We start from the raw sequence: 70,482 nt of genomic DNA, 5'->3' as shown, positions 1-70,482 counted from the left end.
ATGTCATATCTATCGCGTAGGTTATTAAGTTTTGAGCGGCGAGCACAGTGCATGAGATACTCTACTTATACACCAGGTGCAGGCGATAACTTCTCATTTCTGCGACCGATATATATATCTTGAGATGACAAGGATATCAATCATCTTATAAAGTGTGCGACAATTATTAATTAATGCAATAGTTTTTTTTAAGGTTTTAACGGTCTTTTAGTCACCCTTTTCATTAGCCTTTTCTCTTAATTCCTTCACAAAGAATATATTCTACTTTTAAGTAATTTCTTTTTCGCACTATATATATATATATATTTTATTTATATCTTGCTCACCCAACTGCAAAGGTACAGTGAATTAATCGTCTACTAGTGCAATCCACTACACTAATTGATCTCCATCATTTTGTGGCTAAACCATTTTTAAAAAGTTTTCATACGTGTGAAGATACGTAGAGATTCTTGTAGTTATTTTAATATGGATTCTTCTTTTGAAAGGAAAGTTGAGGGTCTTTTTCTCTTCTTTAATTGTTGATCATACTCTCCAAGTGTTCTCTTTAATTCTTTTGGATTAATTGATTATGGACAGGGTTTAATTTGGATGCATGTGATTAACTAGAAATGTTTAAGCCAAACTAATTTCCAATACATAAATATATATGAAAACAATTTGCCTGAGGACCTAGTCAACAAATAAACATTTGAATTTTTCAGGGAATCGTTCCAATCTATAGTTCTATACCATATATATATATAGAGAGAGAGAGAGAGAGATAGTTGAGCTGAAATGTTATCGGTAGCAAACGGGTTCCGTTGTCACCTATTTGTTTTCGATGATGGAGCCTCCAAATCGACGATCAGTATCGTTGAACATGATCTATATATACCACTTGAAATATCTAGAAACTAAATTTTAAATCTTTTCGACATCATTGATCTAATGATTAAGGAGTTTCAAAATTTATAATTTTAATGGTAGATGTGAGACGTTTTCTTGTTTAACGGCCGAAAGCTATTCAAATCATTTGAATTTTGGTTAGAAAATTCTTTAAACTACTTAGAACAAGATCTATACTTTCGATTTTAATTATAAAATTTCTATCATCAATTTTTAGAGGATATTCATTTTCAGCCGCTCATTTTTACACCCACTTGATAGACAAGAGAATAATATCGGAAAAGTATGAAATTTGAGTTTTAGATATTTCAAGTGGTATAGATCATTTTCAACGGTGCCGATTGTCGATTTGGAGGCTCCATTATCAAAAACAAATGGGCGATAACGGAGCCCGTTTGCTATCGATAGCATTTCATGGAGTTATGGTTGGAACACTAAGTTCTCAATTTGTGCTCGATGAAGCCGATCGATCGACTCGCCACATGACAACTATATATTCAAGTTAGTGGATGTCACCTGAGACTCTCCCATCATTAGATCCAAGGGACGCATAAACCTAGCTAGTTAATTAATTAATTATTCGTTCTCTCTTTATGTAGTTGATACCAAAATATTCACGTATGAGTTAATTAAAGGCTCTTCAATGGAGCATAACTACTAGAGGTGATCTCCCGTATTAATATTCCTCATATAATATTATTGTTGTATTAATTAACACTAATGATGCGAGGGATCTTTATTAATTTGTATATGGACTCCTAATAAGAGTTTATATGCATTTGCAAACACATCAATATTCCATCGGACGACTCAAAAGCATTTCCTTATCAACTTGCAAAGCACCAAATTCACAGAGGAGATTCATTAAATTGATTCTGTCATATCACGTACATAAACACTACTATTGGTCATCAAGTTCAATTAACTTGAACTTTCTACAGAAGTACGATTTGAGTAGAGCTCTTTAATTTCTTCTTAATACTTCATTTTTTTTACATTAAAATACCTAGTAAAAACCATATTAGTTAAGCTAGAAGTACAACCTAGCTAGCTACAAGTGGAGATCCTACTTTTGCCGATTAACGTCCTACTGTATCTGCTTGTCGTATTCTTAACTTCCATCTCAAAAGCACGTTCTCATATCATAATCAAAGGATAAGAGGCCAAAGCAAAGGGGATAATCTTAAATGGTCACAATGGCACTAAGCTCAACACAAGACCTTGGATTACACAAGATAAAGGAAAGAGGTGATTCCATTTACATCATCAAGGGTTTTGGAGCCACCCAAAAAGTTAAGCTTTCAACATTATATAGTTGCACTAGTGATGTAATTAACTAGCACAACATTCTTGTATACACTGTATGTGTGGAGCTTTAAAATTTGTGCGCCACTTTGGTAAGGTTTGGTGACCATTTTGTACACTCTAGTTAATCATCACTTATCACTTATAATTAATTAAAATGGAGAGCCATAACTAGTGGGCAATTTAGTTAGGGAATTAAATGTTAAGTAGTTTGTGGAGACACATGACCTAGCTAGCTAAGACATATATGTAGACACCCAAGATTCATGACCCTTAAGTGGACTAAAGAAATGCTTATGACCTTTGGTGGAGTGGAAGATCTAGTACAACTCTTGAGAACCAGGAGGGAAAGGCCATCCACCACCTTTTGGGGGTGTGGTGTGGAGAATTGTAGGAGAGTTCTAGTGAAAGAAATGATGAAATATTGCGCAATTAAAAAATAGCTAGGTTGAGTGCATGGCCGCGGCGGCGGTAGGGATGTCAATGGGTACGAACACCTAAAATTTTATCCGAATCTGAACGGAGCGGATTTATTCGATGCTAAACGAATATGCTTTCAGCTATGGATATCAACAAAAAAAAATCCGGGAGATATGAATTCGGATCTAGATTTTGACTATACCTGACCTGAACGCGAAATTATTTTACATTATATATAATATGTATATAGAAAATTGATGTTATATTTGAATTTGTATTTTAAAATTTTAAATTTAATATAATATATATTGAAATATTGAAAAGAAAAATATTTGTTCCCGGTTCGGATTTCGAATTTTTGGTCAGGTTCGGGTTTGGATATAGATTTTTAAAATCCGTCAGGTTCGAATTTCGGGTTTGAAGTCGGGTTCCAATTCGGATTTTTGAAAATTCATCCCGAAGCCGATCCATTGACATCCCTAGGCTGTTTTTGGTGGGCAATTTGGATTTAAAAAAACTAACATCATGCATCTTCAGAGATAAGAGCTCGAATCCCCTCCGGGTGTTCGTTGGCATACTCATATATATGCTGCTGAGATTATGGGTTGAATCTCGACTGCAACCGCGCTCCCGATTTCGCCCAAGTTTCTCCCACCATCTTACCCATGCAGCTTTTGTAGTTTCCATTTCGCCTTTTATTTTATTTCTTTTCTTTATATATGTTATGCTATTTTTATGTTTTGAGGCCCGACAGTCTCATTGTTCGTTATTCCGTAACTAATTTTTTTTTTTTTAATGAATAAAGTAAATAGCTTGCTATCTTTCTCTCAAAAAGAAGATTAAGTTGAGTAGAGAACGAGAAGCCACATCGTTGCATTTTGAAAACAAACACTGTTTGCTTCCTTTGCGAGAGAATGAAAACTCATAAAGAGTCATAGAGTGACTCTTTATTAGTTTTCATTAAAAGGGGATGGATAGGGAACACAATCTGTGTGCTCTGCGGAATTGAGGGAGAAACGGTGAATCACCTATGTTCGCGACGTGTATTCAGCAGATCCTGATTAATTGCCATGGCTGTGAAAGGGATTCAGGTTGGGAACCTCGGCGTTGATGTGAGATACGTTTGGAATAAGTGGATGGCAAGGGATACTGATCAGTTTGTTGGAAACATAATGACTAGACCGACAGCCAGTTGGTGGGTCAATGATCTGTTAGGTAAGGAATTCCGTTATTTTTAGGTTGGCTAATGCTGACCCCCGCTAGCTGTCAATTCGATCAAACGTTTGATGCTTCAGTAGGATGAGAATAACGTGTTTAAACTAGCGTACCTTGGCCCCAAAATTTTAAGAAATTTAAATTTTTTATTTTTTATTTTATTTTGTTTTGTTTTATTATTGTTATCGTTTTTTTTGGTATGGTTCGGAGGTCCCTCTATTTCATTCTTGTAGCTTAATTTATTTTTTTAATAAATGAAGGAGGTAACATATTATCTTTCTCTCAAAAAATAAAGAGTCGTAGAATGTTGCAATCGATAGAGTACTAACTATAATGGATAAAAAAAAAAAAAGAAAAAAAATCATAGAGATCACTCTGGTAACGAAGAACACTGGGATTCTAGTGCGTGGTTCAAGCCTACTTCTTTAGGGACCATGTACAAAACAATCTTACTGTGACAATATTAATTAGCTTGTTCCAATAACATGCGACTAGGTTATATTACTTATTCTAGGGCCTTCTCTTTGAACACTTCATAGTGTTCAAGTACTCTAAAAATTTGGACAATTTCAACAAGTTATATGATGTTTTATCACTTAACAGTATATAATAATATAGTATATCTGTTTGAGTGTTTGATAGATTTTATTTTTTTAATTATATATCTAAGTTAAAATCTACAACATGATCTTGAATTTGAAAAGTCCGTCCTCTATATATATTGGACAGGTGTTTTTATTACGATCAGTTTAAATTGTGGGCCAGTTGATGAATTATAAAATAGTTTTTAAATATTATGTAATTTAGTTCTAAAATGTTTATATATTTCAGATGATTAATTCTAGATGATTCTAAACGGCATCAATCCTCAATTTGAACAGATTTTAAGTAAAAAATAAAAAGGTAAAAGTACAAAAAATTTAATTGGTACTCCTAAAAGTATTCTCTGCAATGCAACAATGGGGAGTTTCAATTAGGACAATCAATGGGCTTTTTTTTAAAATTTTCCATTTTGTATTTTTTATGTTACTTTTTGAAAATGGGGATCTTCCTTCTTTACCACCGCGTTTGAATCTCAGTGCTTTGACGAATTTAGTTTTTATTATATTTTAGTAGCGATGGGTTTGTAAGAAAAAGGTCATTTATTTTATATTGTATATATCCTATATACTAACAAAGTAATAATAATAATATATTTTTTTTGCACTATATATTATTAAATTTTTGTTGACGAAACAAGAGTTATACATGCACTATATATTATTAAATTGGCGTCCGAGTCACTTTAAACACTTATGCATCAGCTCACATAATTAAAAAAAAAAAGTGTTATTACTTTACAAAGTTGCAACTTAACGGCAACAAAGTGTTGTGTAATATTCCAATAGTCTCACATCAAAAGAAAAAACAGAATTTGATTGGAATGTATAAAATCTTTATCTTACTAATATTAACTGGATTTAAATATTTTAAACCGGTGGTTTAGGGCCAAACAAATTATTATTGCTAGCAGGTCAGATCGTTATAATTAGTATCAGAGCTAACTACCAGTCAAAAGTATGAGAGTTAAGTACTATGCAGGATAAAATATTATACCACTTGATACTTCTAATCTATATATCTGTGATATGAATTTGGACATGACGAAAACGTCAAGATCTAAACCGTCTGTAATCTGGATCTGAACTTGATGGACGGGTACGTCAGAATTTAAACATGAAGAGTTTGTAACATTCCCTGTGAGCTTGATACGAAATTTAGGCGTAGCCATGCAGCCATATTTATATTTTGATAAATATTATATTATCCAAATAAAAACTTAATTATTATAGGAACTTCAAAATATTTTGTTTTACTAATATTTTTAACAGTGATCTTGTGAGTAACTATTCTCGAAATCTCTATTTCTCTCAATTTGGACAGACGTTTATCAGAAACATTGATCATAAGACAATACGAGAAAGAGCAAGTCGATCATTTCACTCAAAATGTAACTCTTATTCGAATATATGTGTGACTACAAATCGAGGCAAATACAGATCTCAGTTCATTATTTAATCCCATACACAAATACAGTTTAACTATATAAAGTAAGACAAAATTTAAGGCCTAAAAAGCAAAATTAAGCACCAACTATACCAACCCCCACCAATAGCTTGATGTTGGTTTTTATTTTTATTTTTATTATTTTGGTTAAACCTTATCAAAACAAGTACATGCATGATCCCCGCACGTAGCAACATTTGGGGCCACCAATTTATTTTCAAAGAAACCCATCAAATTTTAAGAGAAAAGACGTACGATTGAGAAAATTGTGATCCTTGGATTGGCATATTATAAGATTAGAACCTAGCTAATAAGGGTTGTAGACGTAGCACTGCTCATATTTAAATTGGTAAAAATGTACCAAAACCGCCTCAACTATAGGATATTTCGAAATATCGTCTCAACTTTATCTGTTTTATTGACCAGTTTTGAACTTTTAATTTTTTTTTTCATTAAGTAATCTTAAATAATTATTCGTCAAATTTAATAGCTCCATTAATTAACTAGAAGATAACTAGGGCCGTCTTACTGTTAGATTTGGTAAAACTTGTAACTTGTTTTGTTTAACAATTTAGGAGATGTACTTGGTCAATAAAAAGTAAAGTTGATAGAGCTATTTCGAAATGTTGAGACGGTCTCAGTACGTCTTTACCATTTAAACATTTATAAATGGTATCAGTGGTGGTGCGGGTCTGGGCCGGTCGGGCTCAGCCGTTTGGACGCGCCGTACGTGACCTCCTCCCCCGCCTCTCCTTGCATAATGTTCGTGTCAAACTCTGTCGAATTGTTCTCCGTCGTCGATCCTATCCCGTCGACTGACTCATCTAACGCCATCGGACTCAGCACGGGGCGCTGCTCGGAGTTCCGCAAGGAGGAGATGATGAGGAGGATGCAGAAGCAGAGGCTCAGTTTCAGACTCGCCGTTCTCAGTGCCATCTCTTCTTCTGGTAGCTAGAAGATATGGTTGCTTAGCAATGCAGTTGTGAATTAATGGTGTTAGGGGACTTAGCCAAATATGCCTCGTATATATATATAGAGGGACTTTGCAATTGTTTACTATAGTTATGTGAGAGATCCAAAGTGCGTGTAGAGTTGTGCTCTACGAATGCAGGCTCAGGAGTCAGGACCATGCATGCATTTTGTTGAATATAAAAAAATCAATGTTACTTTAAAACTTTTATAAAAGAATTAACGGTTTTGTGTATTGGAACTCTCGCAAGTTTCTTGTAAGTAGATGAATATTTTTTACACTACACAATTGGCATGCCGGTGATTCAACAGTTTAAGTTCATCTTTATTACTTTTTATTAATTTAAATTTGGTAAAATTTGTTGTGAGATAAGCAAATCTAGTACTTTATATTTTTCGTTTTGGATTGTTGACTTGTCGCCACAACAATAGTGGGCAAGATTTTTTTTTTATATTTTTATTTTTGGTATAAGGGACCTGTTAGAAAAAAAGTGCATAAACTTTTTGATCTAGACTAAAAGGTACTTCTAAAAATTTAATAACAATCCCACAAAATCAAAAAGAAATATCTTGTCTCTTTGTTGCATAATTAGTGGGTTCTGAAGACTCACGAAGCACCAAATACTTTAAAGCAACTTAACTTACCAGCTAAGGTGTTAATTTATAAAACATCTCCGAAAATGTCAATTTCCTTTACATTCTGCTTCAAACAAGATCAAAATAAAATTCACTAGAATTTAGATAAAAAAATTAAGCTTAATTTCATTTAGAAATGAAATTTCTTGTTTAGAATAGATTAGAGTTTGATTAATTGAATTTTATTCCATTTTCATTTTTTACGGTAAACAAGAAGCCGTACTAGATTCTACCTTAAATCATGGGAAGGGCTGGCAAATCGTTTTCGGCTCGCGTCCGACTTGGCATTCGGCTTGCTCGAGCTCAATTCAAAATTAAATGAGTCAGTTTGAACTGAAAAAAATATTTAAAATTTATTTTAAACCGAGCTTGAGTATTACTGGGCTCGTTCTAATTAGGCTCGAAAAGCTTAAATATACATATATTAAAAAATATTTATAAATAATATAAAGTTATATATAATATATTTTTAATTATATATAATAATATATATTATGTATTTTAATTATATGTATATAGAGTTTTGATTATTTGGTATATTTAATGGTCTACAAAATCAAACTAGTAAAACCTTACTCTAATTATTCTCTCCCTCTCTTTCACTTTGCTTGCACATTTGTTTTTTCTAAATTATTTTTCTTAATATTATAAAGGGATAATTGCCAATATACCCTTCATGCGTTTGAATATATCCGATTTATCCCTACTTTTTTTTTCTTTCTAAAATACCCCTCATATGTTCCACCGTTATTCTAAAATACCCCCGCAGTTATCCCCTGTTAAACTAACTCGGGTTAAACATGAGTTAAATGTATACCAGAGTTAAAACTTAATTAAAATACCTATTTTACCCCTATCTTATTAAACTATTTCCTTAAACTATCCTTTCTTTCTCTCCCAACTTAATATCATTACTCTCAATCAAGCCCACCGCTCGCCGCCCGCCGCCGCGAGCGCCAGCAGCTCACCGCCACCGCCAACCTCGGCGCCGGCTCCTCCGCCTCCACCTTCACCCCCAAGAAGCCTCGCCTCATTCGCACAAAAAAAACGGCCCACGAATCGCCGCTCTCGTCGTCGTCGTCCTCGTCCTCCGCCGCTTTGGCCGGCGCCGGGAGCAACAGCATGCCGGCAGACGGGACGAAGGAGGAGGAGAAGAGGGAGGCGGGGGGCATGAAGTTAGGCGGGGGCATGTCGGAGGAGCGGGGGGAGGGGACGGNATATTTATATATTATTTTATTTTTATATTGAAATATTATCATATAATATTTAATTTATAATTTTGTAATTATTTATTAATATTTTTAAATATATAACTCTTATATATTTAAAATATATGTTTATTATAATTTTAAATATATTTAATATATATATATATATATATATAAATTATAATAATAATATATATGCCGAATCCGAATTAACTAACTATGCCTCCAGCCACTAAGATTGGTTTAGCTGCGATCGATCTCATCCGTTCATCTGCTCGCTCCCAACGTGCTTAATTAATTAATTGATATTTGAAAGGCAAATAAGAAAAATATTTGTTATATGAAGGGTATATAAGATAAGTGAGTTACGTTACGAGGGTATATTGGAATGGGCAAAATGGTAATTTTTCAGAGATAAAAGCAGCTAACTGACGGAACTTAACTCCAGGGATATATTAGAAAGACTTGGAACATAAGAAGGGTATTTTCAATATTAGCCTTCTAAGAGGGGTAAATAAAAAAATCGGGAACTTTTCAGGGGTATATAGGCAATTGCCCCTATTATAAATATCGTATTCATGCATTTATTTTGTATGTTGAATTATTAAACATATTTTTGTATCAAACTTTAGATAATGTTTCATAAAAAATTAACTATAGATTGCATGATGTTAAGAATTTCAAACGACTAGTTTAAAGCTCGAGTTCGCTCGATTTAAAATTAGGCTTGCTCGAGCTCGGCTCGAATTAATTTCAAGCCGAACTTGAGCCTAAATTTAGGCTTGAAATTAATTTCAAACCAAGCTTAAGCTGAGGTAAGCTCGCTCAAGCCCGGCTCATTTCCGCCCCTACATTTTCACGGTCACAAATCGTACAAGATCTTTTCAAATTAATTATAATTTTCTTAATTAATGATTTCAAATGGTATATTTTGTAAAAGCTAATGTTTTAATTGTTTATAATTTAATTTTAAGTTTTGAAACAGTTGAAAAAGTTGGTAGATATTAAAAGGCTAACACCATATTTCAGAAAAATAGTAATTTAAAAAAGCACTAAATGGCCGTTAGTAATTTATTCATTCTCCCCCTCAACTGATCTTTGAGTTGTACTCCACTGCAGAAAATGTACAAGATATATTTCCGCTGCACGAAAAAAAGATACCTCGGAGCACCACCATGCATGCTGTTTTGTGGTGGAAGGTCGGATTCTGCTAAGTCATTTTGAACATAGAAAAAGACTGAATTAGATCGAATCATGTTCGAGGTCACGGAAGATTAATTGGATTAGATTGAATCACAATAGAATTTCTAGACACTTTGTTTAATACGTTTTAAGTAAATTTGTTGTATTTTTCTAACAGCTCAAATTTTTAAAATTAATGATTAGTACCGACGATCCTTACAATAAATAGTCTGAATTGGACAGCCCCGTCCAGAAAAGAAATTTCATGCACCAGACTATAGAAAAATTGCGGCCTGAAAGGTCTTGTTGGTACAGTTTTGTTTACATCAAATTATTTTGCGACAATCTCATTATATAGATAATAGGTATATCTAGATGCCATATAAGATGCATAGTGCTATAACGCCTTTAAATTGCTTTCTTAATGTATTACTAGTGTATAAACCCGCGCGATGCCACAGATATAATCATATTTGATTAAATTTAATAATATAAAAATATTTTAAAATTTTTAGAATAGAATTATAATTTAATGAAAAACAACAAATGATAAAAAAACTATAGGAGAAAAAAAATTGTTACATAAAAATTGGACTTCTTTGTATCCTCATTTAGGGCATTCTTAACTAACACTGACAATTTTGTGAAGTACCACAGTGCCTTCAAGCCCTTTTCGGCAAGTTCATATCTTAGCCGATACTTGTCCTCCGAGACCATTAGAGGAGAGGGATACATACCCTTTGTATAACTATACATTACAAACTTAAGTGGTCGAGATCGAGAAAGGAGAGTTGGGGGCTAGAGTTAGAATTCGACTCACCCGACATTGATGGCGAGGGCTAGGGTTGCGCGCCTGCAGTGCTTGAGGCTGGAGTTGTCGAGGACGTCGTATGCCGTGCCCACGAGCTCCTCGGATAACACCTCTTAGAAAATATAAACTAATGAGGCGGAAAGTTGAAGCAGCGACGTTACAGAGAAGAAATTAATGAGGAGGAAAGCCGAATAGGCATACGTTACGGAGAAGGAATTAATGAAACGAAAAGCCGAAGAGGCAGACGTTATGAGGAATGCGAGCGGTCGCAATAATTGAAGAGTAGAAATTTTGAGAAGGGAAGACTATGATGATGTCACGTGACAAAACTTCATAAGAAATAATATATGTGTATAGATTCTGAAAAGGCATAACCCTGAAGTGCTACAATTACAAACAAAAAAGTCATTCAATGGCGCATAACTTTTTGAGTAACTCTTTACAACATCAAAACAGATACCTGAAATTTTAACTGGTGCAGGCCTAGTCATGCTCTTGTCATTTAATTTGTTTTTTTGGTTACATATATCGAATTATTAATTTTTTGTCGCGTAATTACAACTAATAGAGTATTAAGGGAGTGTGGTCTAAGTGGGTTCCTCTTCTACCCATTCCCACTGTGGGACTTAAAATGTTTTAGTGTAATCTCACTCAGTCTCCTCTAACTGTATACGGCCCTACGTAAGTATGTGTTTTTTGAGAGATAGATAGCATGCTATCCGTTTCGTTTATTTCATTTAAAAATAAATTTTGCTGAAAATACGAATCAACTAGAATTCAAACTTGGAACCTCAGATGTCAACCATCAAATCATTTGCCACTTGTAATAGGGACGATCGGTTCTGCGTAAGTACGTGTTCTAATTAACTTTGTTTTACTTCTTCTTAGGTGGGTCCTCTCTCGTCTTCAATTTTTAATGGAAAAATGTACGAAGACTTTCTGAACTTCGGCACTTTTAAGGTTTGATGTCTGAACTTTTAATTTTGATCATTAGACCTCCTAATATTTAAACTTTAGTTATATTTTTGCATATCATCTTATAAAAGTAAAAATATACATATAAAAAAAATTCTCTTTCAGTTTTGATAATGAATAAAGTTCGAGGAATATTGAAGAATTCAGTGAACTTATTACAATAGAAGAGATTATCTTTTTTTATATATTCTTCAACTGAGGAGAGTGATTTATTGACTCATTTGATCAAGTTAACGGAGTTCTAATTACCAAAATTAAATGATCCGATGCATGCTTGCAAAAACCGCGAAAATTTAGAAGATTTGTAAACATTTTCTCAAATTGTAACTTATATTTAATTATTTATATAATAAAGTTTGTAGATGGAATGGTTTAAAACGAAAAAATACAGAATTAATTTTCGGAAAAGTTTCAAAAGCATCATCATCTCTTTTAACCATAAATTACAACCAACTGTTCTTAAAACAAGTGGCAAAAAACTTGATGGTTGGTATTCGAGATCTTAAGTTCGAATCCTAATTGATTCATATTTTCAGAACCATAAATTACAAAAATTGAGAAGGAAACCACCTCATGTTTTTTAATTTATCTATATTTTTTCCATTATCCACATATATGTCCAACTATTGGATGATTAATTAATTCACTTATATGGTAGGGTTTCATTACAAGTAGGACCTCAACCTTTAATTCCACCAAAAAAACAAAAACAAAAAAAAAAAACCAAATTTAATATATAAAGAAAATTAAAGAAGTTACTCTATTGGACATCTAGGTATTTCTCGAATATTCTTAAATTAGAATGCTTTTTATGAGGTAAAACATTACTTTATACATTTGAATTTCTATATTTTCGCCTTTCTTTTGAAAATTTTAAATTTAAATTTCTCGTCTTAAAGTAGAACACTTTTACTCTTTCGCATCGCATAGTTCAAAATCTCAGTGCTTTAGAGGATTCTCTTTATGCTAAAAAATTATTAGTAGTCTCCGGATCATCCCATTATTGCAGTGTCTAAAGGTGGCAATCCAGCTCGCTGTTTGCGAGCCAGCTCGTGTTCGGCTCGATAATAGCTCGAATACATATATTTTATATTTATATAATTTATTTAATTTATATTTATATATATTTATATATATAAATAAATAATTATATATATAATATATATTTTTATTATTTACATTTTAGCAAAATAAAAATATAAATGCGAGCTTAATTATAAAAAGACACATTTATACGTAAAGTTTCAACTATTAGATCAAAGTCTAATGGATAAGATTTTATAAATTTACTTTTTATATATATTTAATCTAATCATTTTTAATTTATTGTTTGTTGGCCAGCTCGTGGGCCAGCTCGTGTTCGGCTCGTTTATTCGTGTTCGGCTCGTTAATAAACAAGCCGAACACGAGCTGAATTTTTCGGCTCGATACTTTAACGAGTCAGCTCGTGTTCGGCTCGTTTACACCCTGCCGTGTCTACAATTTTTTTAAAACAAATTATTTCTTTTCTTTGAATATTTTATGTATCCATTGCACATTTATAAAATATGTTTGCTCCATTCTTTTTTGGGTAGTTGCCTCATAAATTATTCTGTAAATCACTATGATTTCGTGATGTCACTTTTGAAAGTATATAATTGAACATTAATTCTGTTAACTTTTTTATCGCATGTACACAACTTTGATCATAACTCCAAATGATTTGAAGTACATTAAATTCATAACTAGTAATTGCAGTAAAAACAGGCTCAATAAATAAATATTTTATTATTTGCATACATCGGTATCTTAATTAGGTGTGTAAATTATATTTTCCGCTGATTCCACCGAAAAAAAAATAAAAAAGAGTAGATGAGCAACATTGTACAATGGCTTTCGCCCAGGCGGCTCTTAACACTAAATGGCGCGCCTTACTAATTGCATATGAATTTTATTTGCTTGTGATGGGCCACTGATGATTTGGGTTAGCTCTCGGGCCAAACTCTTTGTAGTTATTAATTCCTTCTATTTCTTTTAATCCCTAAACCACCCCAACCAAGCCCACATAGGCCCAATAAAAACTATAACTAATCCAACGGCTTCTGATCTCCAATTCAAAATTGATGCTCCCGCTTCCACGTCACTTCACCGACTTCCTCCTGCTTCTTCAACTTCTCTCTCTCTCTTTCTCTTCTCTCTCTTCTCTCTCACCAAACCCTCATTAACAATCTCAACAAAATTGGAAAAAAAAAAAAAAGGTCGAATTCCCCAAATCCGATCCACAACCCTAATTCTAACTCAAATTGCCAAAATGTGAGATTCGAAATGATAGAAACCCTTCTCATTCTCCCCTTCTCCTCCGCCTCCTCTCCACCGATCCCCATCCTCTACCCCTCTCCCACCTCGACACCGACCCCAACCTCAACGTCAGCTTCCCGCACCCTCCGCCATCTACTCCCCGACAAGCCCCGACGGCGACCCCTCCACGCGTCATCTCCCGCGCCCTCGACGCCGCGCTCGCCGCCCCAACCACTTCCTCCCCTTCGCGCCGCGCCGCGACGCACGCCTCGAAAGCTCCGCCTACCCCTCCGCCGCCGCCGGCGAGGAGATCGGCGTGCACCTGTACGCGCGCCGCGACGCGGATCGCGATCGCCGCTCGGTGTCGACTCGGCCTTCTCGACCCGGCTCGTGCCGAGCCTGGCGCTGTCTGAGGGCGGGCCCGACGGCGCGCTCGGCCTTGGCGGCTCAGGTGACGCAGTTCGCGTGCGGGGGTTTCGCCGCTCGGATGTTGCGTCCACGACATCGCCATGTGCGACGGTGCGGGCGCCACCAAGTTCCTCTGCGCCGTCGCCCGGCTCGCGCGCGGTCTAGGCGGACCGCCGGTCGACCCGGTCTGGGACCGGTCCACCCTGCTCGGCCCGCGCAAGCCTCCCCGGGTCGAGCTGCCGCGGTTCAACGAGATCTTCGACTTCGACGAACGGGTGGCGTCCCGCGGACCGTACGATGCAGCGAGCAGGAGCGGGGCCCGCATGGCGAGGGAGTGCTTTCACGTGAGTAACACGTGCGCCGAGCGACTCAGGAACCGGCTCGTGGACGAGTCCCCGACGGGGTCGCGCCTCACCACGTTCGAGGCTTTGAGCGCGTTCATATGGCGAGCCAGGTTAGACAGATTGCGTGTACAAGTGAAAACGACACTCATGAGGGTATAAACACAACGCTAACATTACAAATAACTGCACCACACTGTAATTAACAGGGTCAGGACTACTGGAACTGGGAGCAATAACGAGATCGTAAAAATGGTATACTCAATGAACATAAGCAAAATTCTCAATCCGCCGCTCCCCGCCGGGTACTGGGGCAACGTGTGCGTCCCCGCATACGTCCGTCTCACCGCCGGGGAGCTGGCAGAACAGCCGCTGTCGAAAACAGCTGTGCTAATTCGCGAGAGCAAGCGCGACGTGACCGACGAGTACGTGAGGTCGTACATCGACTTCCAGGAGCTGAACTACGCGAGAGGTATCACCGCGGGGGGATCGGTCGCCGCATTCACCGACTGGCGGCGGTTGGGACACTCCGACGTCGACTTCGGGTGGGGCGGGCCCGTCGACGTCTTGCCCCTCTCTTGGAAGTTGCTGGGGAGTGTTGAGACTTGCTTTTTTTTGCCTTACGGTGCGACGGATGAGAGGAAGGACGAAGGATTTAGAGTGTTGGTGTCTTTGCCGGAGAAATTGTTGCCGAGTTTTAAGGTGGAGATGGAGACGTTGTCATGTAGCTAAGCTTTTTGTGTGATTGTACTCGATATATCTTAATCCTTATTCCTGTCTAAAGTGTTGGGGTTTAAGATCGTCTTACATATACTATCAATAAAAAATATACAAATAAAAAATTAATACAAAAATAATCGAAAAGAAATATAACGAATAAGAGAAATATATCCCTTCTACGAAAAAAGTAAAAGATAAATCCGTATCTCTATATTTTTCTCAACCTAAATATAATTAGTTTATGATTATTTCTTTTCTTTTTTTTTTTGATTAAACAGGAAAATATTCTATTTGAGAAAGTACATCATACATGATTAGTAGAGCCCCAAAAGTGTGGGCTGTTGCTCACTATCCCCTTAGAAATGAGTTCCAAAGAATAACAGAGGAAAAGGCTTTGGTACCCACTTTTTCACTTCCAGTTACACGATTGTTAAAGATTTTAAAAAAATTTTCTTTCCAAAGTTCCCAACAAGTCGCAGCAAAGCAGAGGTCGAAGAGAATTTTTGCTTGTCCCGATTGTGATTTCCTTACTCGACTCCATTTGGACAGTAGATTTTCTAATTGATTTAACAAAATGTGCGCAGAATTCGGTATGCCATGTAGAAGATTGATCCACAGATTTACTGCGAACTCACATTTGAAAAAATAAGTGTTTCAGCTTTTCTTCATTTTTGCAACATATATAGAGCACATATCGATGGTCCCTGTCAGCCATGCTTGGATAAAGTATTCGCTGTCACAACCCTATTCCTTGAGGCTAGTCATAGAAAAAACTTAATTTTGAGAGGTATTTTAAGTTTCCAGTACTCTTTTGTTATAAAAAAAGTTTATATCCTTATCCCAAATAGATTTTTCTTACAAAATAAAGGGTAGCTGAACGAGCTACTAATTAAATTTTCGTACTTCACCACCACACTTCACGATCTTCACTCGTTCTTTACTCGATACTCATTAATTGTGAAGTATGGCAATCTTTTTATATGCATATACGCACATGACAAATCTTAATGTAAGGTCAACATTCTTAATTAGGATATGTATGGGCTTCTTGCAAACACAGCTCACGGACTCATGCATGCGTATGTATGAAATACGTAGGTATATTCACCGTGCAATTAAAGTCATCTCATTTATATTTGAAGGATTTTATTATACTTAATACACCGTGAGCCAACTTTCGTGTTTACGCATTTAGAAATTTTATGCTCCAAATAAATATCTTTATATTCTATATAAAAGAAATACATAAAAAGAAAACAATGCAACTGTAACCTGTATTCTTCTAAAGAGATTCAAACTAAATACCCGTTGGATACATTTACCACCAAGCTAGCAGTGGTTTGGTTTGGTTTAGTTGTACTTGGGCACATTTCTTAATAATTCATAAAAGTGTAAACTTCAATTTATTTCAAGATAGTTCAATATATTTTTTCCGTTATTAATCAGTAATTTAAAAAATTATATTTAACTATAATATGATTTAGTACGTATGATACGTAACTATTCTATAGTTTTACTTTTATTTCACTATAATATTTTATTATTAAATAAATTATCACCATATAGTTTAAAATATTTTACTTTTTTATATTTTTAAATGATAAATTATTTCGACAAAATAAATATAAAATACTGTAAAAACTATGCTAAAACACTAGCGAGTCAAATTGATTATTGACGAGTAAATCACCCTTTTTTTTTTCGTAAGTAAAGGAAAATTTTAAAAAGTCTGCAGGACCACAAGTGACGTGGTAGGCGAGGTTCAGCCAAAAACTTATTCTGAAAAAGACCCCGAAAATCCCATCACAATCCCAACCGTCCACATAGCCTTGTCTCCTCTTATCCCCTCGTCTCCTCCTCCTCCACTCGACCACACCCCTCTCCTCACTCGACCACACCCCTCTCCCTTCTCCCTCTCCGCGCCTCCTCCTCCTCCCACCACCCCCTCAGCCTCCCATGGCGGCGCTGCTCTCTCCCTCCTCCGCCTCCGCCGCGTGCCCTCCCCGCTTCGCCTCCGCCCCCAACTCACTTCGCGGTAACCTCAAACCCCGTCTCCATCACCATCCCCTCTGTACCCAACTCCATTCCTCTCATGGGTTGTCATCATCATCATCATCTTCTTCTTCTTCTTCTTCTTCTTCTTCTCCACCTTCCACAGCTCGGTTTCACACTACGAGGCGCTTCCATGGCGGATTTGGAGTCGGGTTTGGTAGCGGACCCCGCCCCCGCCGCCTCGTTGTCTCCAACGTCGCCGCTCCTCTCGCGCAGTCCACCGAACAGGTGATAGGCATTGTTGTTAACCAGGTTCTCTAACAAATTTGTTCGGCTAAACTATATCAAAATAAAACCTTTCAATCTAATGGCGACGACTTTTATTTAGTTTTACGTCCATTATGTGAGTTCAAACTTTAGATTGATGTTTGTGTATAGAAGAGATGTGATATGCAATCTATTTTGGTACAGTATTGTATCTGAATTCGATCATTGTTCTAAGTTTCTGGACCTATTGAAGATAGTGGTAAAATGCAGAGTTAAGATTGAAGAAAATTTTTGTATTTAGGAGGTAACTGAGAAATAAATTGCAAGGAATTTTGTGTAATTAAGCCTGGCGAGAGCACATGCGCAGGGTCTGAAACTGGGTTTTCCCGCAGGTGGCGGCAAAGGAGACCCAGCGCCCGGTGTATCCGTTCTCGGCCATTGTGGGGCAGGATGAGATGAAGCTCTGTCTCCTCCTCAACGTGATCGACCCCAAGATCGGCGGTGTCATGATCATGGGCGACCGCGGCACGGGGAAGTCCACCGCTGTTCGCTCCCTCATCGACCTCCTTCCGGAGATCCGTGTTGTCGCAGGCGACCCCTTCAACTCAGACCCGGAGGACCCCGAGTCCCTGTCTGCCGATGCTCGCGCCCGCCTTGCCAACGGCGAGGAGCTTCCTGTCGCCACCACCAGGGTCGTCATGGTTGACCTCCCACTTGGCGCCACCGAGGACCGCGTCTGCGGCACCATCGATATAGAAAAGGCCCTAACTGACGGCGTCAAAGCCTTTGAGCCTGGCCTCCTTGCCAAGGCCAACAGGGGCATCCTCTATGTTGACGAGGTCAACCTCTTGGACGACCACTTAGTCGACGTGCTCTTGGATTCTGCTGCATCAGGGTGGAACACGGTTGAGAGAGAGGGTATCTCCATCTCCCACCCAGCCCGCTTCATCCTCATTGGTTCAGGCAACCCGGAGGAAGGTGAGCTCCGGCCGCAGCTCCTCGACCGGTTTGGTATGCATGCACAGGTCGTGACCGTGCGGGATGCAGAGCTCAGGGTCAAGATCGTGGAGGAGCGAGCCCGGTTCGACAAGGACCCAAAGGGGTTTAGAGGATCATACCAGGCTGAGCAGGAAAAGCTCCAGAACCAGATAGCATCAGCTCGGAGCAATCTTGGTGCTGTTCAGATTGATCATGATCTTAGAGTTAAGATATCCAAAGTTTGTTCTGAGCTAAATGTGGATGGATTGAGAGGGGATATTGTGACAAATCGGGCGGCGAAGGCTTTGGCAGCATTAAAGGGTAGGGATAAAGTGACCGCGGAAGATATTGCAACCGTGATTCCGAATTGTTTGAGGCATCGGCTTAGGAAGGACCCGTTGGAATCAATTGATTCGGGGTTGCTTGTTGTAGAGAAGTTCTATGAGGTTTTCAGCTGAATTGAAGATCAAAGAGGTTAGAGGTTTCTCACCCTTTTTTCTTCTTCATGAATTGTTTAATTGTTAACTATTTGATGTAAATTTTGCAAGTGTTTGTGGAGTCAGAAGAGTTGCTTAATTGTCTGTCTACGGATTTCTCTATCAGCTGTTAAATGGGAGTTTGCTTTTTACGAGAGTTGCTTCTTTCATCCATGTTTTAGTTTCGTTTTGAGAGTTTAATGTAAATTTTGCCTTAATATTGCACAATCCTTAATTTTGTGAAACGTGTGAATGCCTTTCTCTGTTAGGTTGGATAATGGAAAACAGAATCTGACCTAAAAGAGTTGCAAATGCCCAGGTGCTGCTGCTTTGCAAAAGTGAATAAGCTATTCCGGAGCCAGGTCAGACACGATCTAACTAGGTGGCAGAGAGTATTCTTATGGTTTTTTGAATTGGTTGACGGATGCTAATTATCCGATATCTATTGGTAAAAATGTAATCAGTCTATGACCTATCACCATGTTTCTCTGCTTACCTAGCTGTGAACTTCTACATATGATCATTTGGTAGTGCTTCTCCGAAACTTTTTGTTCTTTGCTTTAGTTTTAAAAATATAAGCTGAAGGACACTCTTTAGAAAAGAGAAGCTTACAACTTCCAAAAGCCATGGAAACAAAAGAATTTTACATGTGATTTTGGACAGTTCCTGTAAAGAGTTAAGCATAGTTTCTTCTCACTGATCTCAGCCTTCAACTAATATTCTATAATGAAACTACTTTTTTGTCTATGCATTCGCACAAAGGAATGCTTATGCACAAAGTATTCTAATAAAAGATGTTAGTGCTTCTAATAACAGCAACTGTATGAAGCTTTTTTTCTTTATCCAGCTATTCCACTGGATAGGGAATGATTTTGAATTTGCATCGATAACTTGGACGTATCTTTACTCTTTATTTAGTTTGAAGTTTTTATTGGAAAAAGAAATTGCATCAACATCTGCTTCTTCGTAATTGTGAATTCGCAGATTAATTTTTAAGAATCTTTGCAGCACCTCGCTTTATCTTTTTAGCCACTTGGAGAATACAAAAAGCATCTGTATTCTACCTGTCTAGTAGATATTGAGTGAGGTTTCCCTCGTAGTGTCTGAAGGTAGGAAAGATTTGACTCTGTAATTTCTTTGAGCAGTATTGCAGACGAATGCACGACAAATGTACATTCTGCTTCCTTTCATGATTAAAACACATGGAGCATGCATGCTTTGTTATTTGTTTCTGTTAGCAGAAACCATTAATATTTATACTCTTGAAGTACGCAGAATATATGTATATTAGCAAGTATAAGAATGATCCATTAACATGATTGTTGTCGATAGTGCAAGTACATTGAACTTGGTTGCAATTGATGTGTCAATCATGGGCTTGTTCAATGTACCGACAGTGAATCGTCTATATTCTACATAGCTGATACTCAGCAAACATGCTGCACATTTTCCTTTTCACAAAAGGTTGCACATTATTCTTGTACTTGGACTGGGTAAGTTGGTCAGGTCTTGTCAGATTTTGTCACCCAATATTCGGCATTCTTATTTCCGGCTTATGAGTTCAGGTGCTGCCGTTTGTGTTGCGCAAAGCCAGGTAACTGAACTGGTGACCCAATAATGTCTGAATGCATTTGCTATTTGGAACTTGCTGCGGTTGCAGGACTAGGTATATGATTTTTGCTTTTTCTTTTTTTTCGTCTCATCACTCGGAAGTTGCGGTTTCCCTGGATCTGCAAGTGCAAGCAGCTTTGCAGTTCACAAACTTGTCATAGGCCTTCAACTAATGCAGCTAAGTTCTAGTAGATTGTTAGTAATTCTACATCAAAAAAGCAATCTTGTAAGTAGAGCACTCTCTCCTTGTCTTTGTGGTAATAATTTCTCCTCCGAGGTTGTATGTTGCAATGTTACTTGTGGAGGGCTTTATCAGGGAATTAAGTCTTCTTTATTATGCAGTTATAACACTCAGTAAGTAGATGGAGAAGATTTTAATTAGGAAGTGGATGGCAATTACATATTAAAATGGTAGTGTTTTTTATTTTTTTTATATTTCTGTAAAATATGAAAATGTTTGATTGGATGACCTTCTATTTTGTTAGCTAGGAAGTTTCCTTGTCCTTTCCTATTTTTCTTTTGTAGAAGGGTTTGACCTTCTCGATTGCAACTATCGCTTTTTCTTTTTTTTTTTAAGGTAGCTTTTTTTTTTTAGAGTTATGTTTCGGATACGCCGAATGTACCCAAAAGTGCAATTTACTTCATGGAAGGACTTTTGGCTTTTGCTTTTAAGCAATAGTTTCTTGTGGAATGTAAAATAAAAAACAAAAGATCTAAAGTTTTTTGTCACAAAGAACCTCAAAAGTTGCATTTTGAACCTCTAAAAGTAGAAGTTACAATTTATTGTTTCTAAATTTGTTGTAAAATAACATTACTGTACTCTATTGCTATAGAATCAATTAAATTTATTTTTATATTGAATAATCTACAGATATCATTCCCCTTGTCTCGTTGACATTTGATCCGTCAAAAGCACTGTATAGATTACCTTTTGTAGCACACAATCCTTCAATTTTCCATCTACAGGACTAATGGCTTATCTCAGTGCCACGTCACCCGTATCTTTCACCGGATAATAAAACTCGGAAGTCATCTTTTAACAAACTCCATGCATAAAAATTCCGTCCCTAGCAATTTAGGAATCTAAGAGAGAGAAGAGATCGAGAAGAGAGAGAAAACCACCTCGATGTCAACTAAGGCCTCACAAAACTCCGGCGATCCCCCGACCAAACCACTGAGCTACGGCTTCGCTGGCACGGTCATGCTCTCCGTCACCCTAACCCTAATCCTTATCGCCATCCTCATCGTCCTCCTCCACTACTACTCCCGGTACCTCCGCAGCCGCCCGGATGCAACGACGACCGCCCTACGCACCGACAGCTCCCTTGGCCAGCCTAGTTCTGGCCTCAGCCCCGCCACCATCTCTGCCATGCCGACTTTTGCCTATAAAGAAGGGGAGTTCGGTGCGACGGAGTGCGCGGTGTGCCTCGGCGCCCTCGAGGAGGGGGAAGCGGTGCGGCTTCTGCCCAACTGCAAGCACGTGTTTCATGTCGAGTGCGTAGACACATGGCTGCGGTTGCACTCCACTTGTCCGGTGTGCCGTGCAGCTGCTGAGCCGGTCCTGCCACTGCTGTTGCCGCCTGGAGTGTTCGCAGAAATGGCGGCCGCAGGGGCAGCGGGTGTGGAAGGCATGTCGACGGCTGCTGGGAAAGAGGCGGAGTCCACGTCGCGGCTGGGCTCGTCGTTCCGGCGGATGGTCGGTCGGGATTGGTCGTGTAGGCAGTCCGCGCAGCCGGAGGCGGCAGGAGTAGAAGATGCTGAGAGGCAGTAATTATTGCCAGAAATTCCACATGTAAAACTAGTTCTACAGTACATGAATTATTCAAAACATAATCAAGATTTTTGATTGGATAGAAACGAGAATTGCGGCTCTACTATTTTAAAGTATATATGTAGTGTTTGTTGTGTTTTGTAGTGGATATGTAACAAGCAAAATTTACGGTAGTACTACCTCAAAGTGTCTATGGATATATATATATATATATATATATACTAGTAAAATATACGTGCAAATGCACATAATAATTATTAGAAAAAGTTATAATTTTTTAAAATTATTTTTTAATTTTAGGCCATATTTTATATGATTGCCAAATATGTATCTAAAAAATTTAAAATAATAAATCACGCTATTAAGAAAGATATGCTTTAAATGATAAATAATTAACAATAATCTCTAATGCAAAAATTACTTTTGAAATTAAATAGAAAAATAAAATCTGTTAGGAAATAAATTTTTGAAATTAAATAGAAAAATAAAATCCGTTATCTTAAAAAGAAAATATATTTTGAAATTAAATAGATAATATCTAAAAAGATATTTAAATAAATGGGAAAATACTTTTAATAGATTTTCACACCCGTAATCTGTTATAGAAACTACTTTTGAATTAAATAGAAAATTTATATTTTAGGATTTTCACATCAGTATCTGTTATAGAAACTTACTATTCATTGCTATTCTATTTCTATTTTATTCTATATTTAAATTTTTTGTACGGAAAAGAAAAATGGGTGCTAATTTTCCGCCCAAAAAATGGGTCTGTCGAACAACCCAAATTGATATATCGTGCTTTTCATATATAAGGTATAGAATATATATATATATATATATATATATAGTATATATATATATATATATATATATATATATATATATATATAGAAAGAGAGAGAGAGAGAGAGAGAGAGCTAGACTGCTAGTACCAAGCGCTTAGTGTTATAAGATTTTTGATTCTTAAATGAGAAAATGTACAATTAGGATGATAGTAATTTTCTTATATTTATTTTTTTGTGGCTATTTATATATATATACTTTATAATGAGGCTACCATGCAGGAAAAATAGTTGGGAAAAATACTTACTACGAAACAGGCCGTCGACAGTGAAATCGGCCAGAAACGCATAATGGGCCTTGTTAAGGCCCAATTCCACCCCTATAAGCCCACATGATTAGAGTGAAACTGTGAAACCACTAACATTTAAATTGCTTACTGATATCGCCAGTCCCTAATGCAGTTGATAAATAACTTGACTATTGGTACTTGAAGCTCAAGTTCGATACCTTACTATATACCCTTCGTGCACCTGAAAATATCCGATTTATTTCTATTTTTTTTTTTTTTTCTAAAATGTCATTCATATGTTCCACCGTTATTCCAAAATATCTCTGCAGTTATCCCCTATTAGTTTAACTCGGGTTAAACATAGATTAAATATATACTAGAGTTAAAAACTATATAAAATACTTATTTTATCCCTACCTTATTATGTTAATTCCTTAAGTTATTCTTTTTCCCTTCCAACTTGATCACCGGCTCCTCGGCCTCCACCTCGCCTCATCTCCTCTCAGACCACCACCACCTCCCACACCTCCACCTCCAACACCACCCTTCTCGTCACTCTCGTCGTCCTCCTCCTCAAGACAAAACAGAGAGAACACGACCACCACTCACCAAGAAAAAGAGAGAGAAAGAGAGATAGAGAGTCGAGAGAGCTAGAGAGAGTGTAGAGAGAGAAAGAGAGAGGAGATGGACGGAGGAGGAACCACGGGGAACTCCTCGCCGCCGCCTCCCTCATCCCCATCTTCGCCCGGGTACAATTAATAATACTAATTATAACGATGCGATTTTTCGTTTTATTTTTGATTCACCATTTTTTTCTTTTTAATTCTTGGTAAAAATGTAGCAGGTCACCTCACTAGAATTATGAATGAAATTAAGAAAATGCGGATCAGAGAGAAAAAAACGAAATTCACTTTTCATTTATTCAGCCGAAAAGGAGTTACAGAGCAAAAATTTCAATTTAATAGACCGAAATATAGCTTAAATTATGTTCATGGGGATCCATTTTCGCCTTCTTGTTTTTCATGTAGTGATATATTTATTTATTTATTTGTTTATTTGAATATTAATTTATTTGGGATGATCTCAGGGCGGCGCGGGGTCCTCGGGGTTTAGAGTGGCGACGGTGGTCGAGGTGGGTGCTGCCGGTGCGGATGAAGGGGACGAGTAGCGGTGCTGTACGAGGGCTAATTGACAATTAACTAGAGAAGTCAATTGGGAGAGTTAATTAGGGTGGGAGAGTTAATTATTTAAGATTAATTGGAATAAATTATTCTTCAGCACAGAACTGAGTTTATTAATATTTTTAAATATATAATTCTTATATATTATTAATATATGTTTATTATAATTTTAAATATATTTAATCTATATATAAAAATTATAATAATAATAATATATATAGTATATTAATTATTATATATTTATTATGTAGCCGAATTTTTTATCCCAAATTTTTAATTGGTGAACGTATAATACCTGTATAAATCACGTATCTGAATAATTGCCGAATCCGTTTTTTAGCCGTATTTTTCAACGAATTTAAAAATTAAAAGACGGATTTTATCCGAATTTTATCCGTACCGAATTTTTGCCGAATCCAAATTAACTAACTATGCCTCCAGCCACTAAGGCTAGTTTAGATGCAATCGATTTCATCCATTCATCTGGCTGTGCTTAATTAATTAATTAATATTTGAAAGGGAAATAAGAAAAGTATTTACTATATGAAGGGTATATAAGAAAAGTTAGTTACAGTACAAGAATATATTGGAATGGGCAAAATGGTAATTTTTCAAAGATAACGGCAACTCACTAACGGAACTTAACTCCAAGGGTGTATTAGAAAGATTTGGAAGCTAAGAAAGAAAATCGGGAATTTTTCAGGGGTATATAGGCAATTGCCCCTATTTTATATTTCTAGCCAAGTTTATTTTTTAAAATAATAAATGAATCAGGTAGTATACTACAGACGCTTACTGTATGTACAACACACATTTATACACATACAAGAACACACAGACACACCATATGAAATTTGAATTGAATTCATTTTGTTTATTTTTGTTCTTTTTTTTTTTTTTTTTTTTTTTTTTTTTTTTTTTTTTTTTTTTTTTTGAGAAAAGGGTAGCATGCTACCCGTTTCATTCATATAGTAGGTGAATTAAGCAACATGGGTAAGGCATCAAGACCTCAAGGTTGACGGAGACAAAAAGAAAAAAACAGGAGAACGGATGTTGTTTGCAAAGTACAATTTATACCTCTATACTGACTACGAGGTCTAACTATAGCTCTACGGATCATGAATGCCTCACTGAGCTATCAGGTGTTTGATCTTATGAGTCCCACGGATCGGGTCGGCCTGGGCCTTCGCAAAAATGATTCCATTCCTAGTCTCCCAAATCACCCACCAGCAAGCAATAATACCGCTTAAATCGTTATTCGAGACCTTCCGTCCTTTTCATATATCCCACAGCTGGTGTACGTCAGCTCCTAATTTTTCTACCTGGACATCCTTTAGTGACATAACCATAAGGAATCTGATAAACGCGCATCGTGTAAAGAGATGGTCAAGCGTTTCTAGTTCCGACCCGCAAAGTACACAGCTCGTATTTCCGGTCCACCCTCTTTTTAATAGGTTATCAATAGTGGGTGTCTTTTTCGTGAGCACGAGCCAACAGAAGACCTTCATTTTAAGAGAAATATGAAGTCTCCAGATGTCACAAGTCCTGTAATCCCTTGTTTCTCCGTTGTTTAACATAGTGTAAGTAGATCTCACTAAAAAACGTCCGTCAGGGATCCACCGTCAATACACGCTGTCCATTCCTTGTCGAGTTCCGAAGGTATGATTTTGCGGTGAGCATGTTTGACTATAAAATTGAGCGGAGCTGGAGCCATGCCTGGAATTTGGTTCAATTATTACCGGCTCTCATTACAGACAAAGCGTATACGTGAAGTTTTCAAAAACTCTGCCTTTTTTTCAAAAACAAAAAAATGTCCGTATATTACACGTACACACATGTCTGTACTCAAAATAGCAATTATACCCGACTTACGGTGCCCAAAACCAAAAAAATAAAAAAAAAATAAAAACCTATCACCTAACCTAAATAGTTATATTAATTGTTTCCTGCACCATGTCAATTGTCACATGATGTTGCCACTTAATTATAAACAAACAGATTATTTCATTCAAACGAGGGACCATACGATTGTGACATTCCATCCGAAGCAAATTTAAAGAAGCAGATAAAGCCCAATTCCACAAACACAAGCAAACATAAAAATCACTCTCCTTGTTATAAATTCCAAATTTTTTATAAGATAGCGTGTGTTAATGTATAAATGTAACGCTGGTCAACGTCGACTCTCTCAGGAAATTACACCCATATAGAATTTATTTATTATTAGTACACGGTATACTAGTACTAGTATCAGCTAATTAATCGATCAACCTTAATTAGCTACCTCTTAGTTAAGAAGAATCTAGGAAGAGCAAAAATTAGAGAAGTAACAGTATACACACCCCTGCACCATGCCCCCCACCGCACGATTTTTGGCGCAGGATAATCCGGCCTACTATGGCGCGGCGTCGACGCTAGTCCTCACCGCCGTCGCTTTCTGCTCCGGCGCCGTCTTCGTGGCCATCGCGGTTTTCCTGCAGTGCGTGTGCCAGCGCCGGCGCGGCAGCGGAGTCGGTCCGTCTGTCGCGTCGACGCGCTGGTTCCGTCGTACCAGTGGGCTCAGTCCATCCGCCATTTCGTCCCTACCAGCTTTTGCTTATGAAAAGGATGCCGACGGCGGCAGCAGCGGGGGCGGTGGAGGGTGCGCGGTGTGTCTGGAGTCGGTGGACGACGGGGAGACGGTGCGGCGGTTGCCGATGTGCAAGCACTTGTTTCACATGGAGTGCATCGACATGTGGCTGTACTCGCACTCGACGTGCCCGGTTTGCCGGGCCGTCGTCGGGCCGGCGGATGCTGCCGAGGATAACGAGCAGGCGGCGATGCCGACCACGACCGCGACCGCGACCGCGGTGGTCGCCGAAGGGTCGGCCGGAGTTCAATATTTGCCTGTATAGCTAGGGGGGATTAAAGAGAACAATTTTTTTTTTAAGGCTTTTTTTTTTTTTTGTTTAATTTCGTGGGAGAATTTTTTAGGCATTAATTGGAGCTTACTTACCACATGTTGGTGTTGTGATGCATATTGTTTTTGTTGCGCCAACCCACGACGTACGTTACAAAATTTTGAAATGTCTTTGATTCCGTGTAGAAATTGATCGATGGTGGGGGAAAGGGACACATTTTACGCTCCCTAATGATATAGAAAAATTATTTCTCCAATGAGAATCTAACCCAGAATTCCATAAAATAAATTTTAATTTCGTGTTTGTTGAGTATCGTTTTATGGAAATTTAAAAAATATCGTTTTATGGAAATTTAATTTTTTAAAGAATAATAGTTATTTTATATAATTTACTATAGTCTCAAGTCTAATTAACTAGACACATTCCTAAATATATGAGTGATTCCTGTATGATTCCAATATTGCAATTTTTTGTATATACTTTTCACTGAACACGTCGGCCGTGAATTTTCGCATGCTGATGGTTTATCTATTTTCCGTCTGAAATTTTTTTATTTTATGGCAAAATTACTTTTAATATATATATATACATATTATCTTGAGGCGTGGTTATCTCGGTTTGTAACTTAATTCATCTTCTAGTTGAATGAAACAATAGCATATTATCTTGTTCTTTGAAAAAAAGGACTCTTAATCATTAATTCCTGAAGTAAATTGAAATAAATAGGTCCTTTTGTGCTTAATATTTACTTGTGTCTTTCAATGCAATAAAAAGACTAATAAGAATAACCTTTTTTGATAAAAGAGCTAATGGAAAGGAGTCCAAAACCTTTGTTTTCTCATGCCACTGTAATGGATATGTATTTGGAAATGTCACGATTATTTAATAATGTAGTAATTTTTAACTAATGGGAACTAAGAAGATTGATTAAGAGAGAGTTTTGGTGGGGTTGCTTATGGGCTTAATATAACAATTTTAAAAATAAAAGAGTATTATAGATTATGGTATTAGTAAATTACTCACAAGTGGGGTGTTAATATATGGTTCGATCAAAATATAAATTGAAGTTTCGTGCATAACAAAAACAACAACAAGAGCAAGTTGGACTTTGGTGGCTCAAAGTGAAATTTCATTGCAATTTCATTTGACCACTAGAATAAACTAGAGTTAATGACCATTGAATCTTTCAATTCTATAAAAACTTCATGTTTGACCTAGACAGGCGTTTTGGGCCGGATTCAAATAAATGTTTCCATCATCTTCAATTCTCAAATTCTAACATGAAAAAATTTCTAATCTTGAATGGCAGAAGCCAACTTTGAACTTTATATATTATTGCAAATTGCCTGCGCCTAGTGCTGGCCTAAAGGAATCAGTATACCGCCCTGTGGTGGGAAGCAGGATTTGACCGAGTCATGTTCGAAATAACGTGAGACTGAATTGAGACGAATCATGTTCGAAATGGCATGAAGCTGATTGGGTTGAATTACAATCGAAATCCGTGAGTACTATGTCTGTACGTTTTACGTGAATTGATTGTGTATTTCTAACAACTCGAGTTTTTGGGATTAATGATTAGTGCTAACGGTCCGGCACCTAGTCTCAAAATATCAATATTTTTTTATTCAGTACACAAAAAGAGAATGTAGTAGAGCTGCTGATAGTTTATTTAATTTTGGTAGGCTAACTGGGTCTGTGAATTATTTTTGAAGTATTAATAGTATTTATGACGGAAAGGTGAAGCAATGTATCCACTTTGATCTTTCTAAAATCGACGCATTTTTTTTTTTCATCATGCACGTTTTTCATTAAAGTCTGTCACCTTCTTTCATTGATTATATTAATTCTTAGCTCATGTACGTCCCTGCAAAGATTAATTTTTAGCTTCACAAGTTTTCCATCAAATAGGATATGCCTTAATTTGTGAACTTTGACTTTTTTAAAAAAGTTTTGAGAAGAAAATTATCGGATCATTGATACTAATTATTAATTTCAAAAGTTCGAATTGTTAGAAATGCATAATCAATTCACTTATAACATATAGATACAATACTCAAGGATCTCGATTGTTATTCGGTCCAACCAGCCTCATGCCAGCCCAATTAGATATCTCGTCATTTCAAACATGACTTGGTCCAATCAGACCTCTTGCCACAGAACAGAATGCTCGTCCCTTTAAGCCAACAAGAATGTGAAAATCAAGTGTTAGGTTCTCTAGTAAGAGAATGCGGTATACTGGCGAAATGTTTTGGATTTATTTTTGCATGTTTTCACTGCCTCCTCGAAGGCGATTAGGAGTTAAAAAGATCTTCAAGCTCAATATCTATTTCAACATTAATAGGTAGGTGCACTTCATAGCTATTTGATTATATATATATAGAATTATGCTACTATACTATTAACAATACCAAGTCCTTGGTACTATTGAGTTTTCGGCCGTTGGATACAGAGATGTGCGGTTAGGATGATAGTGGTTCCCGGTTAAATTGATAGTAATCCCCTAGGGTTGAGTGGAAGTTGTTATCTAGTGGGTGCAAATTAATTTTATGGTTTTCCTTCAAGATAAACCACAAAATACTGGAGTTTGTATACAAAATAGTGAGATATATAGTAGGAGCCTTTAATTAGTGCAACCACAAGATAATACTGTGTTACATGCGCAACTTCTTTTAGAAGTTAGTCACCAAATTAAGCTTCAGAAATTACTAAGATGTTTCATTTCTTGTTATTTTATTGGAATCCAAGATAGAAGAGATCGGCACGTACCAAACACCGACAATGTTAAGATTTGATTAAATTCTACCTACAAATATGCACAAAAAATAGAAAAAGTCGAGCGAGATAAAAAAAAGTAAATGCAGAAAGAAAAAAAATCAAAATTTATACGATTCGACAATTGCCTATGTCCACAGAAAGAGGGAGAGAGAGATATTCTACTATATGAAAAAATAAAATACAAGTTTACATTTTATATATTCTCCTGATAAAGTGTTATGATGAATCCCACATTTCTCTTATTTCAATGAATACTTCAAGAAAATACCGAAAAAATTTTCATGCCTGCTACCTTCTTTCCGCTGTGCGGCCACCCGGCGCGGTATATTAATAGCCGTGGTATATACTAATTAATTTTGGCCTCACACGCGGACACATCCAGCTGAAAAAGAACCACTCGCAGGGTTCGCGATTTGTGGGAAGGAACAGGCTGGTGAGTCGCACCGTATCGTCGCCCAAGACGTTGGCCTCCCTAATGCAGTTTGCGGAAGCACCATCGGCAACCTCTTCCTCAACACGTTGCCCACCAGAAACTCCTCTATTTCACGCCAAAAGAGGAGTTTCTGGTGGAAAACGTGCTGAGAAAGAGGTTGCCCGGGGAGGCGCTGGATGGTGCTTCCACAAACTGCATTAGGGAGGCCGATGTCTACGGCAACGATCCAGTGCAACTCACCGGCCTGTTCCCTCCCACAAATCGCGAACCCTGCGAGTGGTTCTTTTTCAGCTGGATGTGTCCGCGTGAGGGCAAAATTAATTAGCATACCATGGCTAATTAATATACCATGCCAGGTGGCCACACGGTGGAAGAGATGTAGCAGGCATGCGTGCGGTGCATTAAAGTCGGCAGCGGAGCGGCAGTTCTCGACCAAATTGCCTGAGTGGCTTGGACTCTTCGAAGCAAGAGTATAAAAAATTTTGGTCAGAGATTTCTATGCTTTTCTAATTTGGTCTTCTTGATTTTACGAAAAAAAAAGATATTTTTTTGGTGTTTTCATTAGAACAAGAAAAATATGAAATTCACCATAAAATTCTTAATTTTTTTATCTAGAGAAGACATAAGATGTAACGACCTGACGGGCGATCTATCTGGTTCCAATAATACTTAAGTTATATATCCTAAGAATAAGACTTAATCAAAGTCCACATCCATTGGTTTGGTGTACTCCTCTTCACCTCCAACCAAAGCCTTGCTGCTAGGCATGTATATATATGCATGTGAACTCTTTTCAACCTCAACATTACCTATGTGAGAAGCAATAAAAGTGTTGCCAATTTTGGGCTCCTCCTCCACAAATTAATAACCAAGTTCACTAATGCCCATTTAAGTCTCTAGCAATTCTAGTCCATCTATTGATCACAAGTATCAAAATTAACTGTTTGAGGATGACAACCCCGTCTTTTTGCATTACCATGTTAGGACTGAATTAATGGATAAAATGGGTCTTTGGTCCTTTTTTCGCCTAGTAGCTAGATGGCCCAATTGGTTCAATGAATTAAAAACAATCGATATTTCCAATTCTTCTTTTCTTTCAACCCAAATATATATATATATATATATATATATATATCTTACATGGACCATCTCAATTTAATCTCATTGATATATCTTCACTTTTAACATAGTATATGTAAGAAGAAATTATTGCACGCACCTTGTGTGTACACGCCAGGCTCTCCGAAACTCCATAGATATATATATATATATATATGATCAACAATACAAATGAAAAACTACCATCAAATAGCTGTGAAAATTAACAGTGTTGAAACATCTATAGCTAGCTCGTTATATATATTAAAAAAAAAAAGTTTTCCAATATTATAATTTTTCATATGTAGACTCTTTAAGTGATGTACGTAGATAATATCTAGCTATTTAGATTCTGATTTTAAGACATCTGTGTTTTCGATACCCTAGCTAGTGTATGCACCTAGGTGCATTCAATAATTCTAAGTATATAAGAGAGAGAGAGAGGGAGAGAGAGAAAAGGAGATACAAATTGGAAATGGGTAGAGCTTCTATATATAGAGAGAGAGAGGGATCCAAATTGGAAATGGGCACAGCTTCTTTTTCCCTGGATGGTTGGTCCTAGTCCCTATCACATGCCCCACAATGAGTTGCATGTGAATAACCTAACCCTAAGTGTGACTATGCCCCATGCAAGTCATGCCCTCTTATGCCCCCTTGTTCACATGACTCCACCTATTCTTGGAATGCCTATTCAGAATGGTCAGGTCCATAAATGGCTCTGACCCAAGACTCACCAATGGTGACATTGCCACTTCACCTTTCTCCAACTTAGCACAACAATGAATAATTCACTGGGCTTCTTTAAATGCTCCTACCACAGCTATATGAGTAGGAGATAATGCTAGGGGGGTATCAAAAGATACCTAGGGCAAAAAAAAAAAAAAAAAGTTGGCCTCCAATGCAAGTGAAGCTTGGCCCTCCCCCATTGGAGAAAGTGGTCTTTAGGCTTTCCTTTTTGGGTTGATTTGAGATTCTTGTGATCTTCTATAACAAGTACATTAGAGTTGGAGAATTTGCATGGAGGAATATATAGTCTGAGAGAACTACACAAGGAAAGCCCTAATTTTCAATGTAGTTGAAATTTCAGTAGTGTAGTGTTGTTGGAAATTACATTTAAGTTAATTATGTGGTGACAATATTGTATATTGTTCTCAAAATAAAAATGGCTAGAATTTCATAATATAAGAACTTAAATTTCCTTGTAACTTACCAAGAGTATTAGTATTAGATAATTGCACTTTTCTTCTTAACAAGATTCTTCGCTTCCTTGTAAACTGATTTACGCTACAAACATGTGATGCTTTAGAAGATAATTAGGATCTCTTTGCCAAATTTCGAGTCTTAACGACACTATATATCGATCGTGATTCTTTTGAATTGGTTCGTCCTGTCCCATCAATTACCCAAAATAGTAAGCTAAAAACTATCTATAAGTCGCTAAAACATCCGCTAAAGCTAAATGCTTAGAGCAAAAGCAATCTATATAGATCCTAAAGATATCTCTCCCCTCTCTCTCTCTCCTCTCTCTAATTTCATTAGCAAACAAACAAGAGAAGTTAGGAGGAAGAAGTGGTCATCCTTTGATCGATCTCAATCCTTATGTCACTACATCTAACAACTATATCTTGTTGATGTAGATATCAATATTCTTATGGAGAAATTGAGTCACTCATGCCATGGTTAGAGTAGGAATGGTCACACTCATATTTCCCCTCATCACTCTCCATTGGCCTTTGGCATGACTTAGTTACAAATTTTTGGTCTATTGTAACATAGGACCACTTGAAAAGGGACCTTTGAAGTACATCAAAATTAGCCATGTGCTCCAGAATTTTTTTTTTTATTTTTTTTTAGTGCGTCTTTCATCTGGATGATCAAACTATAGTATAGTCATAGATTAACTATGAATTAGAATTTTATCATCAAAGTCTCATTTGTAATAATTTAGTTTTATAGTTCGATCCTAATTTCGATTTTACTTTTCACAAGTCTTACTATAGTGCTAACATGTCACATTTTAGGGGCTGTTTGGTTGTACGCACTGCAAGTGCAGTTGCAAATGCGTGCAACAACAATTCTTTTGTTTGGTTTAGTGTAGTTGAGTTCAACTGCTGCAGTTCCAACTACACAAGAAGGCCCAAATGCTGCAGTTGGAACTACATCCAAATTGGGCGTAGTTCCAACTGCAGCAGTTGGTGAGGGATAGGATCACCTACAAATTAATAATAATAAATAAATAAATAAATAGCTAAATAAATAAATAATATATGTATATAGGTAAATAAAAATACTTATAAATAAAGTCATACTAATAAAATTTTTTAGACAATACAAGCTTTGTGCAAAAAATTAATTTTTTTAAATTTATTTTANGTCTTTGTCACATCAACCTTTATGTACGTCAACGTTTACGACGTCAATATTGATGTGGATCAGACAAACCAAAATGCGTCAACGTTGACGACGTCAATGTAAAGAAGACAAACCATTATACTTCGACTATCAACATAAATACTTAAAACAGTGGAGAAGTCTATCTCACCACTCCAATGGAAGTGATTTGTATTTTATTAACATATTTAAATAATTAATAAATTTAAATGATCAACTACATCCAACCAAACGGCCCCTTAGTAAAGATAAACTAATAAAAAGACAATTTGTTTTGGGCTAATTAAAAGATGTAATTATTAACAGCTCACTATGATTGCTATGATTATAATTAGCGACATATATCTAATTAAGATGTAATTTTTTTCCATGGAGTAATTAAGACACGAGCTAAAATTAACAGTGGTATTTCATAATATAGCTTTAAAATTACATGAACTGTTCTTGATCTCACTTAACCAACAAAAATTTTCTCCCCTTGTAGGGAAGATACTCTCCATCCATACAAGGAATTTCCTCGCTCATCAATGACTCAGAATGCTGTCGTTATATGCAGTTGATCCATTGGCATATATAATAATACTCTTTTGGTAACAACGTACATAACTTATCTGAACTACAAATTTTTTTAAGTTAGTTTTCAACTTTTCAAAATTATGATTTTACTATTCAATCTTTTAATTTATTTTATTTCAGTCAATAAACAATACTTTGATTTTGAAGTTCTTGAATTCGTTATTTATCTCTATAAATTTAGTAAATATACTTCACCGAATTCTTATAACTATAAATTCACTAAAACAAATAGTTAGCTTAAAATTTAAAGTCGAAGTGATATTGACAGGCTCAAATCAAACAAATTAAAAATTTGATAGTAAAAAATTAAAATTTTAAAAAATTGAATAGTTAATTCAAAATGATTCATGAATTCAGATAAGTTCTGTACATTTTTAACCTAGCTACTCATTTTTACAAACGCAGTCTACTAGACCGGGTCTAGCAAATAAATGTTCACAAAACACGAACTAAAACGAAGATATATAGGAGGTGGAAACAGATGGTGCGTGAAATGCTCGAGAGGCGATCGCTGGATCCGTGGAAGAGTAAAAAAAAAAAAATATTATTATTATTATTACCAGTAAGAGAGAGAAACTAGAGAGAGAGAAAATAAGATAGAGAGAGAAAGAAGAGAGAGAGAGAGAGAGAGAGAGAGAGAATGTGGGCTTAAGAATCGGGAGAGAGTGGAGCGAGGATTTGGCCTATAAAATCGAAGATTCGACCTTAGATCTCTTTTTTTATATTTTTTTATTTATTTTTCTTTGTAAAAAAAAAAAAAGAAAAGAAAGAAACCCAACTAATTCCACCATCCTCGGACCAAAGCATTCCTAGGCGACACCATAGCCATTTCCTTAATTTTTTTCCCCCATTTTTTAGACTATTTTTTTTTATTTAATTTTTAACACCACTTCCACTATCCTCTCTCTTCTCATTGTCCCCACTCTGTTTTTGTGCTCTCCTCAAACCCAACACCCTTTTCACATTTCACATTCTCTTCCAATAATTTTCGAACTTGATTTTGTTTTAATGTTTCTTCCTTGAATCTAGCTAGTAGCGAGCTTCAGAATATTATATATTTATTTATATATATATATATATATAGTTTTAATTTTTCTTTTTTTCAAATAAAAAAAAAAAATGGTACTGCATGATGAGCAACAACCAAAATATTACAATGTTGTTGGCGGCGCGTCGAAGAAGAGCAAAACCAAGAAGAAGATCCCGCAGCGTGGGCTCGGCGTTGCGCAGTTGGAGAAGCTCTTAGAGGAGCAGAGGAGGAGCACAAGCACCTCACAAATCCCGGTCCCGCCGCTGTTCAAGGATTCATTTCTGAAACCTGCCGCTGCTGTTGATCCGGCCCCGACCCCGTCGTCGGCCGCCATCGATCTTTTCGAGGGCCCGTTGCCGACGAGATGTTTCGATTATCGGGGTCAGGTGTTCGAACCTCCGCGAAATCCTACCTGGGCCAGTTATCCGGTTCCTCTGGTGTGTGTCCGCGCGCAATTGGTCATGTTGCATAAATTGTTGTGCCATTTATTTATTTATTTATTTATTAAATTGATGTGATTTAAGAGGTGTTTATTTATTTATTTATTGATTTTATTTGTTGCTGTGCAGGTGAACAAGGCATTGTTGCCTGAAATAGAGCTTCCTTCAAACCAAAATTACTGCAGCAGCTACAGCATCACTCCTCCCCTAGAGGATGAGCGGGTATGTGAGAGAATTCATTTATTACTACCACTTGTGAATTTTATGATTTGTTGTAGTATAAGCAAATAAATATTTATTATACTGGAGCTAATATAAGAAAGAGAACATAGGCCATTTTGAAATCATACCGCTCAACTTTTTTTTTCTCTTTTTTTTGTGCGCATAAATTAATGTCTCCATCATCTAAGTAACAGTAAAAAGTGTTGTTAAATTTAGAAATAACTTAGATCGGATGAATCAAAAGTCGAGGTGACTATAAGAAGCCGCAAATTTTGTTGGAAATTTGAAAAACTTCAAGCATATCTATGGTATACAATGCAATGCAGGTAGATGTGTCTATGCATGTTAAAAATAATTTTTTTTAAAAAAAAAACTCCAAATTTTGTTCGTTTTGGTGATTGCTAATTATGCATTTGGTTAGGAGTGTAATAGATGGTTGGCATGAAGAGGCCGTGGCCCTTTGTAATCAACAGCAATTCTGGCTCCTTCCCCTGCAAAATTCCTCAGCCGTGTAGTTCGCATCTCGCGTCAACCGAGTCTCAGTCGTACGGAATCGACTCGACTCGATTTGATTACAGAACAACTCTTTTCAGGTATGCACTTTACTTCACTTAGTTCCTCATACAACCTTTTCGACGCCATCTCTCAAATTCTACATATTCGTGCCGTTGTAGATCGGACAATTCAAGCAGTAACATGAAGCCTCGAGACTGGCGAACCACTAATGTTATTCCTAACAAGGGCGGTAAAGAAAATGGCGCCACTTCCACCGATGGTGGTTTTCTTACCTTGGCTACACCGTCATCGTCCGTTCGTCAAGATTGTACCAAATGTAGCTCTGTTCCGTTACTGGTAAAGTAGCAATGCTCAAAAGGTCGATAACAAATTCGCAAAACTTACTATGATTTGAAAGTTTTTGTAACCGATAGTGTATACTTTGTCGTAGGGTTCGAGCACTGATGGTATTGGTAGTTCCTTGCAACCTTTCTACAGCTTCTTGCCCGTTGATTCAACTATCTCTGAGAGGGCTTTAGATGACAGAAAAGGCGATGTATCTGATGATGTTGATCTCAACTTGAAGCTTTGGAAAAGTTGAGTGTGCGGTGGAATCTGTTGTAGCGGTGATTCGTGCGTCAGAATGACTCTGTAGATCATCAAAATAGTACCAGAGTTCAATATATTTGTCTACATGATGTATGGTGATGTAGAGATAATTCAGAGATATTTGCTGTTAGTTTTTTTGCTTTTTGGCTTTTGCTTTGTTTGTCAGTTCAGAGTGCGGAGATCATTAGTGAATGAATTTGTAGAAGAAGATGCAGTATGGTTTCCTGTGTGGGGTATTTAGTTGATAATTGATTACTGCTTTATTGAATATTTTGGCAATGATTGAATTTGCCCCTCAACGGCGGATTGGATTGACGTAATTACAATTCCGCCATAATTCAAGGACAGCGAGTTAAAAATATATATGTAAATAAAATTAATAAGAAAGTTTTGCCATTGATTATGACAACACCAGCCAAGGGTTCAGTTTCTTGAAAACTCTGAAGTTATCTGTAATGTAAAGTGTTATCTGTAATGTAAAGTCCTAAATATAGCCCATGGCGAGGCATGAGATCCCCTTGACATTAAAATAGTTACTCTCTCTAAACTTGATTTATAGTCAAGTTGTAACTACAATAATCCAAAGTCCCTGACAAAAGTAGAAAACTCAAACCAGAGTGTGTTTTTACCGTCAAGAAGTTTATTTCAGCTTACCACTATGGCGAAAGTGCAGACATTTTGTTTGCCATTTGCCAGCCGTCTTCTTCTACAGTGTAAAAGAATTGTAAGTAAGTTGGAGCAAGGCGATTGATCAATAGATAGAAAATGTTAATTTGGTAAAATTACATAGAAAAGCAAAAGTACAATTCTTTATTAAACCTTCAATGATCAACAAGCAAAGAACTGTGCACAGGACAAATAGTTTTCTTCAGGCCATTTACAAGTCGCTATAAGCAGAGGCATACAGAATTCAAAACCATTAAAGCACGCAAAAAGCTACAAGCCATGATTGACTAATTTCCAGATATAAAGAACACACACGCGCACAAGCCAATTACAGCTTCTAGACACAGCAAAAGCTCCATTCGGGGATCAATAATCAAAATCGTCACATAGGTAACAGGAAATACGAGAAATAAAAAAGAAACAAAATTGTACAAAAACCATGCTGACATCCTCTTTAAGCGTCGAGAATCTCTCTCTATCAAGAACCTACGACCAGCCAAAGATGAAGTCGAGGACGTAGACGATTACTAGAGAGAGCGGGTAGAGGAGGAAGGCGATGAAGCATGTCCAGAGTGGGAAAGTCGTGCGGAAGCTGGTGAAGAGGCCCATCACGAGGCATACGATGAGGATGATCAGCACCTCGGAGGAGAAATCCCACGTTAAGTGTCGTAGATAGACGAGGGCCAAAAAGACGGCCAAGCACAGTGTGTTGTTCATGGTCACCCCACCATAAATCTGCGCCAATGTTGAATCATGCATTAGAAAGTTTACCAAAGCAGTAGCTAACTCTTGGACTTCAATATGAGTAAACAAAAAAGAATGTAGTTCCTTTATTTATCCATTGAGTTTCATGAAGAGATTTTGGTTGTTTAATTCGCTATTCAATGATACGTAGTCCATTGTCATAGGAAAATGCACTATGATTTGAGAGTTCTCATAATTGGAAGCATCACTAAGCATACTGCAGCATCGAGTGGCAGTAAATATTAGTAAGAACAAGAGAATTATGATTTGTTCATAATTTATGACCTACACAGTCTAAGAGAAATTTTAGAACATATACTATCACAAAATGAATTATACTGAATTGGGAAGGAGTTTTGCAAGAAAACCTGCAAAGGAGATGGGGTTTCCCTGTTAATAGGTAGAATTGTGATCTACATGTCTCTCAGGGAGAACAAAGATGCCCCAATGCTGTGGAATTTGCAGCTTAATTGTTTTTTTTTTTATTTTACTTGTATGAGATTAAGTAGGACAATAACGGAAAAAGCATGAGTAATGGCTAATAGCGAATGCTTTGAATTAGAGATTAAATTTGGACAATTAGATTAGAAAAGTTAGGTTCTTTCATATAGGGTATTATCCCTGTTTCATCAAAAAAAAAAAGAAAAAGAAAAAGAAAAAATAATGTGATGTTATCACCACAAGCTTATATTAAATATTGTAGTTAAAATTCAGCATGCAACTAATTGCTAGTGAATATGTGCAAGAGTATAACTATATTCAAGTGCTAAAGGCCTGGCAACAAATCACTGACTCGTTATATTATTTATATAGCTAGTATTGAAGCATACTAGAAGAGAGAGCATAAAACAAACCTCAGAAAACGTGAGCGAAGAAGTCCGTTGCTTCTTTCGGCTGGCAAAAATAATAGCCGAGACAGCCTCACTTGAATTAGTAGCCAAGGGCATTGCGATGAAAGAAATGAAGAAAGAAGGTATCTTTGTAGCATTCGAGAAATTGTGGACAGCATCAACAAGTGGATCAGCAAACATGGCAGCCATAACAGTTCCCAGAAGCAAAAGCAAGACTGCTTGAACACAGGTCCAGGTGGGGTTTTCAACACTTTCTGCAGCCTCATCGCTCATTTCGATTAATTTTTTGTGTTCATCTTTTGTTTGCTGTCAAAATTGAAGGGTCCCAAAGGACTGTTACTTGGAAGTTTGAGTTGGTACATAATAGTTTTTTTTTTTCCTGTGGGGGCACTGAATACATGTAGTTGCTCATATATAATCCTCTAAAGTTGAAATTTGAACCTACAAAGCTTAGAAATAGAACTTATTTCATACACTCTTTCAATCATCCTCCTTTTTAAAGGACATGATAAATATATCTGAAAGTTGCAAATTGACTAATATAACCATACGTCAGTTTGCGTCAGTACCCTTTTTGGCGCCCATTGATCAATAACTGGTTTTTCAAGAGTGTTGATGCAAAAAATATATGAAAACTTTTTAGGAACATTTTCCTTGTTTCAAAGTCATGAGTAAGCTTGGCTGGGGCTTGAGTTGATTACATATCTATTAAAACTGCAAGGGGCATACATCCAAATATGATAGTTTTTGAAAGGCATATATCCTGTAATTGTATATTCTGAAGGGCATAACACTTTAGAGTAGTATGCATTCGTGTATTTTGGGGGGTTTATATGCAAGATAATATATCATAAAGCACCTTTTAGATCATATATCAATATATCATAGAGTATATTACCGTATGGAAGTCATGCAAGAACTTTTTCGAATAAGCACCGGAAGCTGGAACTGTCCGTCTCGCCTCTTTAAGCCACTTTGTGATTCCCTGAATAAACTCCTCTTCTTCAATGATAGCATTGCCCGATGTGTCAAAATCATCCATTATTTTGTCCACGGCATCATCCCTATCTAAGTCAATCTCCTCAAACTGGATTCCCACAATAAGTGCTGCTAGCTCAGCACGCGAGATTACACCATCTGAATCCAAGTCCAGTTTATGGTATAGTCTGCAGTAGAAAATAGGATGATTTATAAAAGCAGTTTTATAGTAGGGGATAAAATTAAAGGGTCCATTACAACCTGGACACATACACATATATGATCCTGCAGGATCCGAATTTTCATGGCTTTTGAAAGAGCATTTTGTTACAAAAGAATTTCTCCGAAAAAAAAAGAGAGCTTAATTGACTTACTTTTTAATTACAGAGACATTAGGGGTCCCATCATCGTAAAGTAACCGTCCAAGTGATTCCATCTGAGCATGCCTTAGGATTCCAGAGATTACATGCTTATGTTTTGCATACGCTAATTTTCTCCTCTGAATCCATGGTTGAAAGACCTGAATATAGACGTATTGTTACATTAGTAAAATGACGATGCTTCGCATCAAAGTAACTTGCGCATACAATAAAACTATCCAATTTAATAAACAAAGAAAAAATGGCACAATAATAATAGCAGCACAGCAAAAACATGGTTGGCATTTATGGTGAGCAAGAGAAGGAAATAATAGCTGCAACTTAAGCAATGTCAACACAGGAGAATCTGAGATTAGATGATTTCAATTCATGGCCCTTATCTTTGTTGGATATCATATTATATATTATGATATCTTGGACATTATGAGATTAAGCATTTCGACAAGTAAAACTTCCCCGTAACTCATACAGTTAGAGATATTGATCAACTTTCTTCAACAATTACTTGGTGATACATAAAGACTGAAGAAAGATACGAATCATATGCTTCAGAAAACTCTAGTAACCACTTGTGAAAGCCCCTCAATATATGTGACTAGAAGTAGCATCTCCCCTGCCATATTATGATGCATCGGTGACTAAAAGATAAATGTAAAGGCTAACACATTGATTGTTGGTGACTAAATGATAAACGCACAGGCTAACACATTGACTGTTGTAAACTTCATAAAGAAATAGTAAGTTCTAGGGATGTATGACACACGGTGCTAATAGTGTACCTGATACAGGCAATAGGAAAGAACGAGCAAAACAGAAACAATAAGAGCAAGCAAGACCACTAAACGCTGCCCAGAATGGAAATGAAAAATCTTCGGTAGTTGAACTATTATAAATGGAAGAATGGATATAGACATGATTCTTGCAGCATAACTAGTTTGCATGTCAGTTGAAACACCAGAACCTGCCAAAAATAAAACAGAAAGCATTTAAGAAGGTGTCATAAAGTAGTAAATAATACAAAAACCTGTAGTAACGAATTGACTGACAATTACCAGCATGTCAATTGCCGAATAATATACACGGAAATGGCAGAAATTACATTGGAAATAGTATATACTATGAGCTTAAGCTCCAAATTTATTTCAGATAAATTAAAAAATGGTGAAGGTTTTACGGAAGGTATGACAACAAGGTTTTAAAATTCACACTTAGGTATAAATTTCTTTGTCCCCTCCGCATACTACCCCATCCAAGAAAGTTGAGAAGAGTCTGATAAACATCTACTTCTCATTAGCTGATTCTCAGACATAATTTAAATGATTTTACAGGGAAAGTACTTTTTAACCAGATGGCCTTACTATTTTTCACTTCTGAAATAGCTTTGTCCTAGTTTTACAGTTTTAGTAGCTATACTACTGCTCTGCATTTGGAAACTCGCAATACTTTGAATTATTATGCTGTACCAAAGGTTCACTACTGTTTCCCTTAATCCCTTATCATTGTACTCTAAGTAACAATAAAGCATATCGAAAGAGAAATGCTAAAACTGCATAATTATTGTTTTTTCTTTTTCTGAAAGGGAAGCAATATGAGATGGATTAGAACATACCGAACAGACTGAAACCTTTTGTATCTTGGGAATCAACCGAAGTCAAATTCTCCGAAAGATCACACTTGCCAACGACGACGCAAGATCCCCAGAGTATTGTTAGAAGCATGACTGTTGACCCAGCAAGCAATCCCATTCCAATTAACACCTGACTTTGAGCAGTTTCTTTACTCCCAGAGAGACCAGAAACTAAGAGAGAGGGGAAAAAAATAATAAAAAAATAAATAATATATGTTGGTATCAACAATAAAATGAACAGTACAGCAGCAAGGAATCAACTTGGAGAGAGAAGCAACTTGTTCCCTGATAGATAGTGTGTTTCCGAAACCAGAACATAGCAACATGATCAAATTAATAAAAACTGATTTAATTAAGTCACAGAGCACCAGTAAGAGAAGAGACCAAATATAGAACAGAAATAGGCATGGCAAGATATAATCTGAACCAATTGTGACCAATCCAGTGTGACAAAAAAATAAAAGGGGATCCAAACAAGAAAATTTGTCCGGAACCGAGCCCTTTACAAATTGATCCAAGCTAGGTCCCAGAATATTATTCCGACAAACTGGGTAAAGGACTAGCTCTCACACTTATAATTTATTATATAGAAAATTCAAACACTATTAGATTACCTCTTATATTATTTGAAACATTCCAATGTTTAAATTTTTTAATTTAATATATTATACTTGGATCCAACTGTATTTATATGTTTTTCTTCATTTTTCCTCAAAATTTGGTTCAAATTTGGGCTATGATCGGGCGCAACATACTGTTTGAAATCCGTGTCCGGGTCGGGTCCAGACACAGTGAACATCAACTAACTCTAACGGCATTGGATCATTATTCAATTAAGAGTTGAGCTAGAATATTATCGATAGCAAACGGGCTCCATTGCCACCTATTTGTTTTCGATGATAGAGCCTCCAAATCGACGATCGGCACCGTTGAACATGATTTATACCATTTAAAGTGTTTAGAAATCAAATTTCAAATCTTGTCGACATCATTTGCCTAATGATCAAAGGGTTTCAAAATTTGTAATTTTAATGGTCGATATGGGCGTTTTCTCGTTTAACGGCGTAAAGATATCCAAATCAACTGAATTTTTAGTAGAAAATTATTTAAACTATTTAAAGCAAATCTATACTCTTGATCTTGATTACAAGACTCCTATCATCATTTTTTAAAAAATATTTATTTTCAGTCGTTCATTTTTGTGTTCACTCGATGGATAAGAGAACAATATCGAAAATATATGAAATTTGATTTCTAAACACTTCAAGTGATATAGATCATGTTCAACCGTGCCGATCGTCGATTTGGAGGCTACATCATTGAAAATAAATGGATGGCAATGGAGCCCGTTTGCTATCGATAGTACTCGAAAATAAATGGATGGCAATGGAGCCCGTTTGCTATCGATAGTACTCTAGCTCAACTCATTCAACTAATATGGAAATTGATAAGATCGCTCGACTCCAAATCATGATGAAGAGAAGGAAAAAAGAAGAGATCGAAGCAGTGAGGTAACCCTAACCGAGGATGAGCATGGCGTCGGGCAAGGCGCCGAGGATGGGGAGGAAGAGGCCACCAACAATGCCGGGGCCGAGGATCTCGAGGAGCATCTCGCTCCCGGAGGAGAGGTAGGTGGCGGCCTTGTACATGAGGAACCCGTACGTGGCGGAGAGGAAGAGGTTCCCCATCGCCGTGGTGGTGCAGGGGAGGAACCCGTACGTTTGTTCGCACCCCTCTTCACCCCCGCCGCCGCCGAGGCGATTGAGGCGGAGGAGGAGGGGCGTTTGGGGGCGGCGGAGGGATTCGGCGGGGTCGGCGCCATCGGAGATGTAGGGATCATCGAGCGAGATCGGGCGAGCGTGGGCAGATCCCGCCGAGGAGAGGACGAAGAGGAGGAGGAGGAGGAGAGTGGTGGTGGTGGTGGTGGTGGTGGAGAGGAGGAGGTTGAGGTAGGGTTTGCTCCGCCACGCCATGGGGAGTGAGGAGGGGGAAGAGGAGTACGAGAGCGGTGGAAATGGAAATGGAAATGGAAATGGTGGAGCGGTGAGTGGGTAGGATCAGAGGAAGGGGACAACGACGCGTTGGTGCTAAATATAGATATGGTAAGGAGGGTGAAATTTACGAAGACTCCCTGTATTATACGACTGCGACAAATTAGTCCTCAAACTATTTACATTTTTACATTCGAAGCCCGGGACTAGGTCTCAAATCCCACTTTACGCGCGCGCACACAAGCGCACGCAAAGTGGCTCGAACTCCCAACTTTAGGAATAGACTACGGGGCGTCTGAATACTAGATTATTAGTAATTTTTAATAAATGATCATATTATTTTTTTCTCAGTGGAAGAGCTAAAATTATGAATTTACGTAGAAATTAAATTTAATAGTTAATAAATTTAAACAAAACATATATACTAAATTTTTTTCAGTACAGGGACTGGCTTGAAATTTTATCCCATAACTCGAGATATTACAAAGCAGATGGAGAGCGTTACGCAAGTTGATAAGGTTTCAGCGGTAATATTTAATAATTTGTGTGTACACGTGTCGAGATTTTATAGGACGCGGAAAGATAATTCGCGGCATCATCGACGTTTGGACCCGCGGCTTTTGGAAAAGCGTTTCGGGCGACGTGGGGCCATGCGGGAACCGACATCGGGCGGGTGATTTGGACGGTTGAGATTCTGCGGCCGGCATCAATGTACGGTAGTACGTCGTCGGCGTGTGCGGTTTGGTTGGTCGGAACGGTTTTATGTCACTGTCGGATGGGCCCCACGTGTCCGCTTCGCATTTAAGAATGGATAATTTTGCGCATTTATTTATTTATTTTTTAGGAGGTGGTAGCAGCACACTACTGTGCTCATTTCATTCATAAAAAAAAGAAAATAAATTAGGTTATAGGAATGAAATAGCCGAGGTCTTGAAAGAGAGATGAGGAGGAGGTAGCACACTACTCGTTTTATTTATAAAAAAAAATAAATTAAACTATAAGGGTGAAATAGCTGAAGCCTCGAGAGGAGGAGAGAGAAGCAAAATAAATAAATAAATAAATAAAATCTATATGACCCACCAACTTTGCGAACAAATCGATTAGCTGGGAGAAGGTAATCCCATAACTTTATCAATTGATTCAGTTTCTGGACAGCTAGCAGGGTGTCCGGCAGAACTTTTCTAAATATCGTTTCGTTTTCGGTATTCCAAATAACCCACCAACATGACTTTTCATATGCATTTATTGACCACATTATTATCATTATTATTATTATTTTCTCAAATTAGTCCAAAAATAGGCAATTCAATAACTACTATCATTTTTCAAACTTTCCTCTTACAACTTTTATTCTTTGTTAGAAATAATACTACCAAATTTGCTGGTTTGGTTTAACTTTTTTAAACAGCTTTTATATTTTAAAGAAAAAACTTCCAATACCCCCTGTAGTTCCGCACTTTCTCACTTTAGTACCTTATGATTTAAAGTGTATCTAGTTAGTACCTTGTAGTTTCGCACTTTCTCATTTTAGTACCCCATGGTTTAAAGTGTATCAAGTTAGTACCCTATGGTTTCGCATTTTCTCACTTTAGTACCATGTGGTTTAATATTTCGTTAAATTATATACAAAAAACTTCAGATACCCTACTTAGGTTTATCAAATATTCATTTTAGTATCTTTTTTAACTTTGTCACTGATTTAACGAAAAAAATATCCCGAAATGGATAATAAAAAGAAAAAAATAAAACCATAGGGTACTAACTTGATACAAAAATGAAACCATAGAGTACTAACTAGATATACTTTAAACCATAGGGTACTAAAGTGAGAAAGTACGAAACCACAGAGTATAGAGATGTCAACGGGTCGAATTCGGGTCGGATTTTAAAAAATCCGAACACGAACCCGACTCCAAACCCGAGACCTGAACCCGAACTCGAACCCGACGGATTTTAAAAATCCACATCCCAACCCGAACCCGACCAAAAATCCGAAACCCAAACCCGAATCCGAACCCAAAAATTTGAACCTGAAACAATTATTTCTTTTTTCAACATTTCAAAATATATTATATTAAATCTAAATTTTTAAAATACAAATTCAAATATAACATCAAATATATATATATATATATATATATATATATATATATATATATTTGATGTTATATTTGAATTTGTATTTTAAAAATTTAGATTTAATATAATATATTTTGAAATGTTGAAAAAAGAAATAATTGTTNTGAGGAGGGGGAAGAGGAGTACGAGAGCGGTGGAAATGGAAATGGAAATGGTGGAGCAGTGAGTGGGTAGGATCGGAGGAAGGGGACAACGACGCGTTGGTGCTAAATATAGATATGGCAAGGAGGGTGAAATTTACGAAGACGCCCTGTATTATACCCCTGCGACAAATTAGTCCTCAAACTATTTACATTTTTACACTCGAAGCCCGGGACTAGGTCTCAAATCCCACTTTACGCGCGCACACACACAAGCGCACGCAAAGTGGCTCGAACTCCCAACTTTAGGAATAGACTACGGGGCGTCTGAATACTAGATTATTAGTAATTTTTAATAAATGATCATATTAATTTTTTTGTCAGTGGAAGAGCTAAAATTATGAATTTACGTAGAAATTAAATTTAATAGTTAATAAATTTAAACAAAACATAAATACTAAATTTTTTACAGTACAGGGACTGTCTTGAAATTTTATCCCATAACTCGAGATATTACAAAGCAGATGGAGAGCGTTACGCAAGTAGATAAAGTTTCAGCGGTAATATTTAATAATTTGTGCGTACACGTGTCGAGATTTTATAGGACGCGGAAAGATAATTCGCGGCATCATCGACGTTTGGACCCGCGGGTTTTGGAAAAGCGTTTCGGGCGACGTGGGGCCACGCGGGAACCGACATCGGGCGGGTGATTTGGACGGTTGAGATTCTGCGGCCGGCATCAATGTACGGTAGTACGTCGTCGGCGTGGGCGGTTTGGTTGGTCGGAACGGTTGTATGTCACTGTCGGATGGGCCCCACGTGTCCGCTTTGCATTTAAGAATGGATAATTTTGCGAATTTATTATTTTTTTTAGGAGGAGATAGCAGCACACTACTCTGCTCATTTCATTCATAAAGAAAAGAAAATAAATTAGGTTACAGGAATGAAGTAGCCGAGGTCTTGAGAGAGAGAGATGAGGAAGAGGTAGCACACTATTCATTTTATTTAGAAAAAAAATAAATTAAACTGTAGGGGAGAAATAGCTGAAGCCTCGAGAGGAGGAGAGAGAAGTAAAAAAAATAAATAAATAAAAAAAAATCTATATGACCCACCAACTTGTGAATAAATCGATTAGCTGGGAGAAGATAATTAATCCCATAACTTCATCAATTGATTTAGTTTCTGGACAGCTAGCAGGGTGTCCGACAGAACTTTTCTAAATATCGTTTCGTTTTCGGTATTCCAAATAACCCACCAACATGACTTTTCATATGCATTTATTGACCACATTATTATCATTATTATTATTATTATTATTTTCTCAAATTAGTCCAAAAATAGGCAATTCAATAACTACTATCATTTTTCAAACTTTCCTCTTACAACTTTTATTCTTTGTTAGAAATAATACTACCAAATTTGCTTGTTTGGTTTAACTTTTTTAAACAGCTTTTATATTTTAAAGGAAAAACTTCAAATACTCCCCTGTAGTTCCGCACTTTCTCACTTTAGTATCCTATGATTTAAAGTTTATCAAATTAGTACCTTGTAGTTTCACACTTTCTCATTTTAGTACCCCGTGATTTAAAGTATATCAAGTTAGTACCCTATGGTTTCGCATTTTCTCACTTTAGTACCATGTGGTTTAATATTTCGTTAAATTATATACAAAAAACTTCAGATACCCTACTTAGGTTGATCAAATATTCATTTTAGTATCCTTTTTTAACTTTGTCACTGATTTAACAAAAGAAATATCCCAAACGGATAATAAAAAGAGAAAAATAAAACCATTGGGTACTAACTTGATACAAAAATGAAACCATAGAGTACTAACTTGATATACTTTAAACCATAGAATACTAAAGTGAGAAAGTACGACCACAGAGTCAGAGTACTAACTTGATACACTTTAATCACAGATACTAAAGTGAGAAAGTACGAAACAACAGGGGGGTATTTGAAGTTTCCCCTATTTTAAAACACAGCAATAAAAATTTGTTTATTGAAATATATTTTGAATCTTTGTTTCTGCAAGCACATATAAGAAGGTGAGAGAAGAACCTGCTAGTTTTAGCTACGAGATCCACTTACCTACGTGGAACCTTTATTCAGAACAAATAGAANGCTCCCTCAAAAAATGGTAGAGCTTATTATATTAATCATAAATTTCCAATAGGAAAAAAATAATATGGAGCTTTAATAGTCCAACTTGCTACAAAAAAATTCAACTGATCATTATCTTCAACACATAGAGGTTAATAATAAGATAATATTCTTATTCCATATTACTCTCTTCTTGATATCCATATTACAATTCTCTACATTAGAGTTGACTTTCTTTGTAGCAAGTTGGACTATTAAAGCTCCATATTATTTTTTTCCTATTGGAAATTTATGATTAATATAATAAGCTCTACCATTTTTTGAGGGAGCATGGCATAAATGGGCATGTCATGTGATTGTAACATTGCCCCACTAGTCCTACTCAATATTGAATGCGCAAATGGTGCAAATAATTAAGAAATAGTCCTCTTCAAGATAATAATGTTATGACTCTAGCAAGCACAACATTTGAAAAAAAAAAACCACCACAACCATTTTAAATTTTATGTTTAAGTAATTATAATTAGTTAAATATTGTGGGTGGATCTAGATTTGCAGGTTATTTATTCATTAGATAGTTGGGTTGTCATGGTAAAGCATGAGGTAATGTATTGCACATACACTATTGGACCAAAACTAGAAGAACATGAGTTCCACCTACTATTTCCTATGCCTACGTCTAATTATTTTGATTAGATTGAATTATTCATAAGCGATTTGATCGTTCACACTCTTTCACACATTTTTGTTAGTAATTAATAATCGAATACAACAGCTACCTGTTCATGTTAGTAATTAATAATCCAATACAACAGCTACCTGTTCATGTTAGTAATTAATAATCGAATACAACAGTTACCTGTTCACACGGATGTGTGTTCAAAGCATGCGATGGTGAATAAGATGCCTATGTCATACAACATGAGTCGATTTTAAAACCTCCATCTTTGTTAGTTAAACTGGGCATATGTAGCCCTATTGTCCCATGATCTCTTAGGGAGATTATTGAATGCGTTAAACTCTAATACTCGCCCATTAATTTTGGGCCTTTTTCTCTGTCGAAAGATTGAATGATTCGATTGAAAGTGTAAGATGTTATGCATGGAGGACTGATAGATGAATGGTGTTGCATTGTTCTGTCCTTTTTCCCATTTTTAATTTGTTTCTCGACGGTAGGGATGTCAACGAGCCGAACACGAGTTGGTTCGTTAAAATATCGAGCCGAAAAATTCAGCTCTTGGCTCATGAACAACAACTTAAAAGAATTATAAAAATTATATAAAAAAATAAATTTATGAAATATTACCGATTAGACTTTGATCTCATGGTTAAAATTTTACATACAAATATGTCTTTTTATAATTCAGTTGGATTTTATATTTAGATTGGGCTAAAAATTATATAATAAAAATCTATATTGTATATATATAATAATTTATTTATATATATAAATATAAAATAATATAAACTATATAAATATAAAATATATGTATTTGAGCTGTTATCGAACCGAACGCGAGCTAGTTGATCCCAGCTCGTGTTCGGCTCGTTTACTAAATGAGCTGAAAAATTCTACTAGTATTCGTCTTGTTTACTAAAGGAGCAATTCGGTCTCGAGCTTATTTCGAGCTGGCTCGCAAGCAACGAGCTGGATTGCCACCCCTACTCAACAGTTCGCGGTAGCATTGAATTGAGTTACATTCCATCATTGTTGGTGTCAGGCGGAGATAACTGGTCGTGTAGCCATGCCAAACAAGCCCTAAAATGCTTCAAATCTTGGGGAATTAGTAGTAATCTTCATTTGAGTAATATACAAGTAATTTAGAACGAGGACCTCAGTAGTGAGCACGGGACTGCAAAAAAAAAAAAAGAATGTAACATGTAATGTTTTTAGTGTCTTTGCTTTCTATATAGACACTCGATGGGAACATCAACTTCGAAAGGTAAAACCACTAAGTAATTATAATATAAATAATGTAGTCTAATCAATTGCAGGATGCATTTAAATAATATATCAATGATGTTTCCTACTCAAAATTCAATAGAGTTTAATCTACAAGATATCCAACAACTTCACAAATGATAATTCCATAAAAATGCTCCTATTAGACAATTTAAACAAAGGATTTCCCTCAAGATTCCACGAGCCAGATGTGTTATTTACACGGTAAATTAGCAATTAACTTAACTGCTAAGGAAGTAGCATCTACACACTTAGCATGGTTTGATAGGGAATCTCATAAATAACAATTTGGTACCCAATCTCTTTCACTTAAAGAGACTATTCCCCACATCTCTGTGTTCATTTGCCGTTCCAAATCAATAACACCTACCGCAAGCACAGTATATAAACTATCAAACTATAGTTTTTCCATCCTTTTAAATTTTAAAGCAAGTCCAGGGATGATACTGCAAGAAAATGTTCAGGGCCTTATTTGCTTAGGTGAAAGGTTACGGACCAAAATTGCACTACATCACAATATCGGAATTCAGAGATCATCTATGATTTTGCTTTTACCACTGAAAGGATAACGGATTGAGCTTTAAGGGTTATGCCGAAATAAGGCCAACATATCCAGCAAATAAAGCCAAGACACCTGATACAATATATGCACTCGCCACGATATATGGTTCCTTTAGTCCCCATAGTTTGAGGTGGTAATGTAGTGGGGCAACTCTCAAGATGATTCTGCTTCTCCCAGTAAGTTGTTTCATGGAGATCATGAAAGGAACCTGATAAATATATAAAGAACTTTCTAAGAGTAGGAAACAGCAATTAGCCCTTTTTGACGAAAGATTGCTAGCATTTTAGATACGGAAACAGATGATGAATAACACATTGCATCCATGTTGATTGACCTTTTTTGAGTAGCATGTCCCTCAAATTAAGTTCTGTTTTGCCACAAAGTAATTTTGTACTCATAAAATGGAGTATTCAGTGGTTGTTGTATTTGTGTGATATTTGTTCTCTCCTTTAAATAACAAGAAGTCCAATATTGACACAATGTTGGTTTGGAATTAACTTGACAATTAGAGGAGACGTGATGATACCTGCAATATTACTAAAAACAGTTCGAGAATAAAAAAGCTGGATGAGATAACCACAGGAATGAACATTCCTGTGCATGAAGACATTGCAGCAATTGCTCCACCCAGAGCTAAGGATCCAATGCCACCCATATATATCGAAGCCTTATACCTGTTGTGAAGAAGAAAGCCAACAGAGGCTCCTGACATTGATGCTCCAAAAATCGCAAGCTCTGCCTCAAAATTACAGAGAACAAGCAAAAGCATATAAGAGATAAAAGAACCAACAGATACCAATGAAATAAATATTCAACTAAAATACAAAAGGGACATCCAATGACTAAACAGTTAATACTATGAAATCCTTGACTAGGGGTTGTTCTGAAAGAAGATCACTTTGCTTTTTAAGTTCTTTGATAACCCCTTAACTAGACGGTAATGCAGAACATAAAATAAATTACATATGCAGATTCAAACTGTGCCAAAAGCAAAGCAAATCATGTTAATACTCAGAAGAAAACTTGACGAATGACAATTTTAAGAAACAGCTGAACGTTAAAAGTTGGTATCCATTGAAAAGTTTGCTCTGCGACTTGAAATTAGAGAGAAGCTATGATAAAATAGAATGCTTATAGGATTTTGTGCTGACCTGGACTTATTGGGAGGGCAGCAACTGCCATACCAATAAAGGCTACCGCAGCAACCCCTCCAGCTAACCCATCAAGCCCATCAGTCAAGTTTACTCCAGTCCCCATAGCAACAAAACATACTACCGTCAGGACAGGATATGATTTTTCCATACACAAAAGGCCATATGGCGGAGGAAGAGGAACCAACCATTTCCTTGATGAATTAAACAGAAAGAATCAGAAACAGAAGACGAGGAAAAGGGAAAAGGTAGCCATTTCCAGATATATCACTGAAAAAACATTTATTTATATCTGACTCTATAGAATTTAAATGTTCATATACACCTAGTCACCTCTCAAAAGTGTAGTTTCTTTACAGAAGTATTCTTGTCATAACCAATTTATGGAGGATAGCAACTTATTAGAAGAGATCTTCCAAAAGAATGCAGTTTCGTGAGTACAAGGGTGTACGAATGTAAGACGTTAAGTTTTTGAATGTCATATATGAGATACAAATTTTGCAAAGATACATATAATAAATGTATAATTTTTACATATATTAAATAGATAAATATTCAGGGGCTAATATGAAATTATATCAATAAAAAACCAAATAAAAAGTAAGTTATACATCCAATCCATGGTCTGCCTAAAATTTTGGATTATCTATAAACTGGACAGTTCAGGTAAAAAGACTACGTCAATCTCAGAATCAATTGATGGACCTGAAGTCCATTGGGAGGACAAGGAAAGAAGGGAATTCCATCTTGTCAACTATCCCGGAGGAATGCAGGTTATAGGAAAACTCTCATCTCCGAATGAATTCTTGACTTTATTTTGCTCCTCTTTCCCCAGTTTGGTTCCCCTTTTTTGTTTTCAGCTTTTGTCGATCCTACATACCTACCTATCTCCTTTTTTTGTGTTATACATTTCTGTCAGAAACAGGAAACTAGAATTGAATGCACAAGAGGAAAGAGTTATAGTACTGTAGATTCTTGTGTTGTATAAACAATTTTATAGTGCCATAATTTGCCAGTTGTTTCATTATAACCCTTTCACTCATTTGATTTTCAATTATTAGTCTCACGTGGCCTAGGCTCGTTGTGAAGCTAAATCCTCGAGCACAAGTGTTTATAATCCATAAGAAGTCAGAACAGTAATAATAATATTTCCAAACCTCTAAAACAGTAGTTAGTTACCATCTATGACAGTTGATGATATCGGTTTCTAGAAAATGTACATGCTGTATGGTGTTGAGATATTTGCCGAGTGCAACCAAGATGAAAAACATGTCCCAGCAGCGATCTGTAAGCAACATCACATTGCTCTAGTTAGTTTGTTAGATTTTATCTTTTTCCAGAAAAAGTGTGTTATAAATTTGAAGAAGCAGTCAACATACCTGCATTAAGAATCTAATCCATCCTGGTAATCCATAACTTTTATTCCTGATAAAAGTCGATACGTCATGAAGTAACCCAATTGCTGCAAATGCAAGAGTTATGGCAGCTGCTCCATTTACTTCAGTAGAACTGAAACCAGCTGCACTTCTTGCAACAATAATGCCGATCGGAATGAAAAATAGCCCACCCATAGTAGGGATTGACCTTTTAAAAGACCGTGCAATATGCCTTTCTTTATTTCGAATACGATGAATTTTAAAGAAATCAGCAATTGGGATGAAGAGACACCCAGCAAATGCCGATAGAATTGCTGATATTGAGAAAGGGTGTGTCAAATAAAAAGGTTGCAAAGGTAGGCGAATAATCCTCCACGAATATCCATCCACAAACAAAAGAATCATCATTAAGAAGGCAATCAGGCAGATAGTATTCATGACTCCTTGTTGAGTTCTGAAGTTGGATGAAAATTCATAGCCAGATGTTAGTTCAAAGAAACTCTATAAAACCCCATAATGATTCCAATTGAAAAATAACCCATAATGATTCCAATTGAAAAATATATGTACATAATGATCACTCCTACGCAAAGTCACAAATGTTATGTATCTCGTTGTGACAGTATGTGCTCAGTTATAGACAAATTTAACTTATGAATAAGAACATGTCTGATGTAAGATTACAGCAAATAGGCAGCGCACATGTACAGTGCTGAAAATTGTAGAACAGTAGTGAAAGATCTAGATTAGAAGTTTGATTAATGTAACTGTTGGAAGTAAAACACTGAGGGAAAGAGAATTTCCACTGAGGGAAAAGTGCTAGATAAATTGATAAGTTTTAAACAAATATAAAGAAGAAATTCATGAATATGATCCACCTGGAAGATCTAATTTTACTATTATTTAACAATAGTGTTGCTCTGATCCATTTTATTTCCAAGAAATCAGAGTCATTTCTATTACTTACTAATCATTTCAATATCAAGTAAATAACATTTTTTATTGGAATATGTGAGCTTTTGTTTATATTAATTCTGATTTGTTATTTCTGGCATAGCAAGATTTGAAATAAACAATTAACAGAGTTTAGTATCATAAATTTATGATTTGGAGGCTAAATTTATCAAATTCACTCACCTATTCCTTTTGTGCCCTCTCTGGATGTTTGCAAACCGATGGGCCACAACAGTGAAAGCACCGTCAGGAGCTTCCAAATGGCTCTTGCTAGCCGGCAATTCAACATCCCCGATAGGATTCAAGATCACACCATCGCTATCCTCTTCCTCACTCGAAGACATTACATAATAATCATTCAATCCACCGACCTCATCACCCTCTTCGAAGAATGATGAGAAATCTACTGAATCCTATAGTGTAAATTGCGAAGAATTATTCAGAAATGGTAAAAATGTATAGAGAACCCCTCAGCTGTAGTCCTTCCAAATACATTTCCTTTTGATTAACACCCTCTCAACTTTTCTTCTTCTTTTTTTTTTTAACTTGAGCTATTCTCTTAGATTGAATTAATGATTTCTTAAATTTACCGCCTCCACTAACTATCAGTAATTAAAAATAACAAATCCACAATTGTATCAGCTCAAAAAGCATCCAAAGCAATCAAACACCGTAGGATTTGGTAAAAAATCCCAAATTTAATTGACAAAAACAAGTGAAATCAAAAGAATTAAGAACCTAAGGGATGTGCCGTCGAAGAAAAAAGAGTGGGGGAAGAGGGAAAAACCTCATCCATAGCACGAATCGGAGTGTAAAAGCGCCTCCAATGGCGACTTCGCCCGGAGATTCCAGGACGACATAGCTAGAGATCGCGATCGAATTATATCACAATCAAAGATGAAACACAAAGGGATCGTAAAATGGAGAAAGAGGACGAGTATCGAACCGTGAGGAAGGGGATCGAGGATCGCTTCGCGAAGGTAGGAGGAGAGGTTAGGAGGGGTCGCCGAAACCCTAGATGGAGGAGGTGGGGATTGAGAGGGGAACTCGACATTGGAAGGATCGAAATCGGAGTAGCGGAGGCGGAGGAAGAGAGAGAGAGAGAGAGGGGGTTGTTATTGGAGAAGAAAAAGGGTGTGATGATGACGTGGTAGACCTGTTCTAGGGAAGTTTAAATCGGTTGGGTTGAGAGGTACGCCGAAAGTGTAGCTTGTTCGAGAAAAACTAGCAAAATCCTACGGGTACTTCAAAATGTACACTAGAGTGTTATTAAAGGTAAGTTTTGCCAGATTCATAAAAACTGTTTCATAATATATTCTTGGTTCAAAATACAATTTTAAGGTGTTACGTTTGCCGTAAATTATTCTCAGCAAAAACAATTTCAAACATGAGAAAACTTTCTTTCCTTTTTTTTAATTTTTTAGCTGAACTGTGATAAAGACCATGCTAAATTGTCAATAATTATTTCCCATAAAGTTTGAGCTTTTTTTTTTTTGACAAATATCGTTGGACCAATTTTCATTTTTCTCAAAATTTTAAAAAACTTGTTATCAATGAAAAATTCACTTGCTGTTACAAATATACTTATACAAATATTTTTTAGTTATTTCATAACATTAGATTAGTGTTCTAAATTTAGATACAATATCTAAGATATACATCAACTGGATTTATAAAATATGTCACCGATCAGAAAATTAAGCCAACTTACTATCTGCCATATTACGTAAAATACATATCAGCAATATCCTGGGTACATTCTAGATGCACGTAATATTACCATCTGCGGCACGTGGATCGAGGGAGAGGGTGTTGGACGATTTGGCGCAGCTCAGTGGGCCCGCGTAAATCTACTGACAACAACAGTTAGCTCGTGTAAAGTACTACAGTAGGCACGTGGCATTTAAATATTGGTAATCTCGTTTTCGCGTATGAAAAACCTTACATCTCGTAGTGTAGATAATCAAGTGTGGTCTGTGTTATAATTCGAGGGCTTTGTAAGATGACGTGGACTGCTTTTGTCGGGCCTCGTCTGCTATTGGCCCAACTGATGAGGATGCAACAAGAAGATTTTTCCTGTAGACCAGGTCCATCACACATCCATGGACAGGGCCAATTAGAAAGCAAGACGAATTTGGTTCATGCGCTCTTACCGCACATCAACTGACCAGTGCACTTGATTCAGTGTTTAATAATTAGCCTTTCACGTCTCAAATTCAAAACTTAATTATTTTATATTTTTAACTGAATTCTTTTTTTAAAAAAATGAAACCAATTACTTCCTTTTTTTATTTTAATATATTTTAGTATAATATTTTTTGGCAAATTTGCAAAAAAAATTTACTAATTTTGAGTTTTTGCAAAACTGAGCCGTCTTTTTTGATTTTGCAGATTCGGGTCGAATTTTCAGAAAACTAATCAAAATACTTTTATACCTTTTTCTCTCTTTTTTTTTTTTCTCTTATTTATTTTTCTTTCTCTTTCATCGAAAAAGGCATCGGAGACGGAGGTGGAAACGTCCCGCCTTGCCTTTCACCCTCGCCCTCGCCCGTGCACTCCGCCTTCCTCGCCTCCAATCCCGCCAAGGCCGTGCTGTAATTTTTTTTTTTTTCCCTCTCCGACCCTCCACTGTTTTCGACGACGACGTCTCTCTCGCTCTTCTCCGCTCTTCTCGTCCTGTCCCTCTCATTTCTCCTCCGCCTCCTCTGCCGCCTCCCACGACGACACCTCTCTACCGACGCCAACACCGTGGAGGTCGCTGCGGCACCGCAACCTCAGAACGGGGATTCTTAGTGGCGTAGTCGCCGACGCCGTGGTCGTTGGCGGAGAGGCGTGACAAAAAAAAATATATATATATAGAAAAAAAAAAGAAAAAAAAGAAAAAAAATTATAAAAAAGAGAAAAAGAAGATGAAATTACATTGTCAAAATAAAATTACACTGTTTTAAAATTTTTTATACTATTTTAAATAAAAATTACACTCTTTGAAACAGAAATTATACTCTTTAAAATCAGATTTACACTCTTCAGAATAAAATTACATTATTTAGATAAAGTTTACACCATTTCTTTTTTCTTTCTTCTTCCTCCTCCTCTTACACCATTTTTCTTTTCCTTTTTCTCCCTCCTCCTCCTCTTTCCCCTCATCCTCATCCTCCTTCCCCTCATCCTCATCCCCATCCTCCTTCCTCTTGCGCACTCGTCGGGGGACGGCCCCCGAGTGCCGGCGCCGCCTGAGGCCGCCGCGCTGGGCGACGCAGTCGTGCAGCTGTAGCGCTCCCTGGACGCTCTGGGGAAGCGTGGGCCGGGAGAAGCTGCAGAGCGTGCTGCCGTGGGCGGAGGTGGACGACGCACAAACATGCCCAGCTGAACTGCCCAGCGTGCATGACCGCGCAGTCCGAGTCTGGACTGCCCAGCCGGACTGCGCGTCGCCCAGCGTGCACGACCGTCCCCCGCCCAGCTCTGCTGTGGCTTCGACGTTGACTGCTGGCCGGCATGGTTTTAATTTATTTTATTTGATCTTTCTTCCTTTATAAATCAAGTTAGCTGTCAAGAGAATTAACGAGCAATCAAACTGATAACTAGCTAGCATTAATTCTTGAGTTTTTTTTTAATTTTATTTTAGAATTATGTAAATGCATTTTAATTTACTCTCAATCAAACTGCCCGGTCCGGACTCGGACTGAAATTAATGCTAGCTAGTCAAAGCGCGCGAGGGGAAGGACTCGGCGTGCACGAACGCGCAGTCGCCCAGCACGGCGGCCTCAGGCGGTGCCGGCACGCGGAGGCGTCCCCTGACAAGGGCGCGAGGGGAAGGAGGAAGAGGATGTTCAGGATGAGGATAAGGGAGAGGAGGAGGAGGAGGAGGAGGAGGAGGGAGGGAGGGAGAAGAAGAAAAAAAGAAATAATATAAGAGGAGGAGGAAGAAGAAGGAAAAGACAATTGATGAAAATTTTATCTAAATAGCGTAATTTATATGAAATTTTTGCCTTTCCGCCTCTGTCTTTGCCTCCGCTGTCTTTTCCAGGAAGAGAAAAAGAAAAACGAACGAGATAAAACAAAAAAAAAAAGAAGAAAGAAAACGGTACAAAAATATTTTGGTCAGTTTTCTAAAATTTCGATCCGAATTTGTAAAATTCAAAAAAATGGCCCAGTTTTGCAAAAGCTCAAAATTAGTAAATTTTTTATACAAATTATTCATATTTTTTTGAAAAAAAATAAAAAAAGCTTTGAATTTGAAAATTCTTATACAAATTATCAAATCTTTTTTCAAGAAAGAATAAATAAATTAAAAAAATCAATAATTCAAATTTCTTTAGAGATTAGTAATATCAAATAATTCTACCAAAACATATTATCAACACCCATACTTTTATCATAGGAAAACTTCAAAAAAAATCCATATGGTTTTGTACTTCTCACTTTAGTATCATGTGGTTTAAAGTGTATCAATTTGCCCCCCTGTGGTTTCATTTTTCTCTTTTTAGTATCAATTTTATTATTATTTTTTTAAAATCAGTGACAAAGTTAAAATTAAAGGGTACTAATGTAAATATTCGATAAATCTATGTAGGTATCTGAAGTTTTTTTATATAATTTAACGAAATATTAAGAAAAAAATTGCCGTAAAGATAAAAATAAAATCACATGAGGGCAAATTGATGCACGTTAAACTATAGAATACACAAGTGAGAAAGTGCGAAACTACCGGAGATTTTTGAAATTTTCCCTTGTATCATTGCTTCTATTAAAAAATTATTAAATGTTACAGGATTGAACCCACCAAGCTGACATGTCATCACCTCATTGGCTCGATAGTTGTTGGCTCAGCTTGGAGAGCTAGAATCCAGGCCACCACGTCACCCGGGAACCGACCAGTCACGGCCCAAAACAACACCTGACATATCCTATGGTCTACCGTGACGTGGAGAAACCAAGTCCACGCTAGAACTCCATTATCCTCTCGTCCCTAGTCCCTACCGCATCTCTTCTTCTTTTTCTTTTTTTCTTTTTTTTACTGGAACTTTCCCCGAACACCTTATGTGCAACGCGTGCAAGCCTTCTCCACCACACCCCATCCCCCATATTACCACCACAAAACCCCACACAACCTTATCCCCCTCGGTATAAACTTATCCCGCTCCCTTCCCCTCGAACCCATGGCTAATTTCCTCCTATCCCCGCTCTACCTCGCCCTCCTCCTCCTCCTCCTCCTCCTCCTCCTCTTCGCACCCGCACGTGGGGAGTTTCCTCCCACGTGCGAGCGCATCGAGTGCCCGAGCTACGGCGTGGTGGATGCGGGTAACGGGTTCGAGATCCGGAGGTACAACTCCACGTCGTGGATGTCGACGGAGGCGATCGAGGACGTCTCCTTCGTCGCCGCCACGCGCGCCGGGTTTCTCCAGTGAGCGCTCTCCCTCCCTAAACCCTAGCTCATCATTTTATCCTTATTTCATAATTTGAACTTAAAATTTAAAATTGAAGTATAAATAAAATGTATGAAGACCCCTCAACTGTTGAGTATTTTGAAATATCAAAAATGACATAATAGTTCAGTAATAAAATTATTCGATTTAAAGGTCAAAAGCTCGAACATCTGTGCTAATCAAAATTTTTTTTCATCGTGCAACAACAGATTATTTGATTACATCCAAGGGAAAAACGCCTACAACGAGACAATAGAAATGACGGCCCCAGTAATAACCCAGGTCTCACCCAGTGATGGGCCTTTCTGCGCATCCTCATTCATTGTAAGCTTCTACGTGCCGAAGAAGAACCAGCCCGACCCGCCGCCGGCCGCAGGCCTCCACGTTCAAAAGTGCGGGCCTCGATTGGTGGCGGTGCGGCAATTCGGGGGGTTCGTCGCCGACGAATCCCTCGGGGAGGAGGCCGCGGCCCTCAACGCCAGCCTCGCGGGCTCCAAGTGGGCCTCCGCGGCCGACAAGGCCCGGCGGGCCGACCCCGCGACCGCGTATATCGTGGCCCAGTACAACTCCCCCTTTGAGTTCAGTGGTAGGGTGAATGAGATTTGGATGTTGCTTGATGATGAGGAGGCTAGTGTTAGTATGTAGAAGCGAGTTGTTTAAAAATGCACTTACGACTTATACTCTGTTATTATGTTAAATAATATAAAATTGCTGTGTTGTTTCATAAATTTGAAGTTACTGGACAACGAGTGTGGTGTTTTAGTTCACTATATTCAACAACTGCCTCAACAAAGAAACATAAATAAAGCCGAACAAGCAGTTATCTAATGTGTATATATATGCTGGGCATAATATTCATTTTGCTCCTATATTAATTTGAGAATAATTTCCTTTATTAGCTTCTAAATATAGTAACTATTACACTCACATTTCCTTTTGCATTTATTAAATTAATTCATCGTGCAAAACCAAATGAAACACTGTTTAATTAATTCTTGCCCCAAAAATTTCCTTTCACAGGAAAAATTATCTCTTCTTTTGCATGCCAATAATAAAATGATTAATCAATTAATTGTCTATTGACCATATGAATGTAACATAGAATAAGCCAAATATATATATGTTTTAGTATATACCTCAGGACAAATTACATGCATCGAGGTTCGTTACGAGGCAACAAAAGAAGAGATTTTATAGCTTTCGCCTTGTTTACCAAGTCACCTTTTATATTATTTCCAAAACCATGTGTATGTGACATCATCCACCACAGCAGTGATTTAGTGAATGCCTTTTCTTCTACTCGCAAAACAACTTAATCAAAAAATTGGGAACTCACTTTAACACTATTCTTCTTTCATCAGCTCTTGTGTTGATTGTTAGTAAGTTTCTGATTGGATTCGAACTCCTGATCATTCTTAGTCTGGTATTATGTTAATAAATAAATGTGAAACAACCGTTTATATCGCACATGCATCTAACCAAATATATAACTTTAAGTCTCTAGTTTTGGACCCATTAATTAGTCTATATGAGCTCTCTGTAGCTCTAATAGCTCTAATATATACTTTTATGTAAATCCTTAACACTGTGTATTGACCAAGTCCAACCAATAATTTCTCACAAGTACAAATTAGCTAACTATATGTACATGCACATCGATCGTGTTTAGTCCAAAGTTACAGCTCACTTATGAAGCAAAAGCCACTCTCAAAAATGGAGCCACTCTAAATAACCATTTAGGTGCATGGAGTAGACGCTACGAAAAGCAAATGTTACTCCTCGATGTATATATTATTAATTAAATTACACCCTTAATATCATAATAATTAATTAATTAACTCCTCCCCAAAACATGCAAGTAATTAAACGCCACATGCTTGAGATCTCATGTTCCATTTGCAAACATTCATATCTAAGATAGAAGATAAAATTATTTATTATTTTTTTTTTTTTTGAGAGATAGGTAGAACGCTACCCGTTTCGTTTATTTCATTAAGAAATAAATTTAGCTGGAAATGTGAATCAACTAGGATTCAAACTTGGGACCTCTGATACCAACCACCAAGCCCTTCGCCACTTGCTCTAGGGACGGTTGGTAAGATAAAATTAATTTAATACGTACGGTCAATAGTTGAGATGTTTCCAAACATTTTTCACCTCTTTAGATCACAAAAGAACACATTAATATACGTACTCTTTAGATCATCAACAGATTAAATTCTCAAAACGAATTAACCATCTTATTGAAAACAACACGATTAAAAGAAATGAACACCTTTACACTTCCACGAAGTAAAAAAAGAAAAGAAAAAGGAAAAAAAAAAGGAACCCATAAATTTTTAACCCTCTCAAAACCAAGAATTTAAAGATCACTAATAAAAGAACCTCCCAACACCATTCGTAATTTGCATGTCGATTTCAAGAAGAAATGCTTCATAGAGAAAGAGAGAGATAGAGAGACGTCGATCCCATGCATGCATGAACTTTATACATATGATGATGTTTTGATATCAAGGCTTTGAAGAGTAGTAGTAGTAGTCCCCGCAAACGACGTCGACGGAGGCGGGCGCGTCGTTGTGGCACCAAGAAGAGCCTGAAGGGGGGACGAAACCTCTCGGAAGCATGGCCGCAAAGACGCCAACGTCGTAATCTCCATTACTCTCTCTTCTTCTCTTCTTCTTTCTCCTATTCTTTTGCTCATTCATGGTGGGATGATCACCATTAATGTTGTTAGGAGTAGAAAGAGAAGAAGAAGAAGAAGAAGAAGAAGGGTAAGGGTAGGGTCTTGGCTTTGTAACGTGGAGAAGTTGGCGAGGGGGGAGGTGAGGGGAGGTGGGCTTGGGGAGGAGGTGTTGGGTGAGGGAGAGAGAAGGGGAAATAGAGAAGAGGAGGAGAGAGAGGAGGAGAGAAAGGGAGCAGCAAAAGAAGGAGAGTTGGTGGAAACCCATGAGAGAGTGTGGAGATTGTAATGGAGATTTACATTTGTTTTTAGGTGCAAGGGCTGAGAGAGAGAGAGAGAGAGAGAGAGAGAGAGAGAGAGAGATGGAGAGAAGTAACTTGGATTACAAGGGGCTCGGATTAATGTAAAGAGAGTAGAGTTGTTGACTTATTAATCCAAAATTCAACATCAATATATTAATGATATCCAGAGCAAGTGGCAAAGGGTTTAGTAGTTGGCATCCGATATCCTAAGTTTGAATCCTAATTGATTCACATTTTCAACTAAATTTATTTCTAAATAAAATAAACAAAGCGTGTAGCGTGCTACCTATCTCTCAACAAAAAAAAAATATATTAATAATACATAATTTATAACTAAAAGAAGCGATTTTATAACTAATTTGTAATAATATGAATCGTCGCTAGTACTAGTGTAAAGAGTTTAATGGTTAAAGTATCAAATTCTAAACCTAATTATTTTATATTTTCGGTTAAGTTTATCTTCTAAAAAAAATGAATGAAGGAGATGGAATGATATCATTTTCTCTTTAAAAAAAACTAATTTATAATAATATCTTATTAAGATATATAAAAACCTTAAATTAATGCTCGGTATGATGATACCTGTGGGGTTATAGAAATATATATATATATATATACTTGTAATTAGGAAGGCTCTTTTTTAGGGCACTTTTTGTTAGCGGCTTTTGGAGGGTTTTTTTTTGGGGTGGGGTTGTATCCTATCTTTTGACCAACAAAAAGAAAGAAATAACTAACTAATAGCTATTTGATTGTTTAGGACATCTTTTGCTAACATAGAAAATGAACAAATGATTTGAGAGGGAAAAGTTAATTATTAACTGTAACTTCTAAGTTACAATCTATGAAATTTTTTTTTTAAAAAAAAGTCTCAATTTTTCTTTTTTTTTATTTTGTTCATATATGATCAGAATAGATCTGAGGAAACAACAATAATGAACTGAATTGGTACTAGATTTGGGCTTTACTTAGATTAAATTTGCTCGACTGCGCTTGAAATGTTTATTGCCTATTTCACGCCCAGGCTTAGTCCAAATTGATTAAGTCGAAAGATCCAAATCAAATGATTAAACAAAAAAAAATCAGTCACAAGCCCAACTTTAGTGTGCTTCTTTAATTTTAGAAATAACTCAGCTTAGCGAACTAATTAATCGACCCAACTTCGTTTTTAAACCCAATCAATTTTCATTTATTTTATCTTCTTCAGTATGTTATAAAATTTTTGAATATAATTCTAAAACAAATGCCCCACCAACTGACTATTTCTTGCTCAATTGGCAAAGGGTTGGATGGTTTATTTTTAAGATCTCAAGTTCCAAACTTAATAATTTTATATTTCTAGTTAGATTTATTTTTTTTTTTTAAAATGAATGATTTGGACAACCTGTTATATTTCTCTCTCCTAAAAAAAATTAAAAAAAATCCCCATCACAACATTGACCATTCCACTTTGGTAATGGCCTAATTATTATCTTGTCCCCCAAATACTTAAAAGAGAAGTTGGTTTAATACTTTGCAAGGTCCCAACATATATGATGGGGGACTGTTATTGGGCAATTAGAATTTTAGAGAGTGAACTTTTTTGTGCTTCCTCGAGCCACGCATCTTCATTATGTTAGGATTTTAGTGAGTTTCACAAAGGTATTAAACACTACACGAGGAAAAAGAAAAAAAGGTAAGTTTTACTGTTGCGAAAAGTTGCAATAAATTTTGAAAGGAACTGCTTATAGAGAATATAAGGAGAGATCAAAATTTTTAATATGATGCAATCAAATGCCAACAAAACGACCAAAATACTCAAAAGAAGAGAAAGTAAATACGTATTATGTAAAATTACAGGGGCAAATTAATTATTGCACAATTCTATTACATTCCAAGCTGTATTAGCCCTTCTATCCCACTGTAAATCCAAATTCCACCGTAAACTATGCCTGCTTTTTCTTCTTCTTTTTTCTTTTTTTTTCCTCCTAGTTTGTAACTTTTTACATACAATATATGAAAAAACAACAAACAATGAAACAAAAGAAAAGGAGAGAAAAAAAAAGAAGTCATAATAAACATTCCTGCGTCCAAGCCCCACCGATCACTGCAATTTACGTGAGCCCAAAAGAGTTTGCCCTAGCTCAAGCCTCTGCGAGCGAAAGAGCCAAGGCTACCATCATTTGTTCTTCGAAGCTCTCCGGGAGAAAGTGGCCTGCAGGCAAATTCGGGTTTTCTGAAAGAACCAATGAGGTGGTAGGCGCATTAGAGGCAGCATAGCTCGTCCCGGCCTCTGCCTCGTCTGACCACCACTCTGTTGAGCCCTCGCCCTCCTCCCTCACTACTAAACTGGTGCTGTTTGGTGTCACGTCGGCCCACTGTACTGGAGAATTGTTAGTCGTTGATACATTACTACCTCTAGCACGCAAAATGCCCGAACTTTGGAGCATCTGATAAGCAGAAGCAAAAACTTCCCCGCTCATGTGCTGGTGCTCGGCTATAGCTGCGATTGCGGAAGCAAAACCACTGGGAGGGGATATTTCTGAATAAGTTGCTAGTTGCGGGTCATTGTGATCGGAACGAGGTGCTTCTGACAATGTACTGCGACTAGAAACTGGGTTTACTGGGGTTCCTTGTTCCTTTCCAAAGGGAAAATTCCAGTCAGAGAGTAAACTCAGCGGTCGATTAAAGAAGAACGTGAAATTGAACAACTTACAAAGACGGCATTTGATGAAAGGCATGTTTTACTGAAATTAAGAAACAAAAATCACGTTTGTAATGCTACTTGATTTCAAAAGAATGAAAACTCAATACGGACAGAACAAAGGGCTAATTTCAAGCAGCAGCCAAAAGTTCAGCAACTTGCTATCAAAACTCCAGATTACAAATCAACGACTCGAAATTTGGGAGATAAAGCGGGACAATTCTATGGTGATGTGAAACATGTTGACAAAGACCTCAAACTGGTGTTTCCATAATAGAAGCTATGAAGTAAATTTGTGTTTCTGAATATACTATGAAGGACCAAAAGAAATGGAGATCCATATTGGAAAGAAGAAACATAAACCAATTTGCCAAAAAAAAAATTTAAGCAATCAAATAATAAAAATACAAAAGACAAAAGACAAAAGACAAATTAACATGAGGAAAATGTATGGTTAGCAGCAAGGAAAAGCAACAGCAACGCCCAGAAAACAAGATCAGCACATAATCAGAAAGTATAGCAGAAAAGAAAAGGGAAAGAAACACCATGAAAATAAAATCAGCACAGAATCCCAAAGAAATTCATTCATCAGTTCTACAGTCGTGGCACAGTGTTATGTCTTTTAGAGGATTTATTTAGTCAAAAAAGGAAAAAATTAATTAGTAATATGCAGATTACTATTCTAGATCAGCTAAAATCCTCAGAAACTAGGTAAGGGTTTTTTTTTGTTTCACCTGTAAAGAACGCCGTATAGCTTCCAGAACCATTACGTCCTCCAAGTCAAGGTCATAATTCTCAACACTGCAATGGATAAAATGTTTGGATGAATACCAATATTCATTAGTATATGTATGCTTATACTGAAGTTGGAGACCACAGCTAATTGTGAAAAGATTCTCAACCAAAATTTCACATAGTGCCTTTGGCAAGTATCCAGTAATAGAAGGAAAAATTTAGAGCGCTGAAATCCGTGGGTCTGAAAAAACAAATATTGTGGCTTCCACTTCAGAGAAACTGCAGTTTGACAGCAGCATTTGCATAAATCAAAGGCCCCTCAACTAGAAAGCACATCAACGTCTATGAAGAACATACTCAAAATGTTCCTAAATGGTTTACACTTTGACCATTATCTGTTGTAAATAAAGATTCTAACACGTACAGATTTTTATCTTGGTAGTATTTGAATGATTGAATCCACTTGAGGCAATTCTAAGGAAAAAAGGGACTTTACTCAAGGTGGAGGAGTACAATAACCAATAAAAACCTCCTAATTGCACCCATATGAGAAAAGTCAAAATTGTAAGCAATAAGACCACCTTTGATGGATTAAGTCAGGCTGCTAAACAGTGATATAAAGAAATCAGGCGGAAGGGCACAAAGAAAATGTCTACAATATGAAAAATAACTACAATCTTTTTAACATGAAAACTGATAGTATCTACAGAAAAGAAAATGTAATATAAAAAAAAAAAACCTAAATTGCTATAACATGTCTACAGTATGACAAATAACTACAATCTTTTTAACATGATAACTGATAGTATCTACAGAAAAGAAAATGTAATACAAAAAGAAAACCCAAATTGCTATAACATAATCACTCCATGGTTATCATTGATGAATGCAGACTTAATAACAATAATTGGGAAAAAAAAAAATCAGACATGAAAATATGCAACTTATTCACCACACACCTATCCCGCCTCGAGTATGTAGACTGTGTGCCGGCAAGCACTGAAGATGATGGCTGAGATGAAACAAACTCATCATCTTCTGCTGTGTATCTAAAAGATAGTGCTGTTGAGTAAATATGCAAAAACCAGTCAGTTCAAGTTAAGAGTAGATAAATGAAAGAACATGTCAAACCGGCCACATAAATGGCTACTCTGCACAATAAGAACTTATACCCTGTTTCTTCTTTGTTCTTTCTGCATCTTCTTGAAGCTCTTGCAGCCGCATCCTTATTTGTGCTTCTATGACCTTTTGTTCCTCCTACAATCAAATAGAAATCACTAGCTATTTGTTGAGTTAAACCGCATTACCATGTCAATGACAAAGAATACAATCCTACAAAACTTACAACTTGTTCCATGCCTTTTTCTTCTTTTGTCTTCACACCACGATATTCCACTGAATAGTTCGAAGTTTTACAGAATGGACACCTTAAAGGTTAAGTAATAATCCTTCTCATGATCCAAATTACTGCAGTAAAATTGAAGACCACGAAAGAAAGGATACTGTGAATGGCGAGTTGAAAGACTTGGTCTTATCTGAAGAAAACACTCTGCAAGTAGAAACCAACTTAATTTAGAGAAGATAAATAGCATGAAAAAGAAAAATAACCCTAAAATTTTAGATTTGATAATATCAGAGAAAAGTATACTACCTGTACAAATGCTTTTCATGCAACATTTTGACCGATTGAGACTAGGATAGTACTAGAAAATCACAAAAAACGAATAAATCATTAGCGCTGTTAAGAAAGTGTAACCACAACTAAAATAATTACATTTATTATGGTAATAGTCGGATCAACAACACATAGGATCCTACATAGTATGAATTGCGTGTCAATTAGGACAAGGTAATAAAATAACTTCTCAACTCTGAGAGGCAGAAGCCATGCATTAATAAACAACTATTTTAGAGCTTCTAGCTATCGCATGAAGTCTGAATGATCTTTTGAGGTCCAATTAGGAGCTTCGTCTGGTATCTGCAGTGGGAAGCTATCAACCAAAGAGGGCTTTTATGCCTGATCGGCCTTGCTCTTAATTCGGTTGGCAGCCGCAACTACCTCTAGTCGAGTGTCCGCCAAACAGAAGACCCGGACCTTCTGCTTTGAACTGAAGCTGAATGAAAATTTGACCCCCAAAAGCAAAAGCTCAAATTTTGATGCGTCTAATTATACTAAAAAGCCCTTTTTCTAATAGCTCTATTTAATCAGCACTTCAACAAACATTTCTACGCTCGCAATGAATTAAAGCTGTTGAAGCTTATTCAAACTAACTCCACTCAAATCAACACTTCCACAAAAGCTGTGCCCAAAGCAAACAAGCTCTGGATATCTCTACCAAAATAAATTCAACGAAAAAGGAGTAACAAAAAAAAAAGACTGATAAGAAAAGCTCATACCAAGAAGCAGATGGGGCAATCCTCGAGATCGGAAGCGGATTCGTCCTCTCCCCGATAGCAAGGAGCCAATTTTGCATCAAGAATAAGGCTCCTGAGCTTCCTCAGATCGATGTCCCACTGCGGATACAAACCCTGCGGCCGCGTGTACCTCTCATCCACCACTACTCTCCTCCTACTCATCTTATTCCCCATCAAAACCACATGAATCAAACAACAAAACCCTAAAAAACGCTCCAAAATCTCTCCTTTCCCCTTCTTTCTATCCGATTCTTCCAACTACTTCAATCAAATCGCCATCACCTCGCCTCCGAATCTGCAAACAACAGGAATAGTAACCTTTAAATAGATAATCAACAGGGAAAGAAACCCTCGACTACACGTCAAACCACATAAAGCTAAACAAAAATCCCTCCTTTTTTCGCTCTCTTATTATCCGATTTCTCCAGCTAATTTAGTCGTTCAAATAGCCGCTTGATAAACCCTAGAATGCCCAACTCCCCATTAAAATCGGAAAACTACGAAGAAGAAGAAAAAGCCCTTTTTACCTCAGGAAGAAGAAGAAGCCCTTCACGTCCACCTCCACCACCACCTCCTCCTCCTTGTCATGGTCTACTCAGAGAAAGAGAGAGAGAGAGTACGACATGGGAGGCACGAGGAGGATCGGCGAATGATTGGAGAGGACGAGGACGAGAACAAGGACGAGAGGGGTTGGAGTGGAGACACAGATTTGAAGAACTTTCTCTCTCTGTACTCAGAACCGGTCTCCATATACTTAGCGCTCTTTCCATGCCGCACTATTAATCCCTGCACCACGCGCATCCGTACACCCATACACCATTTTTTTTTCCTTCTTTTTAAACTATAACTCAAATTTTATCCCCTTTTATAAAAGCTCTAATACGAGGATACATCAGATAATAGTTACTAGCCCACTACACTAAGCTTATTAATTATTTGCATTGGTTTTTGTCTA

At 36.9% G+C, this 70,482-nt stretch overlaps 9 protein-coding genes across 12 annotated transcripts; 6 read left to right on the top strand and 3 right to left on the bottom strand.

Annotated features, from left to right (window-relative positions):
- LOC109718453 (3'-N-debenzoyl-2'-deoxytaxol N-benzoyltransferase-like) lies at window positions 13,524-15,464 on the top strand. The gene is given in 4 exon segments (XM_020244699.1): window positions 13,524-13,595; window positions 13,967-14,437; window positions 14,439-14,794; window positions 14,891-15,464. Coding segments are annotated over 4 exon segments (1,422 nt in total). The 3' UTR covers window positions 15,414-15,464.
- Window positions 17,280-19,799, top strand: LOC109718505 (magnesium-chelatase subunit ChlI, chloroplastic-like). 2 transcript variants are annotated; one of them, XM_020244759.1, is made up of 4 exons: window positions 17,280-17,436; window positions 17,560-17,681; window positions 18,053-19,112; window positions 19,434-19,799. In XM_020244759.1, the coding sequence occupies exons 1-3, from the start codon at window positions 17,358-17,360 to the stop codon at window positions 19,094-19,096; spliced, it is 1,245 nt and encodes a 414-aa protein (XP_020100348.1). In that variant the 5' UTR covers window positions 17,280-17,357; the 3' UTR covers window positions 19,097-19,112; window positions 19,434-19,799. The 2 variants fall into 2 exon arrangements, with proteins under 2 accessions (XP_020100348.1, XP_020100347.1); XM_020244758.1 differs by having other exon boundaries at window positions 19,384-19,799.
- On the top strand, window positions 21,607-22,605 carry LOC109718507 (RING-H2 finger protein ATL39-like). The gene has a single exon (XM_020244760.1). The coding sequence runs from the start codon at window positions 21,852-21,854 to the stop codon at window positions 22,494-22,496; it is 645 nt and encodes a 214-aa protein (XP_020100349.1). The 5' UTR covers window positions 21,607-21,851; the 3' UTR covers window positions 22,497-22,605.
- On the top strand, window positions 26,884-27,801 carry LOC109718878 (E3 ubiquitin-protein ligase ATL41-like). Its single transcript, XM_020245342.1, has one exon. The coding sequence runs from the start codon at window positions 27,104-27,106 to the stop codon at window positions 27,644-27,646; it is 543 nt and encodes a 180-aa protein (XP_020100931.1). The 5' UTR covers window positions 26,884-27,103; the 3' UTR covers window positions 27,647-27,801.
- Window positions 35,905-37,989, top strand: LOC109718780. The gene is made up of 5 exons (XM_020245181.1): window positions 35,905-36,392; window positions 36,525-36,617; window positions 37,050-37,210; window positions 37,292-37,469; window positions 37,564-37,989. The coding sequence occupies exons 1-5, from the start codon at window positions 36,045-36,047 to the stop codon at window positions 37,711-37,713; spliced, it is 930 nt and encodes a 309-aa protein (XP_020100770.1). The 5' UTR covers window positions 35,905-36,044; the 3' UTR covers window positions 37,714-37,989.
- Window positions 38,511-47,263, bottom strand: LOC109718816. Of its 2 annotated transcripts, XM_020245235.1 has the most exons (8): window positions 47,253-47,263; window positions 44,490-44,997; window positions 42,950-43,138; window positions 42,120-42,301; window positions 41,335-41,480; window positions 40,881-41,148; window positions 39,986-40,288; window positions 38,511-39,122 (listed from the first exon to the last, which is right to left on the bottom strand). In XM_020245235.1, exons 2-8 carry the CDS (start codon window positions 44,938-44,940, stop codon window positions 38,874-38,876), a joined length of 1,788 nt encoding a protein of 595 aa, XP_020100824.1. In that variant the 5' UTR covers window positions 44,941-44,997; window positions 47,253-47,263; the 3' UTR covers window positions 38,511-38,873. The 2 variants fall into 2 exon arrangements, with proteins under 2 accessions (XP_020100824.1, XP_020100823.1); XM_020245234.1 differs by lacking the exon at window positions 47,253-47,263 and having other exon boundaries at window positions 44,490-45,025.
- Window positions 51,345-56,398, bottom strand: LOC109717926 (phospho-N-acetylmuramoyl-pentapeptide-transferase homolog). Its single transcript, XM_020243888.1, has 8 exons — window positions 56,236-56,398; window positions 56,077-56,151; window positions 55,473-55,702; window positions 54,339-54,789; window positions 54,180-54,244; window positions 52,960-53,153; window positions 52,335-52,543; window positions 51,345-52,016 (listed from the first exon to the last, which is right to left on the bottom strand). Exons 1-8 carry the CDS (start codon window positions 56,341-56,343, stop codon window positions 51,834-51,836), a joined length of 1,515 nt encoding a protein of 504 aa, XP_020099477.1. The 5' UTR covers window positions 56,344-56,398; the 3' UTR covers window positions 51,345-51,833.
- LOC109717885 (heme-binding protein 2-like) lies at window positions 60,404-61,549 on the top strand. The gene is made up of 2 exons (XM_020243826.1): window positions 60,404-60,693; window positions 60,925-61,549. The coding sequence occupies exons 1-2, from the start codon at window positions 60,449-60,451 to the stop codon at window positions 61,358-61,360; spliced, it is 681 nt and encodes a 226-aa protein (XP_020099415.1). The 5' UTR covers window positions 60,404-60,448; the 3' UTR covers window positions 61,361-61,549.
- Window positions 65,489-70,260, bottom strand: LOC109718564 (protein SIP5-like). 2 transcript variants are annotated; one of them, XM_020244855.1, is made up of 10 exons: window positions 70,055-70,260; window positions 69,510-69,822; window positions 68,764-68,815; window positions 68,616-68,661; window positions 68,458-68,539; window positions 68,285-68,369; window positions 68,072-68,174; window positions 67,112-67,178; window positions 66,390-66,420; window positions 66,188-66,312 (listed from the first exon to the last, which is right to left on the bottom strand). In XM_020244855.1, the coding sequence occupies exons 2-9, from the start codon at window positions 69,699-69,701 to the stop codon at window positions 66,418-66,420; spliced, it is 630 nt and encodes a 209-aa protein (XP_020100444.1). In that variant the 5' UTR covers window positions 69,702-69,822; window positions 70,055-70,260; the 3' UTR covers window positions 66,188-66,312; window positions 66,390-66,417. The 2 variants fall into 2 exon arrangements, with proteins under 2 accessions (XP_020100443.1, XP_020100444.1); XM_020244854.1 differs by lacking the exon at window positions 66,390-66,420 and having other exon boundaries at window positions 65,489-66,312; window positions 70,055-70,258.

This window comes from Ananas comosus, linkage group 12 (assembly GCF_001540865.1).
Source record: "Ananas comosus cultivar F153 linkage group 12, ASM154086v1, whole genome shotgun sequence".
Classification (NCBI taxonomy): domain Eukaryota; kingdom Viridiplantae; phylum Streptophyta; class Magnoliopsida; order Poales; family Bromeliaceae; genus Ananas; species Ananas comosus.
The sequence above is the reverse complement of the archived record's forward strand: the minus strand, read 5'-3'. Positions and strand labels throughout refer to the sequence as shown.

Coding starts and splice junctions, on each gene's coding strand:
- LOC109718780 (XM_020245181.1), top strand. CDS start 36,045: ATGGTACTGCATGATGAGCAACAACCAAAATATTACAATGTTGTTGGC. Junction 36,393..36,524: donor CCAGTTATCCGGTTCCTCTG/GTGTGTGTCCGC, acceptor GTTGCTGTGCAG/GTGAACAAGGCATTGTTGCC. Junction 37,470..37,563: donor GTAGCTCTGTTCCGTTACTG/GTAAAGTAGCAA, acceptor ACTTTGTCGTAG/GGTTCGAGCACTGATGGTAT.
- LOC109718564 (XM_020244854.1), bottom strand. CDS start 69,701: ATGGGGAATAAGATGAGTAGGAGGAGAGTAGTGGTGGATGAGAGGTAC. Junction 68,816..69,509: donor ATTGCCCCATCTGCTTCTTG/GTATGAGCTTTT, acceptor GTGATTTTCTAG/TACTATCCTAGTCTCAATCG. Junction 68,540..68,615: donor CTTTCAACTCGCCATTCACA/GTATCCTTTCTT, acceptor TTAACCTTTAAG/GTGTCCATTCTGTAAAACTT.
- LOC109718816 (XM_020245235.1), bottom strand. CDS start 44,940: ATGGCGTGGCGGAGCAAACCCTACCTCAACCTCCTCCTCTCCACCACC. Junction 43,139..44,489: donor CGACGCCATGCTCATCCTCG/GTTAGGGTTACC, acceptor CCTCTCTCTTAG/TTTCTGGTCTCTCTGGGAGT. Junction 41,149..41,334: donor AATGTCTCTGTAATTAAAAA/GTAAGTCAATTA, acceptor TTTCTACTGCAG/ACTATACCATAAACTGGACT.
- LOC109717926 (XM_020243888.1), bottom strand. CDS start 56,343: ATGTCGAGTTCCCCTCTCAATCCCCACCTCCTCCATCTAGGGTTTCGG. Junction 56,152..56,235: donor CCTCGATCCCCTTCCTCACG/GTTCGATACTCG, acceptor CGCGATCTCTAG/CTATGTCGTCCTGGAATCTC. Junction 52,544..52,959: donor TGCCCTCCCAATAAGTCCAG/GTCAGCACAAAA, acceptor ATTTTGAGGCAG/AGCTTGCGATTTTTGGAGCA.
- LOC109718505 (XM_020244759.1), top strand. CDS start 17,358: ATGGCGGCGCTGCTCTCTCCCTCCTCCGCCTCCGCCGCGTGCCCTCCC. Junction 17,437..17,559: donor CGCCCCCAACTCACTTCGCG/GTAACCTCAAAC, acceptor CACCTTCCACAG/CTCGGTTTCACACTACGAGG. Junction 17,682..18,052: donor TCGCGCAGTCCACCGAACAG/GTGATAGGCATT, acceptor GTTTTCCCGCAG/GTGGCGGCAAAGGAGACCCA.
- LOC109718507 (XM_020244760.1), top strand. CDS start 21,852: ATGTCAACTAAGGCCTCACAAAACTCCGGCGATCCCCCGACCAAACCA.
- LOC109717885 (XM_020243826.1), top strand. CDS start 60,449: ATGGCTAATTTCCTCCTATCCCCGCTCTACCTCGCCCTCCTCCTCCTC. Junction 60,694..60,924: donor ACGCGCGCCGGGTTTCTCCA/GTGAGCGCTCTC, acceptor GTGCAACAACAG/ATTATTTGATTACATCCAAG.
- LOC109718878 (XM_020245342.1), top strand. CDS start 27,104: ATGCCCCCCACCGCACGATTTTTGGCGCAGGATAATCCGGCCTACTAT.